This window comes from Ceratotherium simum, chromosome 13 (assembly GCF_057802395.1).
Source record: "Ceratotherium simum simum isolate JZ-2026a chromosome 13, ASM5780239v1, whole genome shotgun sequence".
Lineage (NCBI taxonomy): Eukaryota > Metazoa > Chordata > Mammalia > Perissodactyla > Rhinocerotidae > Ceratotherium > Ceratotherium simum.
In genome coordinates this window covers 26,422,766-26,494,854 of record NC_141912.1, presented here as the reverse complement: position 1 = coordinate 26,494,854, position 72,089 = coordinate 26,422,766, and the positions used below count along the sequence as shown (strand labels likewise).

At 39.0% G+C, this 72,089-nt stretch overlaps 1 protein-coding gene and 1 long non-coding RNA gene across 20 annotated transcripts; one reads left to right on the top strand and one right to left on the bottom strand.

Moving 5' to 3' along the window:
- Window positions 1–20,870: 20,870 nt before the first annotated feature.
- Window positions 20,871–33,784, bottom strand: ZNF391 (zinc finger protein 391). 19 transcript variants are annotated; one of them, XR_015554017.1, is made up of 6 exons: window positions 33,661–33,784; window positions 33,006–33,061; window positions 32,078–32,806; window positions 27,399–27,510; window positions 21,750–26,640; window positions 20,871–21,438 (listed from the first exon to the last, which is right to left on the bottom strand). XR_015554017.1 is itself a non-coding variant. In XM_087438164.1 (6 exons), the coding sequence occupies exon 6, from the start codon at window positions 26,560–26,562 to the stop codon at window positions 25,489–25,491; it is 1,074 nt and encodes a 357-aa protein (XP_087294290.1). In that variant the 5' UTR covers window positions 26,563–26,640; window positions 27,399–27,510; window positions 32,078–32,191; window positions 32,326–32,806; window positions 33,006–33,061; window positions 33,661–33,784; the 3' UTR covers window positions 20,871–25,488. The 19 variants fall into 19 exon arrangements, 16 of the variants coding, with proteins under 16 accessions (XP_087294290.1, XP_087294288.1, XP_087294292.1 ...); XR_015554018.1 differs by having other exon boundaries at window positions 20,871–22,030; window positions 22,568–26,640; XM_087438164.1 differs by having other exon boundaries at window positions 20,871–26,640; window positions 32,078–32,191; window positions 32,326–32,806.
- A 6,792-nt stretch (window positions 33,785–40,576) lies between these two features.
- LOC147915504 (uncharacterized) lies at window positions 40,577–64,274 on the top strand. Its single transcript, XR_015554026.1, has 4 exons — window positions 40,577–40,614; window positions 52,784–53,294; window positions 54,151–54,223; window positions 55,471–64,274. It is a non-coding gene; the product is annotated as an uncharacterized LOC147915504 (long non-coding RNA).
- Window positions 64,275–72,089: the final 7,815 nt, after the last annotated feature.

Here is a 72,089-nt window from a genome sequence, read left to right as displayed (position 1 = left end):
GTGCATAACCACAACAATCAGTGAGCAGGGGTATTCTATGCAAGTGATCTAAGAAAGCAAGCAAGGAGCAAACTGCAATGCCTTTTATGACTTAGCCTCTGAGGTCACACATTGTCATTTCCACTTTTTTCTATTCATTAGAAGAGAGTGGAATAAGTCCAGCCCACACTCAAGGGGAGGGGAGTTAGGTTCCACCTTTTGAAGGGAGTATCAAGAATCTGTAAACATCATTCAAACCACTACAGTACCTATCTGTTGCAGTTGTCCCGAGGATCAGATAAGACAAACCTGTGAAGTGCTTAGCACAGCACCTGACTCACATAAGCACTGCCTATGAAAGCTAATTTAGCTAATATTACTCTCCCATTGTACAGGCCAGGCTGTCCCAGCAAGTTCTTTGCTGTGTGAGGAAAACTCCTAGAATTTGAGAGGAGACACTCTCTGACTGCTTTTGTGGTGGGAAAGAGCGTATAGCCCACTCTTTCACCAACTTTTAGTCCTAAAGTTCATACTATTTTGGACTCAAATAAAAGTTGGGTATTTGCCTCTTCATTTATCATAACTTTGATTTATATTTTCTCATGTTATTCTTACAGGAGGTCTTTGGGGGATGTGGGGCAAGTAATTCTCTCCAATTTTTCAAGTAAGAAAAACTGAGGCTCAGGTCTTGTTACATAATATCACATAACTAGTTAGTGGTACCACAGAAATCAGAATCTTGTGGTCCCTGAGTCTGTGGGCTTTTCCCAGACCATGCAACTTTGTGAAACTGATGTCTTAGTTCTAGAAAACTATTAAGTAAGTTAGTATTTGGTTTCCTCAAAAGCTTCTTAAGTAAGGTGGGTTTTAGGGAAGAGTGTCTGCCATTAACAATGCAGTTTGGGTCAGATGGGGGTAGACGCAGAGACTCAGCACATGTGTCTTATGTCCCAGACTTGGCCATTATCCATTGGGACTTGATGCTGTGTCTTTGGTCCAACACTAAGTCCTAGAAGGAGGTGGACCTTGATCTTCGTACAGAAGAAAGGGAGATTCCAATAAACACGTGGATGGTGATTTTTTGCATGGGAATCCTAGGAGCTTCTGAGTAGGACCAGTTATTATTTCTCAGGACTTTATCCTTCCCCAAAGGGGAGCACAGAAGAGGTGTAAATGACTACTTTGCCTCACATGGGTTAGAAGTGAAGAGAAGGCTGGAAAAGTAGGCTTTCATGCTAGGGCTTGAGTTGTATCGCTCACTGAATTGAGGAGTGCAATGATCAGATATGTTTTGGGGGAAGATAACTCTGACAGCAATGTGAAAAGTGGGAAAAGGAAGATTAGAGGCAGAGGCCAGTTTAGGAAGCCTTTGCAAAGTTGTAGCTGAGAGCTCACATGTGAACAAAGCCAGTGACAGCAGCAAAGGAGAACAGACATTTCAGAGGTGGAATCAGTGGGGGCTGGTGATCAGCTAAATGTGGGGTAAGGAAAAGAGAAGAGTGGTAGATGACACTCTACAACTGTAGATGACACCATATTTTGAACCAAGATGATGGGATAGATGGTGAGGGCATTACCCTATTGGCATTTGGGTAGGACAGTTCCTGCTGTGCCAGACTGCCTCAGGCATTTTAGGATGTTTATCATCACTGACTCCTACCCACTAAATTCAAGTAACACTCTCCAGTTTTTGTGACCATAAAAATGCCCTCTTGAGGGTTGGGAATACCACCCAACATAGTAGCCAGTAGAAAAAGTTGAGTTGAAGATGATGAGTTTTTTGGACACATCTGTTTGTGGTGCCAACAGAATATTGATATGGGTCTGAAGACACCTAGGAAGTAGTTGGAAATGTGGGTCTTGAGGTCATGAGGAAGGCTGTGTGTGAAGATGCAGACCTGGTACACAGAAGCATGGTTTAAACTGCAGCAGAAAGAAAGGACAAAGAGCCAGAGGAATGATGCGCAAGATAACTTTGGAGAATGTCCATATTCAAGAAACAGGGAGTCAAAGAAAGGGAGGTAAGGCAAGTCAGAGAACTAGCAGAGTTAAAGCTCTGAGAAGCTAGAGGAGGAAATTCCAAGGAAAGATTGGTGTGTGGTATAGCATGCTATTGAGTTAGGATTTGTACCAGGAAGAGTAAATTTAGCAATTAGGGGTTAGTAGAGTCTTCAAAAATTTAAGTTTTTGAATAGATAAAAAAAAGTGACATGGTTCAAAAATCACAAAAGTATAAAAAATATGTAGAATATATACAATAAAAATATATGTAATAAAAAATTTGTCACTCATACCTCTGTCCTCCATCTGTCTAGGACTCCCTCTCAAGTAGCCACTTTAATAAACTTGTGTACCCTTCCAGAGTTTTAATACAGGTATAAGTAAGTATAATTATATTCTTGTTTCAATTCCTTTTAAACACAGGATATAGTGCATAGAGTGTTATGCACCTGGTTTTTTTCACTCAGAAATATATTCTGGGGATCTTTCCATATAGACAGCATCTTCATTCTTTTTTATAGCTTTGTATCATTCACTGTTCTCTAGAGAAACAGAACCTATAGATATAGAGAAAGAAAGACCAAGAGAGATTTCTTTTAAAGAATTGGCTCATGTGATTGTGGGGGCTAAGTCCAAAATCCGTAAGGCAGGCCAGGAGGGTGGAAACTCAGATAAGAGTTGATGTTGCAGTCTTGAGTCCAAAATCCCTAGAGTAGGCCAGTAGGCTGGAAACTCAGGCAAGATTTCTATGTTATAGTCTTGAGGCAGAATTCCTTCTTCTCTAGGAAACTTCAGCTTTTGCTCTTAAGGTGTTCAACTGATTTAATGAAGCCTCCCACATTATGGAGGGTAAATCAACTTGACTTAAATAATCACATCTACAAAATACCTTCACACAAACAACTAGACTAATGTTTGACCAAACAACTTGGCACCATAGCCTAGCCAAGTTGACATATAAAATTAACCATCACAAACTGCATAGTATTTTGTTGTATGGATGGCCACAATTTATTTAACCAATTCCATGATGGACGACAGTTAGGTTATTATCAACTTTTTGCTATTAAAAACTATTCAATGAATCACCATATATATATGTCATTTTAAATAAATGCAGATATATGCAATTGTCAGATATTGCCAAATTCCCCTTCAGAGGTTGCTTCCTCCACCAGCAACATATGAGACTGACTCTTTCTCCACAATCTTAACAAGAACTATGTTGTCAAATCTGGAAATTTTTGCCAATCTGGTTAAAATGATATTACAGTGTAGTTTTAATTTTCTTTTCTTTATGAAAAGATATAGTTGAGTTTCAAGGGGATAGGTCAAATTTAAGGTGGAGAATAGAAGAAATAAGTAGTAGTCTAAAGGGATGGAAATCTGGCCATATTAGCAGAGAATTGTCTTAGCGGCTAAAGTAGATGTGGGTTTAATGAAGATGTTTCAAAATAGGAGAGATGTACTAGATTTGTTTAAAGTGATAATGAAAATGAGTCACAAGAAAAGAAGAGATTGAAAATTGAAGAGTGTGAAAGCCAAGTCGTAAAGGAGGCAGAAAGAAATGGTCTCTCTGACAAGGTTGGGATGGATAAGAGCTAAGTGGTGGGTGTGGAAAGTGTGAAGGACAGAAGGTTGTGGGTGGGGAGCAGCTGGCGCAGCTTTTTAAAGGCTGAGGAGGAGGAGAACTTTTGGAACAAGTATTAAAACGGAGGGATTAGATTCACCAGTGGGAGAGAAAAAGCACAGGCAGCAGATGCTACATTACCCACAGGCGTAGGGATTCCTGCCTGCAAAGACCCTAGGGTTCTAGATAAAAGGGAGAACGTTTGCTGGATGATTCATCCATGTAACAGTGATTGACTCAACAAATATTTACTGAGCATTTACTCTGTCAGGCACATTGATGTCACTCAGAATGAAATGAGACCTGAACAAGAGCAGAAGGCTATAAGCTAGATGCCAAAGTCAAGTGTATATGAGAGACCAGGAGGAGAGTGAGCTGTGGGAGAGGATGAAGTTGTAAAAGGGGTGTTCTGGGAAGAGTTGAGATTTACTTTAGTTTCAGATGTACTGTGGAAATGCTAGTAAGAAATTAGGTTTCAGGAAAAGGAATCACTGGGCATTATGGAGATGACATTGAAGGTGAAAATTCATCATTTGGGCAAGGATCAAAGGATGAATTGAACGTGAGGTGGGAGGGAATTAGCTGACCTCTTTGTTCCAAGAGGAATGCTAATATAAAATTAAAAAATGTTATTACATAAAATTTCAAATAGACACAAAAAGCAAATAGACACAAAATGTGTAGTGAACTCCAGTGTATCCTTCACCCAGCTTCAACAATGACTGATATTTTGCCAATTTTGTTTAGCAATCCCCCTCCAGCCCCACTTTTATTTATTCCTGGAGTATTTTTAAGTAAGACCCAGACATCTTATCATTTGACTTGTCAGTATGTATCTTCTAACCAATAAGGACTTTCTCTTCCTTTTAAACATAACCATAATGCCATTATCACAACTAATAAAATTAACAATAATTTTATAAAGTTGTTTTGACAATAACAGACTGAAGCATTTGCTAGGGGTTCTAAATAAAAACACTGATGTTTAGGAAGCCTGAAAATAAATGCTAATACAGGGACAGGATTAGTTAGTTCTTTGATGGTATCCTTAAAAATTATATTGTAAAACATTAATACGGGGAAAGTTCAAGATGAATGTCTATAGTAAACATTTTGTTACATACAAATTATAACTTTTTTGTTATGTATAAACACATATACACATAATCTCTCTCTCTCCATATCTAGCATATATAAACATATAGGTATCAGAAGAAAAAAAAAGGCTGAAAGAACATTTACTAATATGTTTAATTATCTGAGTGATAGAATAAGTGTTTATTTTTTGCTTTTCTGCCCTTTGCGCTTTTCAGGGTGTGTGTGTGTGTGTGTGTGTGTGTTGGGGTTAGGGGAGGGCGGCAGGGAGAGTGTTAGGGGAAGGATCCTGGCCTCTTTGATGGGGCTGAATTAATATTCAGTGAAGAAAGTGACTCACCTTCAATCTCACAAACCACAAATGAGAAATGCAACTGAATATATACTAGGTGCGGAAAATACATGTTAAATGAATAAAATCTAACGAAAAAGAGTGAAAGCTTCACTCTGATGAAAAAAGAGTAGCAACGATTCACGCTAGTCTACCCTCCCCAAACGAGGCCCAGCGATATCTCTACAGAACTTCCCCGCACCCCAACAGCAGGAAGCCGATGACGTCACACAGGGTTCTCGCGGCGGGTGGGACTTCTCCCTAAGACTTCTGGGAAATGGAGTCTGAGAGTTGTGACGACCGCGAGTCTCGGAGGTTTCTGGGAACTGTAGTTCTCAGAGGCTCAGGCCAGGCAAGGAGGGGCGCGCGGTTGCTTGGAGTTTGCTCCGCAGTGTACTCCCGAGGCCACCTCTGCTTTGGGTGGAAGGATCCGAGGCTCCGCGCGCTCTTGCCTGCTATTAAAGGGGGTGAGAGACCCAGTCGGTGTGTCGATTATAAGCTCCATAACCGCAGCGACTGAACTTGGAGGGCGGGGAGAAGGCTGTGCATACCCGGGTGCTGTACGCGAAGTCAAGTCCTAGTGTGCGAGAGTTCTTGTGTGTAAGACTGTATCTGAAACGAGGTTTGGAGCCGTTGTTTGACGACAAGAACAAGTACATCCCAGTGCGTGGGTCTGGGCAACACTGCAGGGATGGGGTAGGACGGAGAGGCTTGGTACTCTGGGAAATACGAGTCTTGACTCGGAAAAACAAACCCAACCTAGAACTTTTCAGCCTGAGATTTTGGGAAGAAGCAGGAAAGTCACGTGAAGGAATATAAAGCTTAAGGTGCTGAGGTTGAAGCCATCTCTGATTGCTTTACCAGGGAAATTTAAGGTAAAACAGTGTCGGGGGAAGAGGGAGAATGTCTCTCTGCCCTTTTCCTTAAGGTTCTTATGGCTGGCCAAATAATCAACAAGACAGGTTAGCAGGAGAAAATAATACCAAGTTTAATAACATGTATACATGGGAGAAACTCAGAAATGAGCAACTCGTCCTTCTGTCTAAGCTGCTTGCTTAAGTATTGCAGCTAAAGGCGAGGAGCGTGTTGGGGGTGGGTAGTGGCCTGGGACTTCAGAGGGCAGGAGGACAATTCTTTTCAGGGTCATCTATAGATAATGTGGTCAGGGAGAGACAGAGTTTTTTGATAAAAGGGGCTTGGTGCCCCTCCCATTGTAACATCTATTTTACATTATCATTACAGCCATCATGATAGAAGATCTGTTCTAGGAAGGAGCCACCATGTCAAATTCTTTAGGCAGTTAGTGGGGGAGGTGAAATGTCCTTCAGAGAAAACAATCAAGGTAAAGTGATATATTTCAGGGTGGCCAAATTTTGATCTCCCACAACAGCAAAATCCTCTGTGAATACCAAAGAGGTGGTGAGTGGTGGGGTCTTTTGTTTGTTTCAAAGCCTCAGAGAAAGATATGAGTAACAGAAAGATGAGATTCAGGGGGAGAAGAAAATCTCCAAAAGGTGGAAAAGCGAAAAACAGACGTCTCAGAAGAGAACTCTTAAAAGGAAAGCTGGGAAAAAGAACATCTCTCTTGCTTCAGGGTGGGGTGCTAGCGGAATGCGTGGGATCTCTATGTTACCCTCACAGCAGGTCATCCAGACCACTTCTCTCCGTTACACTTTGCTGTGTGTGCCAGGATGGTCTCTGAAATTCCTAAGAAAACGCTTGCGTTGCCTCCTCGCATGGATCAGGGGAGGGGACAATGCAATTACTAACCCCCTTTAGGGATCCCGCTTCCTAAAGGTGTGTTCCCTTGTAGGGAGGCACGGTAAGATAGAGGAATGTGGTCCCCAGACCCAGACTGCCTGGCTTCAAGCCCTAGCTCTGCAATTTACTTGCTGTGAGACCTTGATTACGTTACTCATCTCTTCCTCAGTGTCCTCATGTTTCAAATAGGGATAATATTATGGATGTCTTTTCTAGGGTTTTTTAAAGATTCAATGAATGAATTCATGTAAAGCTTTAGAACAGTGGCTTATAGGTAAGCACTCAATGTTAGTCATCACTTTATTTGTGTTATAAGTTTATAACTTTATAAGTTAAATAAGTTTTTTGTTATTAAATATGAAGTTATTAAATACGAAGATCTGAGCATTTAGCTCTTAAAGCACTTTCATGTGTTTTAAATTTTTTATCAGAGGAATCTTGTGGGATAAATGAAAATAAAGGAGAAACTGAGACTCATGCTAAATGACTGACTTGTGTTCAGGGAGTAAGTGACATTGTTGGGGCCAGAATCCTTATCTAATGGATAATTCTTTTGACCACCACCACATGATGTCCCTGGCAAAATTCTTCTAGCCTCTATCTATGAAGCTTTGTCAAACCTCCTGCAGAATGATTCTGTACACACCTTAGAGCCAGGTAAGTGGTTGGGAATTCAGGCAGTCCTCAATTTATAAACAGAAACTGTTTCACCTTTGCATGTGCTGGAGAGAAATTTGAGTCCTAAGTTGATCTTTGCATGTTTCAAAACATCTAAGGAGAAAGTTAAATTTATTATGATTTATTCTCATTTATACATGCATGGGATTATGGACAGATATCTCCATGGAAAGGTAAAGTGTTAGAAAATTACCTGGTATCATCTCCCTTCATACCAGATGGAGCCTCATTCCAAATCCTTGCTGACTTCAGAGTGGCAGCTACAGAAGCCAACTGCATTGAGAAGAAAGTGTTGGGTTCTCATGTACGTAACTCAGAACACATTTTTCCCACCTTGTTATGATGGTTTGTAAGTCAAAGACATCAGGGATATTATTCATTGCATAAGCTTTTAGGATTTGACCTACCATCCTATCTGCCAAGCAGTATTTCCTTGGAAAATAGCTTCTAAGTTGCTGACTTTTGGAATTTAACTTGTAGGTAAAAGGGAGATTCCTGTAGTTTTTTCATTTTGGTGTGGCAGTGACCAAGACCCAGAGATATTCAATCGTTTATTTATTTGATAGGTATTTCTTGAACAATACTGTGTGCCAAGTACTGTTTTGTAACTTGGGGTACAAAGGTGGATAAAAAAGACAAATTACCTGTCCTAATGTTTGATTTGATTAGGAAGTTTGGTTTGGAAGTTTGGTTAGGAAGATAGACTTTAATGAAATAATCATATAAGCTAGAAATTGTGAAGGAGCTGTGAGTGCAAAATGACAGTCTGGAAAGTTGTAGAAAGCTACCCTAATGAAGTGACATTTGAGCTGAGAGCTAATGGGTGACGAAGACTTAATAGGTTGTATTAATCATATTTACTTTCTGTATTCTTGATGCTCTGGCATCTGGGGCCTTGCTGACTGGGGAGACACTCCCTGCCCAGCATTAACTAATTCCTAGAGGTAGCAAACAATTTGCCCCCAGCAGCATATCTTTCATATGCAAACTAACCAATACAGAGCCCACAACATCCCTCCCCACCTCCTCTCTTTGGCTTTTACTGTCTAGGCCACTATTCCCCTTTCCTGATAATCCCAGGGCCAGGTACCAGACAACTCAGGACAGCCCCTACACCTCCGAGCTCGCTGAAAAAATTCAAACTAGCCAATCCTAAACCTGTTTACCACTCCTCACCTGTTCTTTTCCACAGAAACCACAATAAAGGCTTTTGCCCATATAGAATTAACAGGATAAAGCTAAAGGGAATCATATCAGTATCCAGAAAGGTGATTTTGTTCTTGAGTGGAAGCTGTCCATTCCTGGAGTCAGTCGCTTCTGGGAGGTTTCTGAGAGTTCTTAAATTAAGATAGTCCATTGGCCATCAGTCAAGTTGAGGGTGGTGGCAGCAGTCTGGGTTAATTTGGCCAGATGCCTTGAAGATAAGAGCTGAGAGAAATTAATGGTCCCTCCCTCCACCCTGACCTCCCAGGGTCTAAGGTGTTCACTTTCCACCAGCCAGGGTTGTTGCTCTCATTCTACAGCTGCAGGCCTGCAGTGGTCACTTCATCCTTTTCCCAATGCTCCCCAAATCATATGCCCGGACTCACTCCTAAGTGGCTTGGCAATTTCTTCCTTATATTCCTTGTACCATCTTAGGACATTTCCCACTCTCTGATGTGGTGGGCCATGCCAGGACTACCTTAGGAGCTGTCAGAGCATATTCATTATCATTATCACCAATATCCATGCCAAATCCAACAAGCATAGCTGGGCAGCAAAAGAAGCACCAGGCCAGAATTGCCCTGTCCTGGCTCTTTGTTGCTACTCGTAATTCTAGTGGCCTGGTTTCCCAGGGGTAGGTGCTGTAGGAAAAAAAATTGGGTGAGAAAGATGAATTATGTGATGTCGGGGGAAAAGGGAGAATCTCCCTCTGCCCTTTTCCTTAAGGTTCTTATGGCTGGCCAAATAATCAACAAGACAGGTTAGCAGGAGAAAATAATACCAAGTTTAATAACATGTATACATGGGAGAAACTCAGAAATGAGCAACTCATCCCTCTGTCTAAGCTGCTTGCTTAAGTATTGCAGCTAAAGGCGAGGAGCGTGTTGGGGGTGGGTAGTGGCCTGGGACTTCAGAGGGCAGGAGGACAATTCTTTTCAGGGTCATCTATAGATAATGCGGTCAGGGAGAGACAAAGTTTTTGATAAAAGAGGCTTGGTGCCTTTCCTATTATAACCTCTATCCTACATTATCTTTACAGCCATCATGATAGAAGATCTGTTCCAGGAAGGAGCCACCATGTCAAATTCTTTAGGCAGTTAGTGGGGGAGGTCAAATGTCCCTCAGAGAAAACAATCAAAGTAAAGAGATATATTTCAGGGTGGCCAAATCTTGATCTCCCACAGTGATTTGGGTCTCACGCAGACAGACTGGGCTTTTTCCCTCACCTTCAACTTATAGTTAAATATTCTTTAAAATAGGAAGTACCCTTTTGGGAATTCCCACATTTAGGACCAAACTGCATGCCTTAAGTGTGTGTGTGTGCTGCACTAGGAGTTGAGTCTCAGTTGTTCAGTTATCTTTTTCAGTTTTTCCTTTGAGTCCATTCCATCTTTTAATATCATCTGCTGCATGGGAATGGTATGGGACATGAAAGATCCAGAGAATATCCCAGGTAGCTGCCCATTTCTGGGTACTTACTGCTATAAAGGTGGCTGATTGGATGTATTCAGAGAATCCAAATATCTAACGTAGTCCATTAAAGAGTCCTTGAACAGTATGACCCACATCTGCTCTGTGGGCAAGGATGGCAGTTCCATACCCTTGAAAAGTTGTCTACTGCAGTCAGTGCTCAGTGATACCCTCAAGATGAGGCTAGGGAGTCTATATAGTCTATTTGCCATGACTGGCCAAGTCTGGTACCCCTGACAATGTGTCCCTGAGTTCCCTTTGCTATTTGGCTGTGTAGCTGGCAGTCTGGATACGTTTGGCAGACTTCCTTGGCCTCATATGCTGGAATCACCAAGATTTGTTTTTGGCCTAGTCATAGATTGTAGATAGATTACTATACCCTGTATGATGGTGTATCCAGGTGGGTATGGTCCTTATATGGGCAGCACAGGTCTGCTTAACTTCTGATTCCATTGGTGTTCATCCTTGAAGGTTTTTTCCCCATGGGCAGCTAGATAGGTCATGAGTAGGGGTGTAGGTCTTGTGCAATCTGCTGCTATGTTTGTCCCCACAGAGGCCAACAGTTGTTCATCCAATCACCCTATTGCCAGGCACTAGACCACACTGCCAGACCGTTGGCTACTGTTCACGAGTCAGTGAAAATCTAACAAGGTGCATTTTCAGGGGTGTTTTTCAGGGCACGCACCACAGCCCACAACTCCACCCACTGACCAGAGTTCCTTGTTCCGTGTATGATTTTAAGCGGACTTCTTTCGAGTTGCATAGCAGAAGCATCCTAGTATACCCCATCAGCCTTTGACTTAGCAAATCCCTCCGTGAACCAGGTGCAGCCATTCTCAGGATCCTTGGTGTACCAAAGACCCCAAGAAGCCTGAGGTGCTGGCACAGACCCCACATCTGAGATAGCCATATTTCGAAGGTGAATAGCTAGTTTTTCAATGTAGATATGAGACTCTATTAATGCCTAGTTTACTTCTTTCCTGGTTATACCACTTCAGTTGAATAATGGGTACTTGTTGGGCAATGCCCACTATGTTGTTGGCATAACAACATCCCATGAAGGGAATGTCAGGGCTTAAGAACACCTGCTGTTGATTTACTAGTCTTTCAATGTCCACCAGCACCCAATAACAAGCCATAATTGTCTCTCAAATCAGATAGACTAGGTGTCGTTGTCAGGCAAGCACTGTCTCCAAAAGCCCAGAGGGCACTGTTGTATAGTGATGCATCTTTTTGCCACAAGCTCTAGTCTGCATAATTCTCAGTCACTGACATTTATAGTTCAAAAGGGTCATTAGGGCTGACTGGCCCAAGTGGAAGGGTAGTCTGTATAGCTTGCTGGATAATTTCTAGGGCCTCTTGTTGGTCAGGGCTCCACTCAAAGGTGGCTGCCTTTTGGGTTATCTTATATAATGGGCTGAGTAGGATCCTCAGGTGAGGTACAAACTGCCTCCAATACCTAAACAAGCCCATCAGATGCTGTGCCTTCTTTTTGTCTCCTGGAGATTTTAAGTCCAACTGTTTTTCTTTAACAGGCTCAAGATTTTTTTCTGGCATCGGCCTGCATGCTTCCCAAGAAATTTACTTCAGTGGCTGGCCCCTGTATTTTGTCAGAGTTATCTACCACTCCTAGTGACTCAGATATGGAGTTGTCTTATCTAAAGCAGCCTGGATGCTGTCCTTAGGCCTTTCAATCAGATTAATGTCATTGATATAATGGTACCAAAGACATGTGGTGAGATTCCAGCCTTTTTTAGGTCTTAGTCTATCCACTGGTGACAAACTGTGGGAGAGTTTAGGTAGTCTTGCATTAGCATGGTAAAAATATATTGTAATCCAAGCCATGTGAAGGCAAAGTGCTTTCTGATCCTCTGGATGCAATGAGATGCTAAAGAAGGCATTAGCAACATCCACCATTGTGTTCCAGGCACCTTCAGTCTGGGCAATGGACGCTGTGATTGTTGTGATCTCTGGAACTGCAGGTGCAAGGGGGACTAATGCTGCACTGAGCTTTTGGTAGCCCCCAGTGAGGTGCCAATTACCACTGGCTTTTTTCACTGGCCACACAGGACTATTAAGAGACAATATAGCTTTTTAAAGCCCTTCTGCTTCCATTAGCTCCTCAATCAGTATAGTGGCCTTTTCAGCCTCCCATATCTTACACTGTTTCACAGTGATGACATGACTAGGCTGGGGAAGCTGATGGACGCCCAGTTGTGCACTTGTCCCACTATATTGTTCTAATCGTGGCATTTATGCATTGGGAATCCCTTACAATCAAGAGTATTACACATACTTAATACATCTATTCCCACAATATATTCAGCAGTATCAGTTACAAACCCTTTAGTGCATATTGCCCCAAAAGAGCCCATCCACAAAGTTACATCAGTTCATCATCTAATCTGAGAGTTATTTCCAAATTCAGTTAAAGTAATTTTTTGATCAGGCTTATAGGCTTTCCCAGCACAACAGTGACTTGTGCCCAGTATCTAAAAAAGCTGAAAAGGTTTGGCAACCTTGGTTGCCATCCAGTCCCTATAATACCTTGACCAGAGCATAAGGCCTCCAGTTCTCCTTAGGGATGGAGGAACCTCAGCCTCTGCCCTAGTTCTGTTTGTTCTTTAAGGAGGTAAGGTCTGGGTAGAGAGGTAGTGTTCAAGATGTCAGATCAACATTAGTCCAAACTATAGGGGGTCTAGATCCCTTTGGTCTTCCCTTCTGTTTGTCCGTAGTAACACCAAAGCTGGCTAGGGTCTCTGAAGGGAGTTGCAGTCAGGGACTCAGGTCCTTCTGGGCAGTCATGCTCTTCACATATTTGCATTTCTAGCCCAGGCACCTCATTCCTAGTTCTCTTTATATGAGACCTTGGGCAGAGGTGTTCTTCAGGTACCTCTTCTAAGGCTTCTGTATGGGAGGAAGAGGGAGAAATATTGAAGATACTTTTCCTAACTCGGACTCAGTACTTTTCCTAGCCCTCCCTGCAAACCCAGCATCCAAAAAACTGCCAGAGCCTTTTGTTTGGGGCTCCCTCAAAAGTGAGATGACCCTCACATCTGTGATGAACCACTTGACCTTAACCAGCAAGCAATTTCATGGAGGGGAAATAAAACAGGGGGCAGTTGAAACTTTCTCCAGTGTTAACCTCTTGCTTATATTATTGCAGTAAGTGATTAAAGGTTTCACATTGTTATTTTCATTTTGGCTCATTGTTGCTTTAATTAGCTACTTTGATACTGGACAGCTCAAATCTCTCTCTCCCGGCTCAGCTGAACTCCTGACAGTCACAACTCATTGCTGGAGGAATTAAGCACATTCTGTGTGACTCCACTTGGGAGAGAACTCTTAGAAGCTTGCATATGGTTGACTCTGACCCCACGTGCCTTTACTGTTTGCTGACTTTGCTTTGTATCTTTCACTATAATAAAACAGCCATGACTATATGCTGAGTGCTGTGATTCCTCCTAGTGAATCACCAAATCTGGCAGTGGTCAACGGGACTTCTGACACAACAACAAAGCAGGGAAAGAAAAGGTAAGTACAAGGTACATAGGTACAGCTTATAAGCACCTCAAACAGAGAAGGTAGAAAATACTCCACGGTTATAGTTGAGGACTTTAAGACCTAACTCTTAACAATAGAACAATGTACAGGAAACAAGCAAGTATAGAGAACTCAACAACAACATCAACCACCAGGATCTAACTGACATATAGAGAAGGTTTCACCCAAAAATAAAATACACATCCTTTTCAAGTGCCCACAGAACATAAACCAAGATAGAGGCTATCCTGGGCCAAAACACAAACCTCAAAAAATTCAAAAGAACTGAAATCATACAGATTATGTTCTCTGACCACAATGGAATCAAACTAGAAATTGATTAACAGAAAGGTAACAGGAAAACCTCCAAACACATGAAAACTAATGACACATGTCTAAACTAAACAAATATGCACATGAGATGAAGAGGAAGTCTCAACGGAAATTAGAAATTACATTGAATTCAACAAACGTGAAAATACACCATATCAAAATTTGTGGGGCACAGCTAAAGCAGTGTTGAAAGAGAAATTTAGGAAAGATGAAAAGTCTCAAATCAATTTTCTAAGTACCCACCTTAAGAAACTATGTAAAATAAACTCAAAGCAAGCAAAAGGAAGGAAATAACACAGAACAGAAATAGAAAACATAAAAAATAGAAAGTCAATGAAACAAAAAACTAGTTCCTTGAAAAGATCAATAGAATTGACAAACCTCTAGCAAGAAAAAGAAAAAAGAGAGACGACACAAATAACCAATATCACGAATGAAAAAGGGAATATCACTACCAACCTTGCATACATCCTTGCATAAATTTGATAACTTAGATGAAATGAACCAATTCCTATAAAAGCACAAACTACCATAACTCAATCAATATTAAACAGTTTGAATAGCCCTATAATTACTAAAACACTGGATTCATAATTTAAAAACTCCCTACAAAGAAATCTCCCGGCCCAGATGGTTTCACTTTCTGCCAAATGTTTAAAGAAGAATTAACACCAATTCTATACAAACTCTTCTAGAAAACAGGAGAGAACACTTCCCAACTCACTTTATAAGGCCAGTATTACCCTGATACCCAAACCAGACAAAGATAGTACCCCCCAAATTAAATAAATAAAAGAAAGAAAACTACAAACATCCTTAATTAATATAGATGCAAAAATCCTCCATAAAATATTAGCAGATAGAATTCAGCAATATATAAAAACAATTATTCAAAATAAGGCAGTAACTGAGAAGGGTGGAGAAAAAAACAGGAGGAGGACAGGGGTAAAATGGGTGGAATGAAAGTTCTCATAGAGGAGGCCAGAGTGAGAAACACACAAAAGAGGTTAGAGTAACTGAGGAGTAATTTGTCAGGTGATGCAGAACGCAGGACCAAATGGAATATTCACACAGCAGGTTCCATATTTGCTCATAAACTGGCTATTAGAGGCATCTGTTCTCTAATCAGGTTTTAGAGGAGAAAGCAGCTCTGCTGCAGATGGTCCTGGGATTCAGCCTCCACATTATTCCCTTCTTGAACTGCATCTTTTATTTCTCTTGGTTTTAAGAAATGGGGAGTTGGGGGTGGGTATTTCCTTGGCTTATACAGCAGGATGGTGTTATTCACTTCAAAGGCCTCCAAATCTCTCTCCTTGTAATAGCTTCCCGAAGTCAGTGTTTCTGGGGTTAGGAAAACGGAAATAATCTATTCAAAAGTTGCCCTCAGCAATTCCCAAAGAGCACGTGAAGAAGAGAAATAGATGCTTGAGGTAGCGATTATAATATTTAAGAGGCCTTGGTGCATAAGACCCTGGCCTAGGAAAGTTAAATACACACAAGTTGGCCTTTGAGTAGCTAATATTTTTTCTGGGGAGTGAAGAGGACTCAGATACATTTTGATTCTTAAGTGTTTCACAAAATGATAAATATGACTGACATTGTTTTGTTCCTACATCAGTTTTTTTCCCATGGTTATGTATTATCTATCATTTACTTTGAAAAATTCTCAGCCATTATTTCTCCAAATATTTCTTCTGCTCCTTTCTTTCTTCTCCTTTCAGTATTCCCATTAGGCATGTTACACTTTTGTAATTATCTTATAGTTCTTGGATATTCTGTTCTGATTTTCTCATTCTTTTTTATCTTTGCTTTTCAGTTTGGGATGTTTCTATTGACATGTCTTCAAGTTGAGTCTTTGCTCTGCTGTGTCCAGTCTACCGATAAACCTATCAAAGCTATTCTTCATTTCTGTTACAGTGCTTTTGAATTCTAGCATTTCCTTTTGATTTGTTCTTAGTTTCCACCTCTCTGCTTACATTATCCATCTATTTTTGTATGTTGTCTACTTTTTCCATTAAAGCCCTTAGCATATTCATCATAGTTATTTTAAATTCCTGATCTGATAATTCCCAAATCTCTGCCATATCTGAGTCAGCTTCTCATCAAATGCTTGCTTTTTCTCTTCCGAGTGTGTTTTGTGCCTTTTAGTATGCCTTGTAATTATTTGTTGAAATCCAGACATGATGTATTATCCACGGTAAAAGGAACTGAGGTAAATAGGCTTTTAGTGTTAGGTTTTATGTTTGTCTGGCTGAGAGTTAGACTGTGTTTACTGTTTTCTGTAGCTGTAGGTGTCAGAGGCTAAAATTTCTTCATGTCCTTGTTTTTGTCTCCTCTGTTGTCCTTGGGATTCCCTCGACTGCTATATAGTCTGAGTCTTACAGCTCTTTCATGTGTGATCCTCCATTATTATACAGGAACCATATCGATGTGGTGGTAAAGGTATCAGAGTTGGGGTGGGGGAAGTGTTCTATAATCCTATGATTATGCCTCAGTCTTTTAGTGTGCCTGTGACCCTGGGCTAGGACCTTCACAAGTACTTCTCAGTACCCCTCCTCCCTTCTAGGTGAGACAGGAAGGCTGGAGGGGGCTAGAGTTGGGTATTTCCCTTCCCCTACGTAGTTAGGCTCTAGTAAAATAGTTTCCCTTGAGGCATTTGTTAAGGAGAATGGAACAGCTCTGGGCATATTTCAAAATGGTTACTTCTAGCAGGGAGAGGGTTTTTCTCAGATCTTCACAGTGAGATCCTGGTAGGACTCCTAAAGGTAAACTTCATAAAAATGTGGGGGCTCCACTAAGGTTGGACCCCCAGGAGATTTCAAGTCACACCACACTCAACAATTAGTTAATTACCCTTTAACTAATCCTATCAGTAGCTGGTGCCAGCCTTGGTTTCTGCTCTAGGTAAGTTGTGATTGTTTATATCCACTTGTCTGTCTCTCTAGTTTTCAAGGTGGTGTTTGCCCTATAACTTCAATTCTCTGAAAGATTGAAGAAGAGTTGTTGATTTTCAGTTTGTTCAGCTTTTTTCTTATTGTGAAGATGGGAGTGATGACTTCCAGGCTCTTTACATGTTGGACTGGAAACCAGGAGTCTGTGTTATCTTTTATGAAGTTTTGATGCTTTGTGAAAGCAGATTTTTCTCTCATAATTCTCTGATACTGTGAAAGAGATAAGCTTATTGAACATCCTTCCACACTGCATATATTAATTCGGTTTCTCTCTAATATTTCTTCTTTGATGTTAAGAGATTAAACAAGATCAAAAGATTTCCCACACTGATTAGATAAATAATGTTTTTCTCCTGTATACATTAATTGCTATTGAGAGATGAGTTATGCTTCAAGGACTCCTCCCATTTACAATATTTGTACAGCCTTTCCCAACATCAATGATTTGATGTTTCATAAGGTGTGCAGAGCAATTGACGGCCTTCCCATATTCAATAAATTTGTTTGGTTTTTCTCCAGTATGAAGTATATTATATGCAAAATAAGCTGTGCATTTTGGTTTTAAGAGTTCCCACACTCACTGATGTTGAATAAGATGTGAACTCTGACTAAAGGTTTTCCTACATTTACTGAATTTATAGTTTCTTCCCAGTATGAGTTCTGTTAAAAGACTCTGATAAAAGTTCTGATAAAGGACTGATAAAAGAGGGAAGGAAGAAGAGAGGGAGGGAGAGAGGGACACAGGAGGGGGAATATGGTGAAGGAGAGAGAGAGAGAGAAAGACATCTGTTGAAAAATTGTCCCACATTCATTGAATGTATATGAATTCTATCTTGTACAATAAGGGAAGTACTTCAAGGAAATGCCTTTTTACATACAGGGCATTTTTAAGGCCTCCTTCCTATAGGTGTTATCTGACACTGACTTTGGACAGCATGCTGAGTAAAGGATTTCCCATATTCATTACATGTATAAGACCTCTCTTCTTATGGCATTTCTGATGACAAATATGGACTTTTGTCTGAATTTTTTTTGCAGGGAAAGATTTGCCCTGAGCTACATCTGTTGCCAATCTTCCTCTTTCTTTCCTCCCCAAGGTTGTTGTATATCCTAATTGTAAATCCTTCTAGTTCTTCTTTGTGAGCTGCTGCCAAAGCATGGCAAGTGACAGATAGGTGGTGTGGTTCTGTGACCGGGAAACAACCCAGGCCACCGAAGCAGTGAGAGCACTGAACTTTAACCACTAGGTCATTAGGGCTGGCTCTGAACTTTATTTATTTATTTATTTGCTGAGGAAGATTCACCCCGAGTTAACATCTGTGCCAATCTTTCTCTATTTTGTATATGGGACGCTGCCACAGCGTGGCTGCTGATGAGTGCTGTAGGTCTGCACCCAGGAACTGAACCTGGGCTGCCAAAGTGGAGCATGCTGAACTTAACCACTAGGCCACAGGGCCAGCCCCTGAATTTTTTTTTTCATGTCAAATAAGATTGGAATGGTGATGCGAGTCTTTCCCACAGTCATTATAATGGTATGGTTTCTCTCCAGTAAAAATAATCTGATGCTTTATTAGCTTTGAATTCCATCTGAAGCTTTTCTCACATATATTACATTTATGGGCTCTTCTTCCTGTAAGAACTCTCTGTTGCTCAGTGAATACTGTCTTAGCTTCTGCTAAATCTATTACATTCATACCCATGCTCCACAGTGGGGTTTTCTGAGTAAGTGACTAATATTTTTCTCAAAGCCCCTTTCCTCAGAAAGGCATTTCTTGCAATGTGTTCCTGCATAATATCTTCTGAGCTTTGCTATTCTCTTCTCACCTACACAAGATTCTTCATACAAAGGGTGTTGAGAAAGGTTCTCAATGTGTCTGTCTCTGATGGGCTCTGGTACTGCTTATTCAGTAATGCTCTGCTCTGAGATTGCCAACTTGGTCTAAGTTCTCATCTCTGAATCTGAAACAAACAAAAACGCAAAAACCAGTTTCTCTCTATGTTCATTCTTTAAGTGCTTACTTTTCCAGATAATGAGAACACATCAATAAATAAAATAAATAAAAATCCTTCCTCTCATGAAGCTTACATTCTAGTAGGAGGGACAGACAATAAAATTTTTAAAAAGTAAAGTACAGAGTATATGTTTTGGGTAAAAGTAAAGCAGGACATAGGGATAGAAAATACCAGTGGGGTATGTGTTGCAATTTTAAATAGGGTGACAAGAAACAGCCTCATTGAGAAGATGGCATATTGCATGAGAAAGAGAGCCATGTGGATATCTGGGCAGAAGCCATCCAAGCAGAAGGAAGAACAAATGTGCAAGTCCTATGGCAAGAGTGGTCTTACATGTTTAAGAACAACTAGGAGGCCAATGTGGCTACAAGGAAAGGGAATGAGAAGAAGAGCAATAGGAGGGTAGATTCAAGAGGTCATGAAGATCCAGACTATGTAGGGTCTTGTAGACCACTCTAAGGACTTTGGCTTTTACGATGAGTGAGATAAGAAACCACTAAAGAGTTCTGAGCAGGAGTGACATGATTTAACAAAATTTCAAAAGGATTCCTCTTGGTGCTGTGTTGAGAAAAGACTGTGTGTCTGGATGTGCTAGGGATGGGGCTGGGGGACAAGGATGAAAACAAGGAGACCAGTTAGAAGGCAATGATCTAGCAGAGATATGAAGGCATCTTGGGTTAGGGTAGAAATGGTGGGAAACAGTTTGATTCTAGAACAATTTTGAAGTAAAGCCAATAGGATTTGCTGATGGATTGGATATGGGATGTGTTTTTAATTTCAGTTTACACATATTCATTGTTAGAAGAGTCATTTTAGACTATGAAGTTGTAAGGAAATGGTTAACCATGGGAAGAAGACTTATCAGAGAAGACGAAAAGTGAGGAAAAATATTAGAAAATGGTTCTCAAGGACTCAAATCTGCAGGTCCCCAAGAGGAAGCCAATATTCTGAAGGATCAAACAGGCTCAGTTAATACAGTTCTACTCCAGGAAGTTGAGATGGAATAAGAGGTGAGAAGAAATGTCCTGTCTCAACTCCTAAATTTAGCACAGATCCACATCCAGACCTGGGGCTACCTTAGTTTCTCCCCATTGTCCAAAACAGAAGATGTAGCTCAGGTTGTGTTTCATCTATAAAATGAAGGGTATCCAAGCAATTACTGTTAATTTTGTTAGGTATGATAGTAGCATTGAGGTTATGTAAGAAATTGTCCATGGTTTTTAGAAATGCATAATGAAATATGTAGGGATGAAATTACATGATGTCTCAGTTTTACTGAAAATATCTCAGCAAAAGAATAAAACAAAGGAAGAAAAAAGGGGCAAATAAAGCAAATGTGGCAAAATTTTAATAACTGTTGAATCTGGGCAATAGCCATATGGGAGTTCATGGTACTATTCTTTCTAATTTTGTGTATGTTTTAAATTTGTCATGATTTTTATAAGTAAATGTTATGTTTTATCAATTTAATTATTTCCTAGAGAACAAGTTTAAAGTAGATTTGCCTGGTTTTATGATCTTTGAGATAAAAATTAAAACTTCAAAAAAATCATAAAAGGTATGGACTTGGTGTCTTGATTCTCCTCCAACCCCTTTTCTTAAATTTTATCATCCTATGATAGTCTTTCCTATCTCCTTCATTTCCTTTCACAGCCAAATTATAAAAGATATCATGTATTGGGAGAGAAAAGGTGAAAGGTGATATGAAAAGATAGAAATGGCTTTGATGGGATGTGAAAGTTAAATTTGTCACCAGCTGCTGCCTCCATCTCTCAAAATTGCATAAAGAGCCATCAAGTAGGAGGGCAAAGGGCTATTCCTCAGCAACTCCGAACTCTGTGTTGACAATATTTCAGACATCCAGGTTTCATAGACACCAATAGTCCTTTTTTATCTTTAATTGTTAAAAATATTAAAACACAACACCTTCTGATTAGTTTGCAAACAACTTAATTCATACCAGGAAAGACAGAAAATTACTAGCAGAATTTCATCACAAACATTTGCATAAAAATGGGATTGAAAAATGAGTATGCTGAGTTAGTAAGCATAGCCAAAAACGCAGCTTTTTCATTAAAACTAAGTATTAAAATAAACTGAATTTAGAGTCCAAATCGTTGTACCGAAAAGTATTAAAACAATATTAAAAGTAATGAGAGGCATAGTCAAGTTTTTGTATGACTAACAAATACTTTTTTCATTACAGAAGAAGTCAGCAAATATGAAGCAATAGCCCTTTTGTAAAAGAAAACTGCACAACTCACCTGCTGTACCCACACTCTATATGTAACTCAACATTTCTTCCTTCTCGTGATAAGGTTGAGCACTATTCCGGATCTTGCTTTACCAGCAGCCCTACTTGCATTCACGCATTAAACCACGTTCGCATCCTTGCTCAAGAGGTAAATCGAGAACCAGAATCCACACGTGCTCACTTCGTTCTACACTGTCTTAAATAAAAAGTTGGTCAATTACTGTTTTAAAAAGGAAAAAAAGAAACAAAAGCGGGTCCAGTGGAGGGGCAAGTCACGCTCCCCGGCCCGGCCCAGCCCCGGACTGACTGCGGCCCCGGGCGACGCTCGCGCTCGGCTGGACTGCGGGCGGCCGCTGCGCGAGAGACTCCAGCCCACCACGCTTCCCAGATGCCGGGCCGGCCCCCGACGCGGCGCCCTCCTGGCTCTTTGGCGGATCTTCCTTCAGAGCGCCCCCACCCCGCCCAAGAAGCCACTCGAGGAATGGCCCAGGGGCCCCAGCGACCTACCACGAGGCAAGGCAGCTGGCCTCCGCGGGAGCCTTTCTCCCTCTCCACCTGCTGGGCTCGCAGAAAAGTAAGGGCCCAGGCTGAGCGCCTGGATGTGGGCTCCGTGTAAGGCAGGAGATTATTTCGAAGTGGTTCTTCAGTGTGAGCTGTCACGATGACTTCGGCTGCATCTGAAGGCTCTCAGTTTCTCCTTAAAATAAGGCTGACCCCTCCGGAACACTCTTCCATTCTGACCCGACTTCCCCACCGGAAATCCCAAGTTTCTGGATCCACACTGACTCCTTTTTAAAGATGCAGGTTAATCTTATCAGACAGTCAACTTCTTTATGTTTTGTGTTCACGACTAACTGCTGATTGTATATAAGAAATCCCTCCCTCCATGCCCTAATAGCTTACATGACATTTAACAACAGCAATTAAGGAACGTAGCCACTGGTCTCTCTTCTTCCTTGCCCCTATCTCGTCACCAATTTCACTGGATCTTTCCTTTACCGTTTCTTCATCCGTTCGCTGCTCTCCGTTTCCCAATACCACTATTCTGAGACTCCAGCTTCCCACCTAGTTTCTGCCTACTGTCTCTCTCTTTTCCAAATCATCCTGTCTCCTCTACCAGATTAATCTTCCCCCCTGAAACGAAACCCAATTACCATGATCAAAAACCTCCTGTAATTCCCTTATTGCCTAAAAGATGATCTAGTACTCAAGTCTGCCATCATCTAGTTATCCAATTCCAAATCAACTTTCTCATTTTTTACTTCATTAAACTCCCTGCCATAGACAGGGAGTTGTTCATCTACTGGAACAGGGCATTTTCCTACCTTTATGTCTTTACTTGCAGAGTTCTTTCTTTCCCAGATCTTGCCAGGGTACAGCTTAAGGGGTCCAGTACTGGTCAGCAGAACTGGGATCACATCCTGGTCCTTGGGTAAATTATTTAACATCTGTATACTTCACTTTTTCATTCCACAATGTGGTGAATTAAATGAGTCAAATGTATGAAAAGAGCTTTTCTTCTGGCACCCATTAATTACTTGATTATCTAATATACTCTGCTCCCTGCTCCTGCTAACCCCACTCCACCCCAAGAACAATCTCCATCCCTGCCTTTCTGAGCCTTCTCCTATGAACTAAATATTTATTCACTAGAGAACCTACTATATACTAGGTGTTGTGGAGGATATATTATTTTATTTATTTTGCTATCAAATGCATTGTATAATTACATGAAGGCTAATGGAGAATTCATCTTAAATCTATTAGGAAAGCTTTGCTTTCCTTGAAAAATAGACATTTGTTTTCCTTCCAAATATAATATAAGCAAATGATCACCTCACTGTGGTTGCCAGAATGCTCAGTTTGCATCTCTAACTGAATAACCCTATGGCATACCATAACTTGTCCTCATCTTGATCTTCTAGGTGCTCTCTCTTTTTTCTAATGCTGATTTGTATGTGTTTTTGGTTTTCTATTTTACTATATCTTGTAAGCTATCTTGAGTCATTTTTGACACATGATAGAGTTATAATAAAATAGATGGCTATTGCCAATTATGGCAGTTCGAAGAAATATCTTCTAACTTATTTGCTTGTGATCCTAGTTTTTCATTTATGGTAATGGAGTTACAGACCCTGCAGGGGATGAAATGAAAGGCTACAGGAAGATGTGAAGCAGTAGAATCATAACAATTAGCATTTATTGAGTACTTACTATATATCAGCCACTGTTTTCATGAATAAACTCACTCACTCCTTACAACAGTCTCATGAACTGGAAAGCCAAGAGGCCAGCATCTCAGGAGCTCTAAAGGAGAGTCAGTCCCAAGAGTTAATGTACATAATTCAAGGTGGGACAAAACGGAACAAAACAAAACCATTCAAAAGGCTAATTTTATTAAATTAAACCTTCCTGGTTTAGACTAAAACTAGAGTCCAGGCCTGCATTGTAGTTTGTATTAGATGGAGCTTCTCAAGATTTAAAACAATTTCTAACTTCAAAAAAGCTTATGGAAAAAAGCACCTGAAAGAACCAGAGAACAGAATAAGAAAGTGTGTAATGCAGGAGAATAATGCAAACCATCCCTGCAAAGGACTTCTAAGAAGGCGGGGGACTGCAAGTATCAGAGGAGGCAGGACTTGAGCAGCGCCTTTTATAGAGTGTGGATAGGATTTCTGGAGATGCAAGGAAGAAAGTAGGACATGGAAAAGGGTGCCATGGAACAGTTTGAAAAGAAGCCAAGTGTGAGAAGAGAGTGTAACAGAGACAAAGGATAGGCCTGCCCATGTGTATTGGTAAGTAATGGAAAATAAGTAAATAGATCCAACTGTGTGAGGCCTTGACGTTTCAGTTTGAACTTTTTCCTGGGGACAATGGGAAACTGTGGACTCTTTTTGAACAAAGTGGTAGTTTAGTCAGGCAGCTAGATAAAGACAGGGAGACAAGGGCAGTAATGATGTGCTCACTCTAGTAAATCTAGTAATCTAGGCCCAAACTACCAAGGACTTGGCAACAGCAGTAAAATAGAAAGAATCAACTGTTAAGCCATTTCATATAGGCTAGCAGACTGATTACCTGGGATAAAGAGGTGTCAGTAAGCGGTAACTATGGGACATTTAGTGACTACTCAGCACTTTGTGATGTTTAATAGGGATCTAAAACAAGATTTCTGTCTTCAGGAAGCTTACAATCTAATTGAATAACCTCAAGTTTTATAACCCAATAAAATGAGATTATTCTGGTTCAACTCTTGCCCAAAGTCACCGAGTTGATCACTGTTAATCAGAGGAGTGCTGGGAGGTAGGAAAAGTGTGGATCAGCACAGAATCCTGGATCCCAGAAGCTCAAATTTTAAGGCATAAGAGTGGCCAAAAATGCCAATTCTGCAAATGTCAAGAAGGAAGAGGACTGAGAAATAGGCACTGAGTTTGTCCTTGAGAGATCAGCTTTCCAAGACTGGTAAGAGTCAGAGCCAGAGGGTATAAATTTTCTGAAGATTGTAAAGAAAAGAAAAGTTTAAAAAATAGGGCAGCATTTTTTTTTTCTTCAAGATAATGGAGGAACTAAATGTCCATAAGAGTTGTAGGACATTTTTGCTAAGGATGAGATAAAATAACACTAGGATTAGTTAGGCACATTACTGGAACTATGAGGGTCATACTTTGAGGAAAATATGCTACAGCAAAGAAAGGTGAGGGAGAAAGGAAGAGAAAAATCTGTCTTTATAAGTCCAGAGACTGCATTTGCCTCAACACTATTGTCCCCAAACTAGTGGGAAGTTTTTTGTCCTGTTCTGAAGCTAGCTCCTTCTCTTCTGCTACTGGAGCCAGCAAGCATTGAAAATACACACACACACACACACACACACACACACACAGGATTTCCTCTTTAAGTGAAGGGGCTGATGTAGTTAGGAAACAGAGGGTTCACTGGTTGTTCAGGGACCCAACTCCCATGGAACAGATAAGATGAAGCAATGCAAAGTGTCAGGTAGCTGTATACTCTTAAGGTTGGAGCACTCCAGAATATTAGATTGAATATATTAAGTTTTTAAAGTCAATCCCTTGTTGTATTGATCACTCATTTGAGTATTTAGTTTACAAAAAGGAAGGCAAGCTAGCTTAAAACTGGCTTCTAGCTAGCTAGTAAGGAAGGAAAATTTAAACAAGTATATATATATATATATTTTCAGCTGTAGGAGGTTATACTGCGTGCTCTTGTGCTAACATTAATGAAAGCTCAAATATTACTCTTTACTGTGAAGTTGCTGATGTCTGATGAGAGTTGAGCTCTGACTGAAGGCTTTCCCACAGTCATTACATTTGTAAGGCTTCTCTCCGGTATGAGTTCTCTGGTGGATAATAAGGGAAGAGCTCCGACTGAAGCCCTTTCCACACTCTCTACACTCATGGGGCTTTTCTCCAGTGTGGATTCTCTGATGTTCAATAAGGGATGAGCTTCGACTGAACACTTTCCCACAGTCACTGCACTCATAGGGGTTCTCTCCAGTGTGTGTTCTCTGATGTTCAATAAGAGATGAGATCCAACTGAAAGCTTTTCCACATTCACTGCATTCATAGGGATTCTCTCCAGTGTGTATTCGTTGATGTTGAATTATGGTTGAACGGTCACTGAAGGCTTTCCCACATTCATTACATTTGTAAGGTTTTTCTTGAGTATGAGTTCGCTGATGTTGACTAAGGTTAGTGCTTCGGCTAAAGGCTTTTCCACATTCACTACATTCATATGGTTTTTCTCCAGTATGGATCCTCTGATGTAGACTAAGGTGAGTACTCCGGCTAAAAGCTTTTCCACATTCACTGCATTCATAAGGTTTCTCTCCAGTGTGAGTTCTTTGATGTTCAATAAGGTGTGAACTTCGGCTAAAAGTTTTCCCACATTCATTGCATTCAAAAGGCTTTTCTCCACCGTGAATTCTACTGTGGACAATAAGGTCTGATTGGTAACTAAAGGCTTTCCCACATTCATTGCGTTTATAAGGTTTCTTTAGTGGGAAGAGTTTTGGGTGTTTAATTAAGTCTGAATTATCTTTGGAGTTTTTCCTAGATATGGGGGATCTAGTTCCCTTTGGAATTTTCTGCTGTGTATTAAGTTTTGAGCTCAGACTAAATTCACTGGATTCAGGGCCTCTCTCCCTGGTGAAAATTTCCTTGAGGGTCATTGACACTTTTCTGATTGCTCTTTTCTCAAAAGATTTCTTCTGTACACGACATTTTGTCCGCCTTGATAACTGGTCCTCACTTTTACAGGCTTCTTCATTTGCAGGACCTTGGGCAGTATTTCCTCTGAGACTTTCCATGGCTGACCCTGAAAACTCTAGTTGTTCAGAAATTGCATGATTGGTGTTGATGCTTTGGTTCCTTTCAACTCTCCCTATCTGAAAGACATTTAAAGTGCAAATGTCACCTGTGTTTAATGTAGAGAGCAAGGAAAATAAATCAGCAGAAAAAAAGACAGCTAATTTGCAATTCATGCATACTAGCAACTTTATATGTGGAGAAAATAAAAAGAGACAGAGGAAGAGAAGTGAAGAAGGCCAGAAGAGATAACAGGCATTTTTACAGCGGGCATGGTGAGCACAGAGACATCAAGAAATATGGGAAGGGTGACTGGGTAATACGCTTAGCCAAAAAAATGGAAATAAGAAGATACACTAGCTGACGAGCAAAGAGTAGGGGATTAGAAAGTAAAATGAGCTATTAGTTACTGTAGCTGATTAGTCATGGTAAATGAGAGAAAGGAAAGAGACAAGAGTGGACCCTCAAGTGTAGAAAAGATACCCCGGAAAAAGCAAAAAGTAAGGATGACTCTATCAAGCATGGATGTAACCATTTTCTTGGCATTGAGAGAGAACAAAATTTCAGAAATGCTGACTACCACACTGCTACCCTCATTGGTTCCCCTACCCTTCTTCCAACTAGGTATTCTTCTAAACAAGTCTACAGTCATAGACTATCAGAGGTTTAACAGAGCTCATCTTAACAGAGCTTGACTTTGAATTCATCTGGGCCAACTTGCTTATTTGACAAATAGAAAACATGAGTAACTTAAGTCACCCAGTGAATTGCAAGAGCTTAGACTAGAACTTATGCCTCCTAAATATCAAATTCGTGGTCTTTTCATGATAGCACTCACCGAGACAGGTATTTTTGGTTACTCCCCTCTTCAGCTCCCTGAAGATCCAGTATCTATAGTTGTTCTCCCTCCAACTGCGTGATCATGTCCAATTTGCCTCCTGGGATTCCTGCTGATTAGAAATGATTTAATACCAGGCTATTAGTGCTGGAGACACTGAGCTATTCATAGCTCAATCTTAATGCTTTGAAACTATAGAAAAGAAGGTATGAACTTTTATAGAAGCTGTGGCTGGAGGGACTGGAGAAAATGGGTATCTGAAAGGGACTAAAATTGGGTTCCAAAAGAAATGTTACACACATAAACATCAGAATCACTTAAGGAACTTGTTACTCCAGACACCTGGGCTTTGCCTCAGACTTAATAAGTATGATGGGGCCCAAGTATTTGTATTTAATAAGTTCATATAACTTGACAAGTTGAATTGTCCAAAAAGAACTGTAGAAACACGCTCTAGGTTGCCTGAAAAAATGTACTAGCTGGAACCAGCCTCACCACCCAACACTCTTCTTACAGCAGGGAGGTCTAAAACATAAACTCAGCTTCCCTTTGGACAGATGGCTTCGTCCTTCTGCCAGTGGGGCCAACACTTCCCAGGGATTTCAAAGTTTCCAAGTATTAGGCAGCTAGCTTTCTCAGATGACTCCTGTTAAAAAGCTGACACCCCACATTCAGACTGTCGGGCACCAAGTAGTCTGTTTATCTCCCCACCAACAAGGTTGTTCTTATACTTGCCCTAGAAGGAAGAGTAGCAAGGCCCTCCCCTGGAACACTGACCTACACTGAGTGTCCAGCAGAGCATCATGGCTCCAGCAACCTTTCTGTTGGGAAAATGGGAGGATATGGGAATTTGTGTCTTTTCTTCTTGCCCATCTGTGGACTCTTTTTTTTTTATAATTTTATTTATTTATTTTTTTCCTCCCAAAGCCCCAGTAGATAGTTGTATGTCATAGTTGCACATCCTTCTAGTTGCTGTATGTGGGACGCGGCCTCAGCATGGCGGGAGAAGCAGTACGTCGGTGCGCGCCCGGGATCCGAACCCAAGCTGCCAGCAGCAGAGTGCGCGCACTTAACCGCTAAGCCACGGGGCTGGCCCCCATCTGTGGACTCTAAGTTTCCTCATTAAAGCTTTTTTCTTTAACCCATTCTTTTGTGAATTCATCCACAGCCCTTGGGCATGACAATAGGCAACAAACTGTATAACAGTTCCCCTTATGTTTCTGCTCACAGCACAATTTGATATCCACTGGGTTAGGAGTTGATCTAGGTCTTTTCTTTCTCATCGACTGGGAACCTTTCAGATATGGAGGTGAACCTTGGAGGATATCCACCAAGAAGCCCTGCTTGGAGAACCTCAGGAGCAATAGGATGATACTGTCCATTTTCACCTTTGCCAAAAACATGCCTTTCAACTGGAAACAGGGAACACAAAAGCCCTACTACTGGGTTGAATGAGAGTCAGAATTTCTAATTTATTAAGATCTTTGCAATAAAATCCAGTTGCATGCTTTATGGTGTCAACATTCCTTAATAGGAATTTGCCTTATGGTAGGTTGGCTGCCCTACATTCTTGCAGCCCAGATCCTTAAGCTACTCCATCATTATTTTGTTGGCAGTTCACTATTATTTCTTTCTTTTATTGCAGTAATCCTCATGGCAGCAGTACTACCCCCTAGGGAGAGTGTGGGGATTTGTAAGGGTTTTTTTTGGTTGTCATGTTGATTGGATGGTGCTATTGGAATTTAGTGGGGGCCAGTAATAATGGGCATTCCTGCAAAACAAAGAATGTCCCTTATCCTGCCTGACTTTCAAAAATGTTGTTAATAGTTACCCGAGGCTAGAATCTAACACCACTTTACATATAGATACAAAGTATTTTGCACAGCTTTGATATATATTGGAAAATCAAAGAAATATACTTCTTTTTCTTTGAATGTTATTAGGAATTATTCATCATTTCAGGAAAATCAAACCACTCGTGGTATTAGATTCACAAATATGACATTCATGTATTAGTCTGCATTTATAGCTGTTGTATTCACAGTGATTTTATGAATAAGTGCAGGCATCTATTTCATCCAGTCTTTACATGGTGAAATGTATATTATTCTATTATAAATTACTTTTCTTCCCCTTTATATTAGAGTTAAGGTAATATATTGGTATTTTGGAAATTATACCGATGGGTAGTTAATACTATCTATAAATTTTATTTCAGGATAGTGTAAAGGGGGATGGTAGGTCTGAAAGGTAGAGAAATACTTCTCTAGTGAAATGGAACTAAAGTATTGACAGTTACACAATAGATGAAGACTGTGTCTCTCAGCAGGTCAATTACAAAGCCTCTAAAGCAAGTCTTTGTCCCCAACAGAAGTCTTTGAAAATCTGAGAGCACCCACGCTACCATAAAGGTGATGTGCGAACTACTGGGAATTTTGTATATAGTGGAATATTGTTACATTATTACATATTATATTCCATCCTGGAGAAGAGATATTGTTGAGAAAATGTTCAGGTTTTTGGAGTAAGGAGAAACTAGGAAGATCTGAAATTTGAAAATCTTTGTAAATTGTGTCACTAGAAGCATTAAAACATAGGCTACCTAAAAATAAGCTGAATATCCTGAATAGAGAAACAACTAGGACAGAGTTCAAAGGAGATGGCCAATATGAAGTTTAGGGTTCACTGTCATGCTTATTAATATCCTGATGATTGGTAAACTGTGCCAATCTGATATAAGATTATTTATAATTCAACTAATGTATATATACTATATGGTATAAGCAGCCCAAATGTAGTTGTTTTTGCATTCAAATAAGCTCTTTACATGTATAACTGTATAATGCATTATGTGTTTGTTATGTGACACATACGATACATACATAGAAAGCCCATTGGGGAAAGTTTCTACATTAAAAAAAAAAAAAAAGGAACCTAACTGTGAAAGGAATCTAACTTGGAGATTCTTTAGGTCATTTGGGTCTGCCTATTCTAGGCATTTTATGAACATTGACTCATTTATGTCTCACAACAATGAGAGGGCTATGATCATTATTCCCACAATACAAATGAAGAACTTTAGGTATAGAGAGGTTAAGTAGTTTGGCCCAACACCAAGTGATAAATCCTGGACTCAAACTCACTACACTACACAGTTAGGGATTTGAAACAGGGAAAGAACACCTGAGTCACACTTTCCATTCCTGTGGCCCCCTAAATGGCTAAGAAACTAAACTCCACTGATCCCAGGATGCCAGCATGACGTCAACTCCAGAGTGCCATGGAGGTTTAGAGAGTGACTACCTCTGGCAGGTGACTACCCTGAGAGCCTGCAGGAAATCCCAACCATGCTAAAAGCTGTATCTGTGTAATCTAAGGTTGAAATTTTCCAGCCCCCACTGAAGTGCCACCACAGTGCAGGTGGCATTCTTGGCATGAATCAGTGAAACATCAGATAGAGGCCCTGTGGTAAAAGCATTTACCAGGTAATCTGGATTTGGGTCATAGCTCTGTTGGTAGCTATATAAAACCAGGGGAAAATAACCAATCTGGTTTTACGTCTCCTCATCTGTAAAATGAAGATGTTGGACTTGAACGTTTAGTCCAAAGATCTGACCCCTGGAGTTTAATTTTAGGTCCCAAACTCTGAGGCACATACCTGTCTGCCTAGACTAAGGGAATAAGACTAAAGTAAACCTACTCTTTTTCAAATCACCAGAGACACGTAACAGGTTAAGGTCCATGTTTCAGATGAAACCATTCAAAAAACAGGCCAATAAGGCTGGGTTCTTCAATAACCTAACGATGAAATAGAGTAAACAAGTGTTGAGGAAGACATTAAGGGCAGTTAGCAGGCAAACAGGGAATAGTCCCATCCTGGACAAAATTTGGCAGACTCACCTAAGAAGGGAAGTTCTATGAAAAGAGAAATAAATGTGTCTCTGCTTGGCAAGATGACACAAACTTTCAGAAAAGAAGGAAGAATCCTTAACTCACATGGGATTAGACTTTACTGCGAGACAGACAGTTGCCTTTCCCTCTTCTACTTCCTCTTGGCTTTGTTTTGGTCAAAGGCAAAGCTGAGAACAGGTCTTATCTTAAGGCATCCAGAATCACTGGTCTAGTAATGTCTACATCTGGCCAGTTGAATGCAACCCTATAGTGTAAGGGGTAAAACAAATGCCTAAAAGTAATCCCACCTCCTCCCAGATACAAAGAAAAGGACAATAGATATTTATGTCTGTACTTAAGTCCCTAGTTTTTTAATGATAAAAGGTAAAAGGGATGGATCTGTAAGCCAAGTAAGGACTTGAACAGTAAGCCAAGTCCAAACTCAGTCTTAACTCTCCAGGTGATCTGAGGCATAAAATCCAGCCTCTTTGTCACTTTCCTCACACAGGTATGAGTTCAAACGGAGTATGGCAGTAGTATGACCCTTACTCCCTCCTGAGGGTCAGAACAGAGGGCCACTGACATGGCTCCACTACCCTAGGGCTGTGCAATCCCGGGCAAGGCATTTGCCTTTCTTAAAATCTGGTCCCACGGTGTAAAATGGCATTATTAGTACTTGGCTTTTCTCACAGAGCTTCTGTTAATGCTACAAGTTAAAAGATGGCAAAGCATTTACAATAAAGAACATCAAATACAACATAAAGAGATTATATTATTGCTGTGCTTACCTCGAATATATTAATTTTAAAATTGTGATGGCGTACATTTAAGGAAAGATGCTCTCAGAGGATCTGTGAGGCTCCCTTCAGCAGCTTCTGCTCTAGCTGCATTCTTTTTCCTGGCTTTGGAGGATGCACATGAATTGGGGAAAGGAGGGCTGGTGGATGTGATGAAAGTCTTGGTGGAGGAGCCTCCAGATATATTTCAGAAAGGCTAGGAGGTCACTGTCTCCACAAGGTTAGGGTCATATGCTTACCCAGGTTCCATCCAAGGGGTTCCTCCACCATGGTGTGGAAAGTTGTCTCTCCTTTTCTCTTTTCCTCCTTTCTTCCTCATACTTTAGTCATTTGGATTGCCTTCCTGCTCTGTGGATACTGTATCCACAAGCACAGTGGTCACAAAGTGCTGCAGCACCAACAAACCCAATCTGCTCTTTATGTGACTAACTTTCCAGCCCTATCAGCGCGGGCCACCTCCTATTCCCCTAACCATCTGAAATGCTTTTGACCATGCCTCTTCCTCTTGTAATCAGTTTCTGATCCAGCAAGAATTCTCCCCTAATTCTACTCCCTTCAATATTAAGAAATTATCTCATTCAGAAGGAAGAGGGTTCTGAAGGTTCTGGAATAGCTCTTCTCCAGGTGCTTTGCTTTCTGGTATTGGGCTGACCGCGTCCTGGAGCCTTTGCCAATGCACAAAGGAATCAGCAGGAGGGCCCAGGCAGCCTCAGTCCAACCCTGGAACAGATAATCAAGTTCTCAGACCTACTAAAAGATGGTCTTCTGGCATCAGTGTTCACGGAAATTGGCTCAAAATAACAAATTCACAGAATTTGATATACAGAATTTGTCAATACCTCTACCAACAAATAATTAACACCTACTATATTCAAGTACCAACCCTCATCATCAGAACCATAAAATAAAGGCTACTTACAAGCTCTGTAACTTCAAGGAAAGGTATTTCATCCCAGTGTGCCTCAACTCCCTTATCTGTAACACAGGGATAATAACACTACATCTCATGGGTTTAATGAGAGGATAAAATGAGTTAACACGGGCAAAAACTCTTGGAACAGTACCTGGCACACAGTAAGCACCCGAGAAACACCCCGGGTACAGAAGCCCTCCCTCGCCGAGTTAGGGGGGAGCGGAACGCCACTCGGATCTTTTCCTTCTCGCAGGGGCGCATCCAGAGCGGAGACCACCACCCGCGGTCAGTGCAGCGGCGGGAGGAGGCTGAGCCCAGCAGCGAGGGGGGCGCCGGGCGACTAGCAGAGACCCGCGCCACCTCCCCGCCGCGGAGGCGCCTCCGGGCCGGATCTGCGGCCACACCACCCACGGCCCTCTCCCCTGTCTCCCCCAAAAGAACCGAGTGTTTCCGCACGACCACTTCCCAGAGCCTCCAGGCTCAACCGTCCAGGCCCCGGCCCCGGGTCCCTGCTGCCCCACTCACCAGCCGCCTCCGGCCCAGCTCCGGCAAACACCCTGGGCCGGACCCGCGCTGGGATGGAACCTGAGTGCGCGGGGCTTGGGAAAGCCGGAAGAATTACTGGGAAACCCTCGCGTCGACCCGCTGCTCCAGGGCTCACCAAGTTTTCCGGGGTCACAGACACTCTTCCACTCAGACCCACGATCATGTCCTGCTCGGTATGCGGGGCCAGTCATTTCCAGATCCAAGTCGGACCTAACTCTCCTGGCGCAGACGACCCGTTAGAAAAGAAAGACGTTAAGGCGAGCGAGCAACGTATTAGCGGGCGCGGCTCTGCGCCTGCGCCAGAGAGCCCGGGGCCGCCAGGCTGCGCTCAGACTCACTTTCCTGGAGGTCTTTGCAAAACCTGGTGTTTGTGAGGTTGAGAAGTCGGTGCTAGCGGCAGGAGAAAGCGGGTCTTCCAGACCTCCTGAAGACCTTAATACATCTACAAAGTATAGCTCAGACTAGTGGTTTATAAATAGTTTTAGATAGCGTACCTGGAGAGCTCTTTAAGATACAGATTCCCAGGCTTCGCGCTCTGAGATGGACTCAATGGTCTGAGGAGAATATCAGGAATGCTGCGTTTTCAACCGACATCCCAGATAATTCTGATGCAGGTGGTCCCTTGACCATCTCCGGAGGGACAGGCTTCTTTGCACAGCCTAGCTACTTAAATGCAATGAAATGCAGGACACTTCTCAAATTCCACCAGGGGACGTAAAGATGAATAAAATCAGGACCCAACCTTAATCTAGTAGATTGAAAAAAAACCCCACATTTCCACAGATAATTTTAATACAAGATAGTGTAGTTGCACCATTTGTTCTGGAGTTCAGAGGAGAGAGAACGTATGGGCCAAGGGACATTGGAGTGGTTTGGCTCAGGGAAGATTTAGTGGACAGTATAGCAGAGGGTAACCTTAAAAAGAATTGGTGACCTAGAACAGTGGATAGCATGTGCATTTGGCATATGACACCTGTGTGCAAGTACCATAGAATAATTCAGATTTACTGAAGCAAGAAGTAAGTATAGAGGAGCAAGATCCAAATCATAAAGCTAGAAGGGACCTGGAGACCATGTAATTTTATCATTTCCATTGTATTTCTAATTAAAGTTTCAAATTGTAGTAAAATATACAGAACACAAAAGTTACCATTTTAAAGTGCACAATAAAGTTTTTAGTATATTCAGAATATTGTGCAAACACCACCACCATCTAATTTCAGAACATTTTCATCACCCCAAAAGAAATCATAAGCACATTGAGCAGTCACTCCTTATTACTTTCTCCCCCTAGCCCCCAGTAACCTCCATTTTACTTTGTCTCTATGAATTTGCCTATTCTACACACTGCGTGTAAGTGGAACTGTATGACAATTGTCCCTTAGTGTCTGGCTGGTTTCAATTAGCATAATGTTTGCAAGGTTCATCCACATTATAGTATGTATCAGGTTTCTCTTGTTCAAGGTTCATCCACGTGATAGCATGATCCATTTATCTGCTGTTGGGCATTTGGGTTGTTTCCATCATTTGGCTATTGTGAATAGCACTGCTATGAACATTGGTTACAAGTGTCTGAGTCCCTGTTTTCAAGTCTTTGGGGTATATACCTAAAGAGAAGAATTGCAGGATCACGTAGTAATTCTATGTTCAACTATTTGAGAAAACTCCAAACTGTTTACCACAATGGCTGCATCATTTTACATTCCAACCAGCAATGCATGACAGTTCCAATTTCTCCACATCTTTGCTAACACTTATTTTCTGTTTTTTTGTTTTGTTTTGTATTATAGCCATCCTAACGGGTCTGAAGTGGTATCTTGTGGTTTTGATTTGCATCTCCCTAATCACTGGTGATGCTGAGCATATTGTCATGTGCTTATTTGAACATCTTCTTTGGAGAAATGCCGATTCATATCCTTTGCCCATTTTTGAATTGAGTTGTTTGTTTTTTGTTGTCGTAAGGGTTTTTTTATATTCTGGATATTAATCTCTTTTCAGATATATGATTTGCAAATATTTTCTTCCATTTTGTGGGTTGTCTTTTCACTCTTGATAGTGTCCTTTGATTCACAAAAGCTTTTAATTATTTAAATTGAGATATAATTGACACATAACATTATCTTAGTTCCAGGTGTATAACGTAATGATTCAATATTTGTATATATTGTCAAATGATTATCACAGTAAATCTAATTAACATCCATCACACATTGTTACTTTTTTCTTGTGATAAGAACTTTTGAGATCTAGTCTCTTAGCAACTTTCAAATATATAATACAATATTAACTATAGCCACCATGCTGTACGAAAAGTTTCTAGTCTTGATGAAGTTCACTTTATGTATTTTCATTTTAATGCCTGTGTTTTGGTGTCATATTTAAGAAATTATTGTCTAATCCAAGGTCATGAAGATTTTTACTTATATTTTACCCTAGGAGTTCTATAGTTTTACTCTTAAATTTAGATCTTTGGTACATTTTGAGTTAATTTTTGTATTTGGTGTAAAGTAAGGGTACATCTTTATTATTTTGCATGTGAATATCCAGTTTTCCCAGTACGATTTCTTGACAAGACTGTCCTTTCCCAGTTAAATAGTCTTAGCACTAGTTGAGAAATCGATTAACGCATATGTGAAGGGTTTTTTCTGGGCTCTCTTTTCCATTCCATTGGTCTATATGTCTATCCCTTACCAGTATTACACTGTTTAGATTAGTACTGTAGCTTTGTGGTAAGTTTTGAAATTAGGAAGTGTGAATCTTCCAACTTATTTTTCTTTTTCAAGATCGTTTTGTTTTTTGGGGGTCTCTTGAGATTCCATATGAATTTTAGGATAGGTTTTTCTATTTTTGTAGAAAACATTGTTGGAATTTTGATAGAGAATACATTGAATCTACTTTGAGTAGTATTGTCATCTTAACAATATGGTCTTCCAATCCATGAACATGATATGTCTTTCCATTTATTTAGGTCTTCTTTAACTTCTTTCAGCAATGTTTTGTAGTTTTCAGTGTACAAGTCTTTTGCCTCCTTGCTTAAATTTATTCCTAATTATTTTATTCATTTTGATACTATTGCAAATCCAATTCTTTAATTTTTTTCAGATTGTTCATAGCAAGTGTATATAAATACAACTGAGTTTTGTGTGTTGATTTTATATCCCATAAATTTGCTGACTTCGCTTATTATCTGTAACCGTATTTTTGTAGATTCTTTACTGTTTTCTACATTTAAGAGCGTGTCATCTGTGAACATAGATAGTTTTATTTCTTCTTTTCCGATTTGGATGCCTTTTATTTATTTTTCTTGCTTAATTGCTCTGGCTAGAACTACCGGTACTATGTTGAAAAGAAATGGCAAAAGTGGGCATCCTTTGTTCCTGATCTTAGGGGGAAATTTTTCAGTGTTTTATCACTGAGGATGATATTAGCTGTGTTTTTTTTTTTTTTTTTTTTTTTTTTTTTTTACATATGGCCCTTATCCTGTTGAGGAAGTTCCCTTCTATTCCTAGTTTATTGAGTGTTACCATGAGAGGGAATTTAATTTTGTCAAATGCTTTTTCTGCATCAAGTGAGATGATCATGTGTTTTAATTCCCTTTAGTAATGTGGAAATTCATGTGTAATCTGTTACATTGATTGATTTTATATGTTAAACCATATTTGCATGCCATTTGGTGAAGATATACAATCTTTTTTATATGCTACTGAATTGGGTTTGCTAGCATTTTGTTAAGGATTTTTGCATCTTTATTTTGTAAGGGATATTGGTCTAGTTTTCCTTTTTTTGTAGTGCCTTTGTCTAGCTTTGGTATCAGGGTAATGCTGGCTTCATATGATTAATTGTGATTGGTTCCCTTCTCTTCAATGTTTTGGAAGAGTTTGAGGAGAATTTGTGTTGATTCTTTAAATGTTTGGTAGAATTTATCAGTAAAGCTGTCCAGTCCTTAACTTTGTTTTGTTGGGAGACTTTGATTACTGATTCAATCTCCTTATAAATTATAGACCTATTCAGAGTGTTTATTTCTTCTTTAGTAAGTTTTGGTAGATTTTGTGTTTGTAAGAATTTGTCTTCTTCATTGTATTCTCTTATAATTCTTTTTGTTTCTGTAAAATCAGTAATAATGTCCCCATTTCATTTCTGATTTTAGTAATTTGAATTTTCTCTCTCTCTCTCTTTTTTTTTTCCTTAGTCAGTCTAAATAATGAGTTGTCAGTTTTGTTGATCTTTTTAAAGGATCAACTATTGGCTTTGTTGATCTATTCCTATTTGTCTCTGCTCTAATCTTTATTGTTTGCATCCTTCTAGTAGCCTTGGGTTCAGTTTGCTCTTTTTTTCCTAGTTCTGTAAGAGTACAATTAGGCTCTTGATTTGAGATTATTCTTTTTTAAAGTTTGCATTTTCAGCTATAAATTTTCCTCTTAGCGCTGCTTTTGCTGCACCCCATACATTTTGGTGTGTTGTGCTTTTGTTTTCTTTCTTCTCAAGTTATTTTCTAACTTTCTTTGTGATTTTTGCTTTGATCCATTAGTTCTTTAAGCCTGTTTTATTTAATTTCCACATACTTGTGAATTTTCCAGTTTTCCTTCTGTTATTGATTTCTAGCTTCATTCATTTTGATCAGAAAACATAATGTGTATGATATCAATCTTTTAAAATTTATTGACACTTTTATTGTGGCTTAACATATGCTCTATCCTGGAGAATGTTGCATGTGCACTTGAGAAGAATGTATATTCTGCCATTGTTGGGTGGAGTATTCTATATATATTTTGTTAGGCCTAACTGGTTTATATTGTTGCTCAAATCTTCTGTTTCCTTACTGATCTTTGGTCTAGTTGTTCTATCCATTATTGAAAGTGGGGCATTGAAGTCTCCAACTATTGTAGAATTTTCTATTTCTCTTTTCAATTCTGTCAAATTTTGCTTCATATAATTTCAGGCTTTGTGGTTATGTGCATATGTTTATAATTGCTGTATCTTGTTATATTGAACCTTTTATCAACATATAATTTTCCTCCTTATCTCTTGTAACCTTTTTTGATTTAAAGTCCTTTTTTTTCCTGACAATAATATAGCCATTCCAGCTGTATTTTGGTTACTATTTGTATGGAATATCTTTTTCCCTCCTTTTACTTTCAACCTCTTTGTGTCCTTATTGCTAAAATGAGTCTCTTGTAAATGTCATATAGGGAGATCTTGTTTGCTTATCCAACCTGACAATCTTTATCTTAGATAGGAGAGTTAATCTAGTTACATTAAATGTGATTACTGATAAAGAATGTTTTACTCTGCCATATATCTATTGTTTTCTGTATGTCTCATATGTTTTTTATTCCTTATTTCCTCCATTACTGCCTTTTTCAGTCTTATTTGATTTTTCTGTAGGGTACCATTTTGATTCCCTTCTTTCCTTTTCTGTATATTTTTTAATTATTTTCTTAGTGATCACCTTGAGGTGATCCTAAACAATGTGTTCCCATACATCCCTGTCTCTCCTCTTTTATATTCTTATTGTTACAGATTACATCTTTATTCATTGTATGTCCACTAACATAGAATTAAAATTATTTAGAATTATTCTATAATTAGAATTATATAATTATTCTGTAGAATAATTATAAATTAGAATTATTAAGTTCCCATTGGCTGCCTGCCATAGTGCTGGGTGATGGGGGATGGTAGCCGATACATGTAACAGTGACATTTACCAAAATTTACCAACTTCTTCATCAGTCTCCCATCTGGACTCTGCAAGTGTTTTACTGGACTCCAGAATTCCAAGAGTTACTTCACACAGTCCTGCCAGCTCAAAATTTGTTTCCATGGAGGGACAGATTCCTGGACATTCCTACTCATCCATGTTCCATGACATCACTGTCATTTCCTTTTACAAATGATCGGATGTAGAGTGAAATGACACAGCCAGAGACAGGACTAGAATTAAATCTTGTATCCTTTTAGGGGAAAGAGGTCTTCTGGATACAAGGAGGTTAAGCAATACAAGGAGAAACTGGTTGGAAGAAAAAGGACAAGAAAAAATTGGTTTTGTTTTTTTATCTTCAAGACAGAAGAAATGCTGTACATACTTATCTTCCATCTTTCTATGTGACCTCTTGGACTTGTTGTGTTTACAATTTTTGTACTGCAAAGAAATTTGACAACCATTTGTAAACAATTTCTGTGAATTTTGAAATAAGACTTTTATGAATCTCTGCCAAACTTACCTTTAAGATGTTTCCTATTTGTATATTTGTTGCTTCATGTGAAAGAAACTTTTGAAATTGTATTTAATAAAGTGTTCTTCAACGAATTACGAAGGATGACAGATTGGCAAATCTGGCTATACTGTCTATTGAAGGTGACTATGCAACCAGGATAAATTTCATCAGTCATTGATAAATTTGCAGAAGACTCGAAAACAGAAACCGTGACATTATTATTAATTACTGCAACAAACTAATACGTAGGTAAAAGTTTTTTCGTCTTTTCCCAAAAATACATTAATGTAATTAAAAATATCAATCCATTATTTAAAAACTTTTTGGCCTATATTAAATTTTTTTTTTACTGGCATAATTATATACGAAGTTCAATAAAGAATATTTCACTGGCCATTATTATTCATTCCATTTCAAGATTACAGTGTATTACTGAAAATAGTTTTTCTCGTACTAAGGATGAAAGTGTTAAAAATTATCCGCTCTGGATGTTAAATATGCCTTAGGGAGGGTACCCAGCTTAGCTTCCTAAACAACATAAATGGAACCTGAGACTCTTCGTCTAACGCAGGCGTTATTCTCTGCTGAGAAGCCGAAGGCGTGGAGGATCAACCAAGACCCCATCGCGAGCGGGAAGATCGGCACACTTAGCGCCCCCAGCGCGACCCTTGGTTCCCAGGTCCAGATCAAAAGCCACTGCCTTGAGCAGTGGGACCAATCTGGTGAATTTCGTAGGTAGCTGTTGTCATGGAGACGGCCTGCCAGTGATTCGCGCTCTCTTCCCGGCGCGTCTGTTGCGTCATTTCCCGTCACCAGCTCTGGGCTCTGTCGCCCCAGCGTTAGTTGGAGGGGTGAGTGTCTAGTGGAGTCTGAATAGCGTCTCCCGGAGTGCTGGTTGACAGTACACTTTTCCCTAAGGAAAAGCGAGATTTCTATGGAGAATGCCCCATTGGCGGTTGCAAGGTTGTGGCACCACAACGCTCCGGACCCTGTCGTGGGAGCGTCTGGATGGGTCGCGGCGCATCCTGGCAACCGCCCGACCTCTGTGTGACCTCTCGAGTCCTTTCGCCAATGTCGGGGTTGATTCGGGGCTAGCGTGCGGGTGAAAGTCTTTAACATTTGTCTGCCTTTTCCGTTCTCTTCTCCCTCGTACGTTTCCCCACTGTGAGATCTGTGTCACGCCCTCTTCAGGGGATCGGTTGGGACACACTCGGTGTGACTGTTTTCTGCCTGTTTTGGAGACTCATACGTTTTCTTTAATGACAACGTCATGCACCTGCTTTACATCCTTAAAATGGACTTTGTAAAAATCGTTCGGCCATTCTTTTGGCATCCTGAAGTAAGTAGGACTTGGGGATGAAGGTTGCAGTATCCTTTCTCGAACTGCCAGTGAAGGCCCTAGCTACAGAGATTCATTTTCTGCGTTTGACAATTCTCATTGTTTCTTTGAATCTTCAGGTCTCAGAGCCGTAGAAATAAAATGCTTCTTCAGACTGAAAGCATAAGAAAACATTTTTTCTTTCAAATAGGATAGAAAGTATAGTGCAACACATGTAGAAAGGGCAAGTGTTTGTTTTGTGAAGCTTTTGCGTATTCAAGTGTGTGTACTGGGTTGTAAAATGTATTTCTTACTGTGTAGTCAAAAGTTGAAAGACGCTGGTGTTGCTTCCTGTGAAATGTATGCCATTCAGGAGGAGACACATGAGACCCAGAGAACTCCCTTTGTCAGACTTTAGGAGATGACTTTTGTCTATGAAGCAGAGATTTGATTCTTGAAATTGTCAGATGGACAAAGTCCACTGATGCTAAGGAATGCTCTGAATAGCCTTCCAGAACCATTAGCATTTGGATGGGGGCACAATATCTGGGGATCAGGGAAAACGTAGTGACTAGTGTTTTTCAAACTTTGGGACCATTGTGAGTCATGAAATCAGTTTAGTGGCTTGTAAACAGTGTTAAAAAAATAGAATAGCAAATATGTATACCAGAGTAGCTAATACACATAGTAAGAATAACAGATAGCAAACATACATAATAAGAAGAATTATTGTTTTGTGACATTGCGGTCCAATTAGACACACACTATACACACACAGAGGCAAGTTTGCAGTAGGTTGCAAAGTAAAATGTATTTCCAAATGGAAAAAAGTACTTCACTAGTAGATGATTAAACTGAATTGATTGAGAGGAAAAGATGAGAATAAATAAATGAGGGAAAGGGGTTGGTGTTCTCAGAATGAGTAAAATACAGCCTTTTCAGGGGTTGTGGTAGAGGTGAGGGACTCTCAAATTGAGATTTAAGAAAAGAAAAGTAACCTTATTCTTAGGAATTTAAGATAGATATTGTTGCCTTGTATCAGTAAGAATGTATCACACCTTATTTCTTTTTCAACTGTTATGTGTCAGTCAGCCACCAAAACAAGAGAGTGAAAACAACTTAGGAGAAGAATGTTAGAGATAATCATATATATAATTTTTAGGATTATTTTTCTTTCTTTGAAACCGGCAAACAGTTAGCCATTGATGATTAAGTAGCTAGGAACTAAAGTTTTTCTTTTTTTCCTTTTTGCAATTACTAATTGTAGCTTTTTATTTTATTTTATTATTTTGTGAGGAAGATCAGCCCTGAGCTAACATCCGTGCCAATCCTCCTCTTTTTACTGAGGAAGACCAGCTCTGAGCTAACATCTATTGCCAATCCTCCTCCTTTTTTTCCCCAAAGCACCAGCAGACGGTTGTATGTCGTAGTTACACATCCTTCTAGTTGCTGTATGTGGGATGCGGACTCAGCATGGCTGGAGAAGCGGTGCGTCAGTGTGCGCCTGGGATCTGAACCCGGGCGCCAGTAGCGGAGCTCTTGCACTTAACCGCTAAGCCACGGGGCTGGCCCGCTAATTGTAGCTTTTTGTTGTTCCCCCACCTATTGTTAACTGTGCTGTTTAGGCAATATGCTCTTTGACTCCCACTAGGTTCCCATAGATAACATCTCCCTGGCACCTGGGTTACCATGGTAATGGATGTTTGAGCTGTTTTTCAGGAATTAGAGCCCCTTGTCCACTTCAGGCCGGTTGAGACCACCAACCTATCAACTGGGCCCATGCGGATGGCAGATCAGCAACCTTTTGACATCAAGAGGCTAAAAACTCCACCCTTGGGTCATACCAACACCGCCATTTTGTGAACACGCGTCCTGTGAAGAGGCATGAAGTCTGACTACCCTTGTGCAGATCATCAGTTACCTCACCTCTCCTCATCTCCAATCATCTATCTCCACATTTCAGGCCAGCTTGCCCCCTACCGCATAAGTATCCCTGAGTCCCTATTTTTGGGGAAGTGGATTTGAGACTCATTCTCCCCTTTCCTTACTTGGCTGCCTGGTGATTAAACCCTCTATCTCTGCAATCTCCTTGTCTTGGTGATTGGCTTTCTGGGCAGCGAGCAAAACCAACCTGGTTGGGTAACACCTTTTCCTTTTCTTCCTTCCTCCTCCCTCTTTCTTTTCTCTCTCTCTCTCTCTCGCTCGCTCTTTTTTGAGTATATCTTCTTAGGAGGAAATTATCTTCCTTGTTAATCTTATATTTAAAACAAATTACTATGGAAAGATCCAACCACATGAAAGTACAGAGCTTTGTTCAATTAACCCAGTGATACCAATTGCTCAGCTTCAATAACCAACAACTTTCTGCTGTTGATCGTATATTTTTTGTCCTCAGAGGTGTTTTGAGAGATAGATGAGGCATACAGAAGGAAATGAAAACGTCATCATCCCTCATTTCAGAGATATGGCCTAAAGTCATAGGAGCAGAGAGGAAAATATAATCTAGGTCTTCAGAATTTTCCTATTTTCTTTCTGTGGATCATGTATCCTATATTCATGTTCATATCATACTTTATTTAAGGAATGGGCAATTTGTTTTTTTCACACTGTGTTCTTGTAGGTTTAGATTTGGAGGAGTGATCATGGGGAAGGAGAATATTCAGGGACATGTTAAATAAATAAGTGAGGCATAGAAAAAAAGACTAAGACTTTGATTCATTTTAAATTATATATATATTCACTATATATCATTGATATCACATACAGAATCTAGAGGCGTTAAAAATAATCTGCTTCTGTTTCTTTTCTGAGTTGAATCAACTCTTGTTTCATTTCTTCCTATTTTGGGTCTATTTCTTATTTTGTGTCCATTTCTGGTCTTAGGTTTTGTACTTCTAATTCAAGGAATTCTTTCATATCACCACTTGTTTGAGGATATTTAATGTAGTTTGGAGTTTTCCTCATCTTCACGATTGGCTTTTTGGGAGTCTTCTAATTAGTAGACAGCTTTTACTCACATTTTCTGACTTTTTGCAGTAGTTTTGTGTGGATGTCATCTGCTTTTTTTTTCTATTTCTATTTTTGTAGACAGAGGAAGGGTCAATGTGTCTTGTTTTCTCTTCATTTCTGCAGAATCCTTCATCTTTCCCTCTTATTTCTTTCTTTCTCTTCACTGACTTGTCTTTAAGGGGTGCTGCCTCTTCCCTACATATGTGATTCTCTTTCAGTGTCTTCTTGAAGGCTATCACTCTTCATTTTCCACCCATTCCCCATAGCCTGGGCTGTTAACTAACAAGTCCCAATCTGTGTTCAGTGTTTTGGCATTTATGGTTTCACTTTTCCTTTCTGGGAATGGTTTTGTCTGTGCTAACTCTAAGTCCTCTGTTCCCCTCTGTTCTTTCGTGAAGTCTTTTCAGCCTTGCTCCCCCTGCTTTCTGTACCCACTGCCTTTAGCGGTGGTGGGTGGACTTCAGGAGCTCTGTTGGAATTTGTTTCTTTTTTTCTCCTCTACTTATTTGAAAGTTGCAGTATAATGCTGAAGGCATGGGTCCTGAATGTTGTCTTTGTTCTCTTTGTTGACTTGACAGCTGTTTTGGGAGAATAAGGCAGAGATTTGGAATCTGGTTACTGCCCTTGTTCTCCAAACTCAGAGGTTACAGAGAACATTTTTGATAAAATTAAATATCCAGTCATGACAAGAATACTTAGTAAAGTAGGATTAGAAGAGAATATACTTAACTAGATGATAGGTATTTATAAAAAACCCTTAGTAAATGTCACACCTTAACCTCAAAATGGTGAAAAATTTCCTTTGAGTTCAAGAACAAGATAAGAATGTTTCTTCTAGTATCATTTCTATTCAACATTGTACTGGCGGTCTTAGCTAGTACAGAAAGGCAAGACAAAAATGTAAAAATTGGAAAAGAAGGAATAAAAATGATTATTCACATATGATTGTATACATAGAAAATCCAAAAGAATCAACAAACAACTTATTGGAATTAATAAGCAAGTTTAGCAAGATTTCTGGACACTTCATCAATGTAAAAAATTATTTACCTTTGTTTGGACAAGCAGCAAGCAATTAAAAAATGAAATAAGAAAGATACCATTTATAACAGAAATATAACAAATACCTGGAATAAATCTAATAAAAAATGTTTAAGATCTCTATTCAGAGAACCATAGAACATTATTGTGAGTCATTACAGAAGATTTAAATAAATATTCATGAATTGAGTTTTGAGTATTATAAAAATATCATTTCTTCCCCAAATGATCTAAAGATTCAGTTTGAATCTTGATATTGTTTTGTGGAAACTGCCGAACTGATTATAAAATTCATATAGACATGCAAAAACCAACAATAGCCAAGATACTTTGAAAGATGAAAAAAAGAGGGAGAGCTTGCTCCACCATCCATCAAGATTTTTTATAAAACTGTAATTAAGACAGTATCGTATCAGCACGAAGATAGACAAATAGTATAGAATACAGAGCCCCAAAACAAACTCATGTGCATATGGATGCTTGGTTTCTGACCAAAGTGATACTGCAGAGCAGAGGAGAAAGGACATTCTCCATGGGTTGGGACCATTAGGTAGCTGTATGAAGAAAAAAAGAGAAACTTGATCTCCATTTCACATTGTACATGAAAATCAATTTCAAGTGGATTAGCACACTAAATGTGAGGGATAAAACAATGAAGCTTCTGGTACATAATATAGGAGAATATCTCTGTGACCTTGCTGTAAAGAAAAACTTCTTAATACCAAAGAAATCACTAATAGTTAAATTGGACTGCATTAAAATTAAGAACTTGGAAAGACACCATTAAGACAGTGAAATGCAAGATAATTTTGTAACACATAAGACCAAGAAAGTACCTATGCCCAGGATATATAAAGGACTCCAACAAATCAGTAAGATAACCCAATAGAAAAACGGGCCAGCGACTTGAATAGGTGCTTTATTAGAAAAGATATGCAAATAGTCAATAAACTTATGAAAGGATCCTCAAATCCCATTTGTAATTAAAGAAATACAAAGTAAAACCACAATGACATACCAGTACACATCCACCGTAATGCCTAAAAATAATAAAAAGACTAACTACCATTGGCAATGATGTGCAGCACCTAGAACTCTAATGAGATTTTAAACTGATACAACTTTGGAAATAAGTTTGATATTAGCTAAGTTGAAGAGAGAGATATATATGTTATGACCCTATAATTCCATTCCTAAAAAAATTCTCAACAGTGCTGCATACACAAGTGCACTAAGCCATGTGAAGGAATGTTCATAGCTGAATAATTTATAATAGCCAAAAACTAAAAATAAGTTGAACATCCAAAAAAAGTAGAATGGATAAATAAATTATGGTATAAAATACTACATCTACCTTTTTATTTTATGACCTTGACATTTTTGAAGAGTCAAGGTAGAACGTTCACAATCAAGATTTGGCTAGTTATTCCTTATGATTAGATTCTGACTAAGCATTTTTGGCAGGAGTGCCACATAGGTGATTTGTACCTCCCATTGCATCACATCAGAAGGCATATGATGTCAATTTGTTCCACTATTGGTTAAGTTTGATTACTTAGATTAAGGTAATGTCTATGTAATATGTTTAGGTACATTTCTCTCCTTTTATCACTATTATATACTCAAAGGTTCTTTTAAATAATTCAACATGTTGTACACCATTACTGTCATCATTCTTTTCAATTCTCAAATTATCTAAAATTTTGCTAATGGAATCCCTTCAAGTTGGCGTCTGTGTCTTTTTGCTGTATCTCCACCAGTCTTCAAGACCTTTCTTGTTTTCTGGCATAACTGGGCTTTCTGCTTGCTTTATATATTCCCTGCCTGAGACTTGGACCAGCTATTTCTTCAAGGAGCTCTTTTTTTCAGTTGGTTTGTTTGAAATGGAGCCAGTTGAGGCCCACATATTGTGCTTAAGTATCTCTTTTTTTAAAAAACATAAACTTTTTATTTTAAAATAGTTTTAGATTTTCAAAAACGTTGCAAAGATAGTACAGAGAGGTTCTGTATACCCCTGACCTAGTTTCCCCTATTGTTAACATCTTACATTACTATGGTGAGTTTGTCAAAACTAAGAAACCAACATTGGTACATTACTATTAACTAAACTCCACACTTTACTAGGATTTCACTATTTTTGCCTCATTTTTTTTTTTCCTGTTCCAGCGTCCCAGCCAGGATACCATATTACATTTAGATGTCATGTCTCCTTAGCTTCCTCTGATCTATGACATTTCCTCAGAGTTTCCATGTTTTTGATGACCTTGGCATCAAAATACTGGTCATATATTTTGTAAAATATCCCTCAGGATTTTTATGTTTTTCTCATGATTAGACTGGAGTTATAGGTTTGGGGTATGAAGACCACAGAGGTGAAGTCCCTTTTTCATCACATCATCTCAAGGATACATGCTATTGACATGACTTATCACTGATGATATTTTTGATCACCTGGTTGAGGTACTGTTTACCAGGGGTCCCCTCTGTAAAGTTACCCCACCCTCTATACTCTGTTCTTTGAAGCAAGTCACTAAGCATAGGCCACACTCAAGGAATGGAAGGGAGAGAAGTTTACCTTCCCCTCCTGGAGAGGAGAGTGGTTACACAAATTATTTGAAATTCTCTGTAAGGGAGATTTGTCTTTTTTCCTCTTTTTATTTATTCAATCACTTATTTATACCAATACTGATTCACAGATGTTTATTTTATACTTTGTGTTATAATACAATAGTACATTATTTTATTGCTCAAATTATGTCAGCTTTGGCCATTGGGAGCTCTTTTAGGTTGGCTCCTATGTCCATTTGACATCTCCCCTCCCCGTTTCCTCATTATTTTTTAAAGCATTTCCTTACTTTCTGTCACTACAAGATGCTCCAATCCATCTTGTATTTTCTCTGTCCCAGTCCCAGAGTCAAACATTTCTCCAAGGAGCCCAGATTCCTTTATTGGTGCATGGTATCAGAAACCAAGATCTAGGTGCTGGGTGTGCTCATTGTTACTGGAGTGTTAGTACTTCTAGGCCCTCTCAGCTGACAATGTTAGACTATATATTTATATACACTAACCCATGTATACATATATATCTATAGTTATTTCTATATCCATCCATATCTATATTAAGCTAAACATGAATTCATGTTGACATCTCTGACTCTAATCCAGTACCACAGGTATCATTTTAGCCTGCTCCCCAGCTTATCTGTAACTTCCCTCTCCAACAGTGAGAAACCTGGCATTCACAGTCTACCATCCATTTACTTATTGTGTCAACGCCAGTATACATGTGTGTCTGTTTCAGAATTTCTAGCCACATATTCCCATGAGAAACAAGTTTACCAACTAGAGTACAGTGCTTATGTACAGTTTTTGTCTTTAGTCTTATAGTCTTCTGTCATTTCCACAGTTACTTAAATCATGTCCCTTAGTCTCCATCCTCCTTAGTGAGGTTATGTCATACATTTGTAATACAGTTAGACTCTTTTTTCACAGCTTGCATTCTATAGGATTTTATATCCCCCAACCTCCTGATTTGAGTTTTTTAGAATTCTAATTTATTAAAGTTCATTTTTTGTGTTGTAAAGTTGTTGGTTTTGAAAAATGCATAATGTTGTATCCAAACTACAGTATGATACACTTTAGCTCTGTCACCCTAAAAAATCTTCTATGCCTCCCCTAGTCAAGTGCCTGTCCCTCTCCAAACTACTGGCAACCACTGATGTGTTTTCCGTCCCTATAGATTGTCTTTCTAGAATGTCATATGAATGGAATCATGTAATATGTAGCCTTTTCAATTTGCTTCCTTCACTTAGCAAAATGCATTTAAGATTCATCTGTATTGTTGTGTAAATTAATAGCTCATTACTTTTTATTATTGGATAGTATTCTATTGTAGGATGTACCACAGTTTGTTTATCAATTTACCTGTTGAAGGACATCTTGATTGCTTTGAATTTTTGAAGATTAGGCAGAAAGCACCTATAAACATTTGCATGCAATCTTTTGTGTGGATTAAGCTTCTCTTGTTTTATTGAGATAAAATTCACATAACATAATAATCACTATTTTAACCATTTTAAAGTGTATAATTCAGTAGTTTTTAGTATATTCACAATGTTTGCAACCGTCACCACTGTCTAATTCCAGAACATTTTTATCATCCCAAAATAAACCTTGTACCCATTGAGTAGTCACTCCCAATTTCTTCCTTCCCCCAGCCTTGGCATGCACTAACCTATTTTGTCTCTATGGATTTGCATATTCTGGACATTTCATATAAATAGAATCAAACAATATGCAGCCTTTTGTGTTTGGCTTCTTTCACTTAGCATAATGTTTCAAGGTTCACACATGTTGTAGCACATATCAGTACTTATTCCTTTTTATGGCTGAATAATATTCCATTGTATGTATATATCACATGTTTCTCCATTAATCTGTTGATGGACATTTGGGTTGTTTCGACTGTTGAGCTGTTATGCATAATGTTGCTATGAAAATTCATGTACAAGATTTTATGTGAATATGTTTTCAATTTTCTCTGGTTTATACCTAGGAGTAGAATGGCTGGATAATATGGTAACACTATATTTAAATTTACAAGGAACTGCCAAAATTTTCCACAGCAGCTGCACCATTTTACATTCTGAACAGTAGTATATGAAGATTCCAATTTGTCCACATCCTTGCTAACATTTGTTGTTTTTCATTGTTTTGATTATAGTTATCCGACTGGGTGTGAAATGGTATCTTGTGGTTTTGATTTACATTTCCCTAATGACTAATGGTGTTGAGCATTATTTTATGTTCTTATTGACCATTTGTATATCTTCTTTGGAGAAATGACTATTCAGATCCTTTGTCTATTTTTTAAATTGAGTAGTCTTTTTGTTGCTGTTTGTGTAAGAGTTCTGGATGCTAGACCCCTGTCAGATATACTACTTGCAAATATTTTCACCCATAATGTGGGTTGTCTTTTAACTCTTTTAATAGTGTTCTTTGATCCACAAAAGTTTTAAATTTTGATGAAGTCCAATTTATCCATTTTTTCTTTTGTTACTTGTGCTTTTGATGCCATATTTAAGACACTGTTGCCTAATCCAAGGTCCCAAAGATTTATTCATATGCTTCATTTTAAGAATTTTATAGTTTTTACTCTTATATTTAGGTCTTTGATCCATTGGGAGTTAATTTTTGTATATGATATGTGTAGGGGTCCAAATTCATTCTTTTGCGTGTGGATATCCTCTTGTCCAAGCACCATTTGTTGAAAAGATAATGCTTTCCCCATTGAATGGTCTTGGAGCTCTTGTCAAAAATCAATTGACCATAGATACATGGGTTTGTATCTGGACCCTGAATTCTGTTCTCTTGATCTACATGTCTATCCTTATGCCTATACCATATCATTTTGGTTAGTGTAGCTGTGTAGTAAGCTGTGCTAAAATCAGGAAATGTGAGTCTTCTTATTTTGTTCTTTTTCAAGATTTTTTTTTTTTTTTGGTGAGGAAGATTAGCCCTGAGCTAACATCTGTTGCCAATCCTCGTCTTTTTGCTGAGGAAGATTGGCCCTGGGCTAACATCCGTGCCCATCTTCCTCTACTTTATATGTAGGATGCCTGCCACAGCATGGCTTGATAAGTGGGATCCGAACCCGTGAACCCCAAGCCACTGAAGCAGAGCAAGGGAACTTAACCACTATGCCATCAGGCTGGCCCTCAAGATTATTTTTACTATTTGATGTCCCTTGAAATTCCATATGAATTTTAGGATCAGCTTGTCGATTTCTGCAAAGAAGGCAGCTAAGATTTTGAATCATTGAATCTGTAGATCATTTTAGGAATATTGTCATTTTAATATATTAAGTCTTCCACTCCATAAACACTGGGTATCTTTCCATTTATTTTGGTCATCTTTAATTTCTTTCAACAATGTTTTGTAGCTTTCAGTGTATGACTTTTGCACTTCTTTGGTTAAATTTATTCCTAAGTATTTTTTCTTTTTCATGGAAAATGGAAGTGTTTTCCTAATGTGATTTTTGGATTATTCGTTGTTAGTATAAAGAAATACAACTGATTTTTGCATATTGATCCTGTATCCTGCAACTTTGCTGAACTCGTTTATTAGCTCTAGTAGTTTGTGTGTGTGTATTCTTTAGGGTTTTCAAGATATAAGATCACGCCATCTGTGAATAGAGATAGTTTACTTGTTCCTTTTGAATCTGTGTGACTTTTATTTATTTATTTTTCTTTCTGAATTGCCCTGGCTAGAGCTTCCAGTACACTGTTGAATAGAAATGGCAAGAATGGACATTCTTGTCTTGTTCTTGATCTTAGGGGGAAAGCTTTCAGTCTTTCACTGTTAAGTATGATGTTAGTTGTGCATTTTTTCATAGATACCATTAAGTAGGTTGAGGAAGTTCCTTTCTTTTCCTAGTTTATTGAGTGGTTTTTATATATTTTTTAATCATGAAAGGGTTTTGGATTTTGTCAAAGCTTTTTCAGCGTCTACTGAGATGATCAAGTGTTTTTTTTCCCCTTTCATTCTATGAATAAGGTGTATTACACTGATATTTTTATGTTGAATCATCCTGCATTCCTGGGATAAATCCATTTAGCCAAGGTGTATAAGACTTTTAAGCTGCTGGATTCAGTTTACTCGTATTTTGTTGAGGATTTTGGCATCTGTATTCATAAGGCATATTAGGTAGTCTTCATTTTTTTCAGTGATGTCTTTTGTCTGGCTTTGATATTAGGGTAATATTGGCTTCATAAAATAAATCAGGAAATGTTCCCTCCTCTTATATTTTCTTTGAGTCATTCTTCCGTGGAGCCACCAGACAGGTCAAAACAAACAACCACACTTCTTTGTGGATGAGGTACATTCTGCTCCCTCTGGTACTAGTACCTAGATTGCAAATGGGGGCTTTTAACTTCAAGGCCACTGCCAAACTGGGGAATGTGGAATGGGACCAGTTAAAATGCTAGAAAGTTAAAATGCCATAAAGCTCGCTGTTCTTATTAAGATTCAGGTAGTTTTCCTTGATTAAGCATTCCACTGGTTGCTGCAAGCTTTTGGTTAATTTCTAGAATTTTGAAAAAGTTGATTCTGACAGTTTTTGCTCAAACTGCTTTTGTTGCTTTTGGGAAGCGACGGACTTTTAGAGTTCCTTACTCTGCCATTTTTTCTGACATTTTGAAGTCTTAATTTATAACAGTCTCCTTCCTCTCCCCACCCCATATCATTTTCTTCTTGTTGTTGAAGAAACAGGGTCATTTGTCATGTAGAATTTCCTATAGTCTGGATTTGGATAATTACATGCTGGTGGTATCATTTAAAAATTCTTCTGTCCTCTGTAATTTCTATAAACTGGCAGTTATAACTAAAGACTGTATTAGATTCAGATTCAGTTTTCTGACAAGAATCTGTATGCCTGTGGCTTTGTTCTTATTCCGTCACCTCAGGTGGCATATGATTGCTTGGTGTTTCACTGTTACGATCAGTGGGTTCAGATGTCATCAATCGGATTTATGCATTATAAAGATCCCCATCAACCTTCCCCCTAATAGTTTAACATCTTTCAAGTTTGGAATTCTGGTGTCCTCTACAGAGTACTGTACAATAAACGTTCACAAGTGTGTTTCTGCCCACAGGTTCTCTGGATAGAGGCTTCAGTTTGAGACTTTGGAGCCTAAAAGTACAGCTCAAATGCCAGGGATGGAGGTGAGCCTCCAAGGAAATTGCATCTCTGAAGAGAATTTGCAGTCTGAAGAGAAGCTTCAGCTTTCAGCTCCTTTCAGCCAGCTTCTGAACAGCTGTGTGGAGGAAAAGCCGGTTGTGCTGGATCAGTCAACAGACAAATAGGACAAATCTGACCCAGAGGTCCGTAGAGCATTGGCACCGGCAAGATCAGAGAGATGGTGGAATTACTTGTGCTGAAGGAATTCCAGACCCTCCTGAACAAGGAGTTTAAAATTTGTCTCAAAACTCTGAAAATAATGAAGAGGCTGTGTCTCTGGAGGATTTAACCCAAATGAGGAGGAGATAAGAATGACTTACAGAAAGAATATACTAATGAAATAGGCTCAGAAGAAGGCAGTCTGCAAAGTAAAATTAGGAACGTCATTTTTCCTTGCCCTTCTTTAGGCACAGGGTCAATCCTAGGTAATTTTATTTTCTATTATTGCACAAACTTTGTAACAATAATGGAAAGGGGAAAAAATCAGCCAGAACCTCATTTCCATAACACATGAAGTGTATTTTCCATGTTTCCTCCCTGTCCTTGCCTAGGTAAATGCGTACTTTTTACTCAATTATAATTGTAGAATAGAAACAATAATTGTTTCAGATTTTTAATTCTATCACAAGCATTTTATATGTTGGCTGTGTAGTTTTCATAATTACTTTAATAGTGGTGTGATATTCCCTCAAGATACCATTTCAATACTTTGTAAATTTTATTTCTTCTTATGGGTTGTTTAGATTGTTTGGAATTTCTGATATTTTAGTGCTGCAGGGATTATCTCTTATCATGTGGTATTTTTCTGTGTGTTTTTTTTTTAATTATTCCTTTATAAATAATTGCTAAGAATACTATTGCTGCAATGAAATGCTGAACACTTCTGTGATATGAGGGGCCAAATTGCTTTCTAAAGAGGTCATAACAATTTACACTGCTTGAGCACATTATTGAAGTGAAGTTTCTCCTTAGTATTCCCGTCTTCCTTCCTATACCTTATTTCCACCTCCTAGCGTTTCCCTGTCCAAGCAGCCTTTATCCTCATTTGGGTTCTGCCCATAACAGCATCCAGATAACTGTTCCCTGCAACCCACTCTGATAACAGAGACAGGAATTCCTTTCTCTGAATCTTGGGAACTGGAAGTTACATCTGTCCTTTTGCTTCCTTTGATAGCTTTCTCTGGGGAGCGGGTAGGGGTCACATCTGTTGTTCTGAGGGGCTTGTTGACCATTAGTTTGTCTTTAGCTCTCCATGTTCTTCTGACATCTCTGTCTTCCTAGGATTCTCCTTTCCCTCAAAATGGTGCCCAAAGGACAGAGGCTGGCCACCATGCTTCTGAGTGCAAGGCACCAAGTAAGTATGAGTTTGTTCCCATAAGAAATGCCATTCACGTGTTCAGAGCATTAATACATTTTACTCTCTCACCTTGGAATTTATGTTCTCATATGATAATTCTGAAATCAAATCTTAAGTTATTTGACTTATTGTGGTAAATGGTAGGTTCTGTAGAAAAAGCTCTCTCTCAACAGTACCATTCTTTAGTAATCAGCTCAAGACATACGTTTATTTTTCCATCCATTAAACATTTTGTATTAGTTTCCTATTGCTGCATAACAAATTACCACAAATTTGGCAGCTAAAAACAACACTTGTTTATTATCTCACATTTTTGTAGGTCAGATGTCAGAGCAGGGCTCATCTAAGTTCTCTGTTTAGGGTTTCATATAAGCTGAAATCAAGGTGTCAGCTGAAGCCATGATCTCATCTGAGGCTTGAGATCCTCTTCTAAACTCATACAGTCTGTTGGCGGAATTCAGTTTGTTGAGTGTAGGACTGAGGTCCCATTTTCTTTTTGGTTGTCGTCTGGGCATTGTTCTCAGCAACTAGAGGCTGTCCTCAGGTCTTAACCCCACGACCCTTTCACAACGTGGCAGTTTGCTTCTTCAAAGTCAGCAGGAGAATCTGTCCAGTCTGCTACCATATAGTCTTATATACTTAATCTAATCAAGGGAGCAACTATTCAGTCATAGTCACAGGAGCTGCTCACATGCAAAGGGAAAAGATTATACAGAGTGAGTACAGTGGGAGTGGGAAATTTGGAGGCACCTAGAATTCTGCCTACCATACATTTATGGAATACTTACTAATTAATTCAAGTAGCACTTATTAAGTATTCACTATATGTTTTCTTGGAGATACTAGAGAAGTAGGAAATAGAATTTCCACCTTCAAGGAGCTTGGCATCTGAGTGGGGAAGTCAAACATGCAAATAATACCATTGTAGCAGTCTTAGGTAGTAAATGATTAGTATTTTTGAAAGGAGTGGTGCAGAAAGGAAGTGCACTAGGGATTTTAAGACAGAAGGTATAAGTACAGACAGTAAGGATCAGGAGAAGTTTCAAGGGAGAGGTGGAATTTATGTTGAGACATGAAGGATGCATAGAATTTGAAAAATCTGGGAAGTGTGAGAAATACTATGATGGATACTGTTATTATCCCCCAATATCCATATTCTTCTCAGTAACAGAACCCCTAAATTTTAGCTAGCCACACAGCCAGAAAGAATAAAGGCAATGCTTTCCTGCTTCTTTTGCCCCTAGGTGTTCCATGTGACTAACTTCTAGTCGATATATGCGGAAGTGTCAAGTGGCAGCTTCTGGGAAACTTTCCGAAGAAATGGCTGATATGTGCCCTTCTTTACCCCTTCTGCCCTCCTGCAACCATCTTGGATTATGAAGTCAAGTTCATACATGATGGACCAACAAGATAGAAGATCCTGGGTCCCTGACACTTTGGAATGCCGTGGCAGCCCTCACCACCTACCTAGACTTTTTGTGTGGTTCCTGGTTGAGTCACTGCTATTTTGAGGTTTTGGTTAGTTGTAACTGAACTGATTCTTAATTAATGCAAGTGTATTTCCAAAAAACTGAATAGTACAATCAGATGCTAAGAAATGAGAGTAGTCACTATCCCACATGAGGAACAAGGAGAAGCTCAGCTGGTAGAAATAAAGGAGTTGTGCTAGGAAATAAGACTAAATTACGTGATAGTCTAGTTTGGGACAAAGGAAGCACTAATGGCCCAGCTAAGTAATTTCTAATTTATCTTGCATATAAAGGAAAGCCAGTGGAGTATTTTTTAAAAGAAATAGGCCATGGTGAATGTAATGTTTGAAAATGAAATTGTAACTGAATGGATATATGAGGTAAAAGAAAGTGAAGAATTGAAAATGATGTGCTGGCATCCTTGAGAAATGGAGCCCTGAGGAAGAAGGTACATATTTAGGATTGAGTTAGTTCTGAAGGTATTGCTTTTGAGATGATAAGAACATGCAGTGAGCGTGGTTTATGGGTAACTGAAGATTCAGAACTAGAGCTTGAGGTGTCAGTTCTTTATTTTGGGGATCAGTGCTAAAGCTGAAACAAAAAGAATATAGAGAGAATTATCACACCCAAGGCCTGAGCTTTGAGAAGTACTCCTATAAAAAGTATAAAAGGTAGAAGGTATCATGAAAGAATCAGAGCAATAGAAGAGCTAGAATAAAAGGAAGGGAAATGCGTGAACAAGGAGTGGGTTTCATGGTATGAAGGATGTCATCAAATCCAGCAGAAAAGTTGAAAAGAATGAGGACAAAGATAGTGGGTTTAGGTATAGAAAAGGAAGTAATTGTGATCTCAAAGACTGAGTCTCAAATATAGCCTGGCAAATCTAAAGATTTCCAGTTCTACAAAGAAGGAACTTTTCAGTCTCCAAAAAAAGAAATCCTAGCAGGCTGCAATGTGTAGTTAGAGATTAAAGTATAGTTGAAAAGTATAGTAGCTTTTGTAGTTTGTCCCAAGTTTGTCTCAAGCTTGTCCCAAGGTTATTTATGTAGTCAGTGAGACCATTTACTCTCAGTGAGGGTAGAGTATGGAGGAAATTGAAGAAAAATCTGAATAATACCCACCAGAGGAGAGAATAACCTAGGGAGTCCATGTAATATGAATAATGGCATTGTCTAACAGAAGTGAGGGATGTATTGAAGATGGTCTGAGAGACCTTTTATTTATTTATTTTTATCAAGTCAGTATATCAGTTGAGAATGCTTTTGTCTACAAAGAACAGAACAGGTGGCTTCCAGATGGCCCCAATGAACCCATTTTCCTGGCCCACCCAGGTGCTGGTCAGCTCCAGCAGCCCCAAGTGGCTTCCATAGCACCAAGCTCCAGGTGGGCTCTCTTGAACCCAGACACTGATCCACCTTGGCACCTGCTGTCTCCCATGGCCCCAGTAGGCTCCTGTGGACCCAGGCTCTCGATGGGATCCCACAAACCCAGACTGTCGGCCCACCCTAGCACTGGCCGTTTCCCATGGCACCAGACTTCCAGCACATCACAAGTGCCAGCTGGCTCCCATGACCCTAGGCAGCTCCTGTGGCCCCAGGCACGCAATTAGTCCCCACGAATCCAGGTGCCAGGTGAGCACATGTGAACCCAGGTTCCCAGCCAGGCCCAGCAACAGGCCAATTACCACATTACCCGGCCAGCTTTCATGACCCCAGGCTCTTGACCTACCCCATATCAGGCCAGCCTCCATGGCCCTAGCCTTGAGATTGGATCTCACAGACCCAGGCTTATAGCCCACTCCAGCACCAGACTGGCCCCTGCAGCCCCAACCTCCAGGCTGGCTCCCAAGGCCCAAGGTTACAGGCTGACTCCTGTGGTCCTAGGCTCCAGGATCACTCAGCACCAGGCCGGCTCCCACAAATTAGGTTCCCAGCCCATCCTAGTACCATACCAGGCCCCACAGACCCAGACCCATCCAGTGGTCCCTGTCCCCTGGGAACCTAGGATCAAGGTCTGCTCATGCAGAACCAGGTCCCAAGCCTATCACTGAAGACTCAAGCACCAGGATCACCCTAGTGAACCCAGGTTCCAGATCCAGGCACTGGGCTGATCCCTGTGTATCCAAACACCAGGCCTGCCCACCTGCTCACCCAGGTACCAGACCTGCTTCCACAAGGACTCCAGTAGCAAGCTCACCCACAGAAAACACCAGACAGCCCACCCATAATCTCTGGATGGACTGATTGGTGAAGAGCTTTGCCTACCGAAGCCAGTCTTTCAAAACTAGAAGAGATGCCTACTTCCCCAAATGCGGAGGTACCAATGCAAGGACACAAGGATGACAAATAATCAAGGAAACATGACTCCACCAAAGGACACTAATAAAACTCCAATGACTAACCCTAAAGAAATGGAGAGCTAAGAACAGTCTGACAAAGAATTCAGAATAATCCTCTTAAAGAAATTCAGTGAACTACAAGAAAACACAGATAGACAACTAAATGAAATTGGGAAAATAATGCATGAATAAAACTAGTTCAACAAAAAATTGGAAACCCATTAAAAAAAATCAAGCAGAAATCCTAGAGTTGAAGAATACACTGAACTGAAGAATTCAATAGAGAGATTCAACAACAGACTTGACCAAGCAGAAGAAAAAATTAGTGAATTAGAAGACAGGTCATCTGAAATCATCCAATCAAAGGAGCAAAATAAAAAAGAATGAAGGAAGTCTACAGGAATTATGAGGTGCCATTAGAAGAAACAATCTACGCATTATTGGAGTCCCAGAAGGAGAAGAGAGGGAGAAAGCAGTAGAAAGCTTATTTAAAGAATAATGGCTGAGAACTTCCCAAATCTGGGGAGAGATTTGGACACATAAATTTATGAAGCTAGTTGGTCATCCCAAAATTTCAACTCAAAATGATCTTCTCCTAGGCACATTATAATAAAAATGTCTAAAATCAAAGACAGAGAGAGAATTTTAAAAGCAACATGAGAAAAAGAAATTCATACAAAGGAACCCCTATAAGGCTAATAGTAGATTTCTCAGCAGAAACCTTGCAGGCCAGGAGAGAGAGGGATGACATATTCAAAGTGCTGAAAGAAAAAACTGCCAACCTAGAATGTATTACCCAGAAAAGTTGTCTTTCATTAATGAAGGAGAAATAAAGGCTTTCCCAAACAAATGAAAGCTGAGGCAGTTTATCACCACTAGATCTGCCTTACAAGAAATGGTGAAAGGAGTTCTTCAAGCTGAAATAAAAGAATGTTAATTAGTAGCATGAAAACATAAAACATATTGGTAAAGGTAAGTATGTAGGCAATTCAGAATACTCTAATACTGTAATATGGTGGTTTGTTGACCACTTAACTCTAGCATAAAGGTTTAACAGACAAAAGTATTTAAAATAACTATAGCTACAATAATTTGTTATTGGATACACAATATAAAAAGATGTGACTTATCAAAAACACAAAATGAGGAGAGCAGTAAAGAGTAGAGTTTTTGTATGCAAAAACTTTGAAGTTAAGTTGTTATCAACTTAAAATATCCTGTTATATCTATAAGATGTTTTTTGTAAACCTCATGGTAACCACAACGCAAAAACTTACAGTAGACACACAAAAAATAAAGAGAAGGGAATCAAAGCATATCACTATGGAAAGTCATCAATTCATAATGAAAGACAGCAAAAGAGGGAGAAAAGATAAGGGAGAAACAGACAAAAAACAATTAATAAGATGACAGTAAGTCTTTACCTGTCAGTGATTACTTTAAATGTAAATGGATTAAATTCTCCAATCAAAAGACTTGATGGATTAAAGTGGCTGAATGGATTGGAAAACAAGATCCAACTATGTGCTACCTACAAGAGACTCACTTCAGCTCTAAGGACACACATAGCTTCAAAGTGAAGCGATGGAAAAAGATATTCCATGAAAATATAAACCAAAAGAGAGCAGGGGTAGCTATATTTATATCAGACAAAATAGAGTTTAAGTCAAAAACTGTAATAAGAGACAAAGAAGGCCATTATATAATGATAAAGAGGTCAGTTCATCAAGAGGATATAACAATTGTAAATATATATGCACCCAACATTAGAGCACCTAAATATGTTAAGCAAATACTAACAGATCTGAAGGGAAAGAGAGATAATAATAAAATAATAATAGAGAACTTTAATACTCCACTTTAAACAATGAATAGATCATCCAGAAAGAAAACCAATAAGGAAACACTGGACTTGAACTATACCTTAGAACAAATGGACCTAATAGGCATATACAGAACATTCCACTGAACAACAATAAAATACACATACTCCTTAGGCACACAAAGAACATTCTCCAGGATAGATCATATGTTAGGTCACAAGACAAGCTTTAGCAAATGTAAAAAGACTGAAATTATACTAAGTGTCTTTTCCAACCACATGAAACTAAATCCTACTTTTCATCCAACTGGTATGAAATTAGAAGTCAATAACAGGAGTAAAACTGAAAAATTCACAAATGTGTGGAAATTAACACACTCTCAAACAACCAATGGGTTAAAGAAGAAATCAAAAGGGGAAAAAAATATTTTGAAACAAAGGAAAATGGAAACATCACATAACAAAACTTATAGGATGCAGCAAAAGCAGTTCTAAGAGGAATGTTTACATCAGTAAACACCTACATTGAGAAAAAAGAAAGATCACAAATAAACAACCTAACTTTATACCTCAAGAAACTAGACAAAGAAAAACAAACTAAACCTAAAGTTAGCAAAAAGAAAGAATAACAAAGATCAGAGCAGAAATAAATGAAATAGAGATCAGAAAATTAATAGAAAAGATCAATGAAACTGAGAGCTGGTTTTTTTGTAAATATAAACTAACATTGACAAAACGTTAGCTAGACTAAGAAAAAAGAAGAGACAAGACTTAAATAAATTAAATCAGAAGTGAAAGATGAGACATTAAACTGATCACACAGAAATACAAAGGATCATGAAAATACTGTGAACAATTATACACCAACAAATTGGATAATCTAGAAGAAATGAATAAATTCCTAGAAACATCCAATCTACTAAAACTGAATCTTGAGGAAATAGAAAATTTGAACAGATCGATGATACGTAAGAAGATTGAAATAATAATTAAAGAAAAAAAAAAAACCCTCGACAACAAAAAGCTCAAGATCAGATGATTTCACTGGCAAATTCTACCAAACATCTCAAGAAGAATTAACACCAATCTTTCTCAAACTCTTCCAAAAAACTGAAAAGGAGTGAACACTCTCAAACTCATTTTACGAGGCCAGCATTACCCTGATACCAAAGCCAGATAAGGACACTACAAGAAAACAAAACTACAGGCCAATATCACTGGTGACTAATGATACAAAAATTCTTAACAAAATATTAGCAAACTGAATTCAACAGCACATTAAAAGGATCATACACCTTAATCAAGTGAGATTTATCCCTGGGATGCAACAATGGTTCAACATATGCAAATCAATAAATGTGATACACCACATTGGTAGACTGAAAGATAAAAATAATATGTAATAGACTGCACATGAATTTCCCCGGTAGTAGAAGGAATTAAACAAACCACATGATCATCTCAATAGATGCAGAAAAAGCATTTGACAAAATTCAACACCATTTCATGATAAAAACTCTCAACAAATTTGGTATAGAAGGAACATACCTCAACATGATAAAGGTTATATATGACAAACCCACTATTAACAATATACTCAACAGTGAAAGACTGAAAGCTTTCCAGCTAAGATTAGGAGCAAGACAAGGGTACACACTCTCAACACTCCTATTCAACATAGTACTGGAAGTCCTAGCCAGAGCAATTGGGCAAGAAAAATAAATAAAAGGCATCCAAATCAGAAAGGAAGAAGTAAAATCGTCTCTGTTTGCAGATGATATAATCTTATATAGGCATACCTTGCAAATTTGGTTCCAGACCACCACAACAAAGTGAATATCACAATAAAGCATGTCACACAAATTTTTTGGTTTCCCAGTGCATATAAAACTTATGTTTACACTATACTGTAGTCTATTGAGCATGCAGTAGCATTATGTCTAATAAAACAATATACATACCTTAATTTAAAAATACTTTATTGCTAAAAAATGCTAACCATCATCTGAGACCTCAGCGAGTCATAATCTTTTTGCTGGTGGAAGGTCTTGCCTCAATGTTGATGGCTGCCGACTATTCAGGGTGGTGGTTTCTGAAGCCTGGGGTGGCTGTGACAATTTCTTAAAATAGGAAAACAATGAAGTTTGCCACATCGATTGACTCTTCCTTTCATGAATGATTTCTCTGTAGCATGTGATGCTATTTGATAGCATTTTATCCACAGTAGAACTTCTTTAAAAATTGGAGTCAATCCTCCCAACCCCTAGAGAGGTGCTGCTGCTTTATCAACTAAGTTTACGTAATTTTCTAAATACATCATTGTCATTTCAACAATCTTCACAGCATCTTCACTAGGAGTAGATTCCATCTCAAGAAACCATTTTCTTTGCTCACCAATAAGAAGCAACTCCTCATCCATTAAAGTTTTATCTGAGATTGCAGTAATTCAGTCACATCTTCAGACTCCACATCTAATTCTAGTTCTTTTGCTATTCCCAGCATATCTGCGGTTACTTCCTCCACTAAAGTCTTGAACCCCTCAACGTCATCCATGAAAGTTGGAATCAACTTCTTCCAAACTCCTGTTAATGTTGATATTTTGACTTTTTCCCATTAATTACGAATGTTCTTGATGGTATCTAGAGTGGTGAATCCTTTCCAGAAGATTTTCAATTTACTTTGCCCAGATTCATCAGAGGAATCACTATCTATGGCAGCTATAGCCTTATAAAATGTATTTCTTAAATAATAAGACTTTAAAGTCAAAATTACTCCCTGATCCATGGGCTGCAGAATGGATGTTGTGTTAGAAAGCATAAAAACAACAGTAATCTCTGTACATCTCTGTCAGAGCTCTTGGGTGACCAGATGCATTGTCAGTGATCAGTAATATTTTGAAAGGAATCTTTTTGTTCTGAGCAGTAGGTCTCAACAGTAGGCTTAAAATATTCAGTAAACCATGTTTTAAACAGATGTGCTGTCATCCAGCCTTTGTTCCATTTATAGAGCACAGGCAGGGTAGATTTAGCATAATTCTTAAGGGCCCTAGGATTTTCAGAATGGTAAATGAGCATTGGCTTCAACTTACAGTCACTAACTGCATTAGCCCCTAAACAAGAGAGTCAGCCTGTCGTTGGAAGATTTGAAGCCAGACATTGACTTCCCCTCTCTAGCTATCAAAGTCCTAGATAGCATCTTCTTCCCATGTAAGGCTGTTTCATCTACATTGAAAATTTGTTGTTTAGCATAGCTACTTCCATTAATTATCTTAGCTATATCTTTTGAATAGTTTGCTGCAGCTTCTACATCAGTACTTGCTGCTTCACCTTGCACTTGTGTATTATGGAGATGGCTTCTTTCCTTAAACCTCATGAACCAACCTCGACTAGCTTCAAACTTTTCTGCTGTAGCTTCCTGACATCTCTTAGTCTTCACAGAATTGAAGAGAGTTAGGGCCCGGCTCTGGATTAGGCTTTGGCTTAAGGGAATGTTGCAGCTGGTTAGATCTTCTATCTAGATCAGTAAAACTTTCTCCATATCAGCAATAAGGCTGTTTTGTTTCTTATCATTCATGTGTTCACTGGAGTAGCACTTTTAACTTCCTTCAGGAACCTTTTTTTGCATTCATAACTTGGCTAACGGTTTGGTGCAAGAGGCCTAGCTTTCAGCCTGTTTCAACTTTCGATATGTCTTCCTCACTAAGCTTAATCATTTTTAGCTTTTGATTTAAAATGAGGGATGTGTGATTCTCCCTTTCACTTGAACACTTAGAGGCCATTGTAGGGTTATTAATTGGCCTAATTTCAATATTGTTGTATCTCAGGGAATAGGGAGGCCCAAGGAGAGGGAGAGAGAAGGGGAACAGCCAGTCGGTGGAGCAGTCAAAACATACAAGATTTATTGATTAAGTTTGCCATCTTATATGGGTGCAGTTCGTGGTGCCCCAAAACAATTACAATAGTTACATCAAAGATCACTGATCACAGATAACCATGACAAATATAATGATAATGAAAAAGTTTGAAATATTATGAGAATTACCAAAATGTGACACAGAGACATCAAGTGAGCAAATGCTGTTGGAAAAATGGTGCCAATAGACTTTCTCAATGCAGGGTTGCCACAAACCTTCAATTTGTAAAAAACGCAGTATCTGCAAAGTGAACAAAGGAAAGCAAAGTAAAATGAAGCATTGTATTTAGAAGACTATTCTAGTGGGCATAAGATGGTATGTCATGATTTAATTTGCATTTCTCTGATGACAAATAATGTTGAACACCTTTTAGTGTGTGTGTGTTTCCATTTGTATATTTTGTTTTGTGACATATTTTTTCATGTATTTGGCCTACTTCATAAATTGAATCGTTTGTCTTTTAATTATCAAATTGTAAGAGTTCTTTATATATTCTACATACAAGTCCTTCGTCAATATATGTATTGCAAATATTTTTTCCTAGTCTGTGGCTTGTGTTTCATTTTCTTAACAATGTCTTTGATGTGTAGAAGTTTTTTATTTTGATGAACTCTATCAGTTTTTTTCTTTTATGATTAGTGCTTTTTGTTTCTTCTCTAACAAATTTTGTCTGTCCCAAGGTTGCAAAGATATTTTCTTATGTTTTCCTCTGGGAAATTTGTAGTTTTATATTTTATACTTAGGTTTATAATGCATGTCAAATTAATTTTTGCAAGTGGTGTAAGATAACGGTCATTCTTCATTTTTTTCTATACATTTTCCAGCACCATTTGTTGAAAGGTCTTTTCTTTCTTCATTGACTTGTCTTGGTGCCTGTATTAAAGTCAGTTGTCTGTGTATGTGGGTCTGTTTCTAGACTCTACTCTGTTCCATTGATCTAAATGTCTATCCTTAGGCCAATCCAACTACTGTCTTCATTAATATAGTTTTCAAATAAATTTTGAAATCAGAAAGTATGAATCTTGACTGTTCTAGGTCCTTTGTATTTACAATTACCTAAAAATGATCAACAAGTTTGGCTTTAAGAGAAGTAAGACAATATTGAATTGAATATTGTCTACACTTTTTTATATTTAATGTGTTCAAATAAGGGCTAAGTATATTCATATATAGATAGATGCACCATGAATGTACATTTATAAATGTAGACCAAGGACAAGTGTCTCATCCTCTTGTATTAGCAGCTCAAATACCATGAGTAGCATTGTATCAGTGAACAACTCTTGGTAAATATCTGAACAAAATAAAGTCCTCTTTTATCTAAATACATCTGGCAGTTTTATTCTTGGAAAATTCAGACTTAGTTAAAAACATGCAAAAAGTACTATATGTTTATAAAAAATGTATTTATGTTTATGTTCAGATAATTAAAAACTAATTTTTCATGTAAATGAATGTACAATTTTTGACTTGTGGGACTGTCCAGTAGTACACTGCAGAACGTCTGGCATATCTGGTCCCTGCCCATTAAATTCCTTTGTATCTTTCAATCAGAATGACAACTGAAAAAATCCCCAAAGCACTTCCAGATTGCCTTCTAGGGGATTATGCCACCCCTGTTGAGAACAACAGATCTAACCCTATCAACTTTTCAACAATTGAGTCCTTTTTCTAATATCCTACCAAGTAACCACCCAGGGTATGCTTGAACACATCAAGGGAGGGAGAACTTGCTGCTTTTCCAGGGAGCCTTACCCAGTGTGAGACTGTTTTGACTCTAACAAACTTTCCCCTTATAAACAGACCAAGTTTATTTCTAGTTATCCAGCCTTTGATGTGTATAAACAAATGTATAAGCTCCTTGAGGACAGACAGTATTTGATACTTCTTTTTCCTAGCTTAAATCTTAGCACAGAGCAGGTACCCAAATTATACTTGGCTCGGCTTCAGACACTCAGAGCTTTAAACTCCACTGGAACCACCTGAATTCATTCCATTCGTGTCTTTAGCTGCCCTCAAGGATTCTCTCCAAGGATCCAGTCGATGGGGTGAGAGAGCCCTTTCTCAGTAGCAAGAGAAGTAATAAATGAATCTTCCTGGTCTGCATGACCTCTTCACCATGGTCCCCATCCCTTCCCATGACCATAATGCTGACTATCTCTCCACTGTCTTCAAAAGAAGTCCTGTGAACCTCCTTCCAAGCCTCCCTCTATTCTTATGTCATGAAATAATCAATAGTTTCAGATCTTATTATGTCTACTACTAACTACCAGTTCACGTGCCTTTCCTAATGAGTAGGTCTGCCAGTTTCCAAGCCTGATGTGATCATTTAGCTACAGCAAAGGGAAGAACCAAGGCTGTTGAAGAGAGCATTTCCTACAGATACCTGTTTAGGTGAGTGAGGCCACGGAAGTCAAAGGAAGAAGCAACCCAATCGTTGGGTGGGGGGCGGCATCTTTGAGATAAGTTAGAGTTGGTCCTCATAGCTTAGCAAATCACTCTCCTTACATGTTATTTCACAAGTGTTTCTAGTCTCAGAGGGAGTAATGTTCTTCCTTAAAGCTAATCACTCTCCCTGAGTTCTAGATCCCACCTCTGGATGTGTTTTCTTGGGAACTACCTAGCTCCTTCTCAAGCATCCTCAGTATTTCATTTTCTATATGCTCCTTCCTTTGTGCCTTCAAACGTTTATTTCTTTCCCTTATCTTAAAATTGCCACTTTCTGCTACTATTCAGCTTTCTTCTCCTGTCTTCCCTTAATGAATTCCAGGTTTGTGTGATATGCACCTGCCACCTCCACTTGTTCACTTTTTGTTTTCCTCCTTTGTAATTTGCCTTTTATTCATTCTACTGAAAGTTATCTTCAGGAAGCTCTTGGCTCATTTTGTTATTTCTTCCCTCTGCCATTTTATTTATTTATTCCTTTTATTCTCATTCCCCATGCCTATTTCCCTCACCCTGTGTGGGCAACATTGTTTTTGAAATTCATCCATGCTGTGTGTGTCAGCAGTTGGTTTTCATTGCTATGTAATAATGTGTATTTTCTTTTACTGTTATAAAATGTGTATGGTTATTTTTAATTTACCTAAATGATTTTGTTTTACAAAGCTCATTTTGTTTCTTATTTTCTTCACAATGCTGTGTTTATGCAGGTTGCTCTGAGCATATCTAATCTATTGCTTCTAATTGCTGTATGGTGTGCACCCATCACATTTTCCCAGTGATGGACACTCAGATTGCCCCCAACTCCCCATGACAAAAGTCATGCTGCAACAAAATCATTAGACTTCTTCTAGTGATCTATGTGAGAATTTCTTTGGCATGTATATCCATTACCTGCTCACTTTATTCTAGTCATGTTCATGGCCTCCTTTTCTTCTCTGTTATTTTTGACTCAGTGAGCCAATTCTATTTAGTCCTCTCCACTTCCCTCTAGTTTCTTCCATCATTCTTCTTTCTCCTCTAATAGTGTGTCTAAATTACTCTTTTCTCATACTTCTGTTTCTCTTTGCCAGTAGGTTTCAACCAAGAGTGGTACTACTCCAGTAGGGGGCATTTAGAGGGCATTTGGAAATGTGTGGGGATGTTTTTGGGGTGGAAGCTCTACTAGTATTTAGTTCCTAGGGATGTTAAACATTCTATAATGCATGGGACATTCCATACAATGAAGAATTGCCCCTCCCACAGTGCCCATAGTGCCCCCATGGGAAACTCTGCATGCTGATGACTTAGTTCCACCTCTCCAGCTCTAACTTCTCACTTTCTCTCCATCTTCTTTTATCACTTGCCCGCATGTATGACCATCCATTCCCAGAAGCTCAACTTGTCTAAGTCTAACTAATCATTGTTTCAAAGTCTCTCTTCTTCTCAATATCCTGTTTCTTCAGTGAATTTATTTTTTTTAATTTTAATTTTTAAAAACAACTATGGAAAACCTCAAACACTTACAAAAACCAACAGAATTGTGTAATAAAGCCCCATGTACCTATTGCCTAGCTTCAACAATATTCAACACATGGCCAATATTATCTCATTTCCCTATTTTTTTGAGTCTCTCAGGTTGAACACAATGGAATCATCTTTGACGATTCATTATCTTTTACTATCATATTCCTTTACTAGAATTGCTGTCATGTCCTATAGAGTCTTTAAAAGGTCTGTTAGGTTAATCTCTGTCTTTTAAGACAAGTGGCAGTATTCATTAACTTATTTATTTAAAAAATATTTTTTGAGTGCCTGCTGTGCGCCAGGCACTCTTTTAAGTGCTTGTGATGCAGCAGCAAATAAAACAGACAAAAATCCCAGCCTTCATGGAGGGAGATTTTACAGTTGAGGGAATAATTAACAAATAAGATAGTGATAACTGTTATAAAAAAATAAAATCAGAGAACAGGGATAGGGAGGGCCAGGGTGAAGGAGAGCTGCAATTTTAAATATGATGGTCATGGAAGGCCTTCCTGAGAAGGTGATATTTAAACAAAGAGTTAACAGAAATAAGGAAGTGAGGCATGGAAATATTAGAGGAAAGAGCAAACCAGGCAGAGAGAAAAATGTGCCTAGTGTGTCCAAGGAACACTAAAGAGACCAGTATGCCTGCAGTGCAGTAAGCAAAGGAGAAAGAATTAGAAATTGATGTCAGAGGGTAATATGGAACCAGATTGTTAGGGTCTTGTAGGCCCTTGTAAGGATTTTGCTTCTACTCTGAGTGAGGTAGGAGACATGGCAGGGTCCTGAACAAAGGAGTGACATGACCTGACTTGACTTTTAACCAGATCTCTTTGCTAGTGGTATTGAGATCGTAGGGAGAAGATTGGGAGAATGTGGATGGTTTTAATGAGGAGAGATTGCCACTCATGAGGTTAGCTGGGAGAGTCACATAATTTAAGCACAAAGACCTGGATTTTAAGCTCATATTCCTTCCCACAATTATTGTACATATGCTGGTTTCAAGTGGGCTAGGGATTAGTGGGAAGAGAGCGTTCCTGCCATCCCCCAAAAAAGAAACCCTGGAAATTTCTAAACTAATCATAACTGTCTTCAAACTGGAAGGTTAGGTGGTCCTACAGAGCAGGGACAGATGCAGCATATCTCACCCTGGCTCACTGCATTCCCCAGAATCCCCAAACAAAGGCCAGATACCTGAAGGTGACACCGTTTTGCACATGGTGGGGTTTTCAGGTCAAAAGTCTTAGTTTCATGATGTACCACATAGTTTTATACTTGGGGCATTTGTCACTATTCAGGAAACTTGATGCTTTCATTTAGAGAAATGTTTACTCATATTGGACTTTCCTGGTTCTGGTATTGAACATGCCAGCAGGAAGTGATATTCTCTCTTGAGTGTAAAAAGTAGAGTAAGTGCCCAAACATCTCTGAGCAATTGCTGTGCCTCAGGCTTTTCAGTACTTTCCCCCCCATCCTCCCTATTCTTCGTTACCCATGCACCAAGCATTTCCCTGAAAATCCCATGACCATTTTCCTTTTGTCTGGCCTATCTGTCTAACTTCTGAAGATGCTTCCCACTGGATCACCTTCCTCCCTCTTCTCACATTTTGAATTATGTATATAGATTGATATGGCCCCCTTTCCTGCCATTCTTGTCCTATGTCTACTTTTTTACTTCCCCATCCCTGTGTGCTGTTAAATGCAAAGATATATTTCAGAGTGTAAGAGTCATGTATATCTGTGGACATATTTTAATGATATCATTTCATCTTCATGAGTTTCCCGTCACTCAGCACAAGAGACATACATTTAAAAAAATTTCTTTCAGGCTGGGAAAATAGTCTGGAGACCAAGGAGTCTATTGAAAACCAGGATCTTTCTGAAGAAGACTTAGCCTTGGAGGCAATAATGGAAAGACCCACCAAAGGTAGTCCTTGGAACTTAAATTTAGGAGAAGATGGGGAATGTGAGAATATGTTGGAGAGCCGAGAGGGAGACCAGCAAAGAGTATGGGGTCAAATGTCAGTTGCTAGCAAGAAAATACTCAGCAAAGAAAAGGGCCAGGCAAAGAGAAATTTTGCAAGAACATTTCTTATTACACAATAAAAAAACTACTATGGGAGAGAGACCATAAAATGTGATATGACTGAAGATATTTTCAAACAGAACACAGAACAAATGAAACGTCATAAAATATGCAGTGTAGAGAAACCATACAAATGTAAGGAATGTGGGAAAACTTTCAGTTACTATTCTTTTCTTAATAATCATTCAAAGATTTATCTTTTATCATTTTATTTTAGAAAGAAATCTTCTGAATATAATAGTTGGAAAGTCTTCAGTAAGACTTTAACCTTTCCCAACATCAGAAAATCTACAGTGGAGAGAAATCCTTTAAATGTAATGACTGTGTGAAAACTTTCAGCAGGACTTATTCTTTTATTAAATATCAGAGAACTCATACTGGTGAGAAACCATATGAGGGTAATGAGTGTGGAAAGTCCTTCAGCCAGAGCTCATCACTTACTATACACAAAAGAATACACTGGTAAGAAACCCTATCAGTGTAAAGAATGTGAGAAAGCAGTCAGCTCTTATTCAGCATCAATGAATATACACTGAAGATAAACCCTATGAATGTAAAGAGTGTGAGAAAGTTTTTGGCTAAAGATCATCCCTGACTCATCATCAGAGAACTCATAATGGAGAAAAATCCTATAAATGTGTAGATTGTGGGAAGGCCTGCAGAGACCACTCTGCTCTCAGAAGTCATTACAGAACTCACACTGGAGAGAAACCCTACAGGTGTAATAAATGTGGGAGAGCCTCAGCCAGAGTTCACACGTTACCACACATCAAGTAATCCACACTGGAGAGAAACCTTATGAATGCAGTGAATGGGCGAAGGCCTTTAGCCAGAGTACAAATCTTGCCAAATATCAGAAAACTCACACCGGAGAGAGACCCTATGAATGTAGCCAGTGTGGGAAGCCTTCAGCCAGAGTTCACACTTTACCACACATCAGATAATCCATTCTAGAGAGAAGCCTTATGAATGTCGTGAATGTGAGAAAATCTTTAGCCAGAGTGCAAATCTCACCAAACATCAGAAGAATGCTCACTGGAGAAAGACTCTGTGAATGCAGTCAGTATGAAAAAGCCTTCAGCCAGAATGCAATTCTTTTAAGCCCCTGCCAACTCACACTACGTAGAAATTCTGTGAATGTGATAGGAACTAATGACTTCTGGTAAATATCAGTCATCACCAGAGATCAATGATTTCACTGGTAACACAAGGAAAGTTTAAGTAAGACTTGGCATTTCATGACAGGTCAGCAAACTAATGTTGTGAGCAAGAGACTACTAAATAAGTTCTGTGGGATATTTGAGGAGAGGTATTGTGTAGTTCTGACCTTCCTTAATAGATTTTTATTAGGGTTTTGTACAGAGACCCCACAGTAAATGCTTGTATCATTCGTTAATACATTTTTTGGTCAGATTTTTTGACCTCTCATCCTCAGAAACTTTCTTAGGCTTTTAAAAATAGGAATGCCTCAGCTGGAAATAGAATCACCTAATTAAAATGGAAAAAGTGCTTTTAATTGGGAAGAGCATCCCAAATTCTATATCTACAAGTTCTATTCAGAGAAGCCAGGAATCCAGGTATTTATCACACGGGTCTTCTCAACCATGACAGAGACAATACCAGAGGACTTGTAGGAGCAAGAGGACACCTTTTAAATAACTGATACCTTTAACAGAGCAATTGCATCACTATGCTTCTCTTTACCTCCTTGTCCTCAACATCACAAGGTTTTATCTAAGGAGGAAAGACACATGGGAAGAGAGTGATTTTCAAGATTTGTTTCACAGGAATAAATTTTTACAGAATGTAGGAATGTACTCTTTGAAGACTATCTTCTCTCCTTTGAATACACCAGAGAACAAGTAGAAGATTAGGAAAGACACACAGATACTATATCTCTGAGCCTGTGTCTTATACTTGGCACTTAGTTTATGAAGCACCACAAATGAGTCCTGATTATAAATATTAAGTGAAACCATGTCATTGTAAGGGATTGGTCCTTAGCTAGAAAGGTAAGTCTATCAGAGTTCCCTTGAGATACCCACACATAGGAGGATAAAACCAGGTATGACCTAACAAGATGGAACTGGGAAACTTGATTTACTTTTTGCTTTCCCTTTACAGAAATGCTCTGCTCCCTCCTTAAAATTCATTTCTATTTAGCTTTAGTTGGCTGTTAATCAGTGTAAGTTCAAATACAACTTAAAATATACTCTAAATTGTATGGCACTGCAGCAATTGCAATACAGCCAAACGTTGACAACAGAAATAGCGGCAATATATGAAAATC

Coding starts and splice junctions, on each gene's coding strand:
- ZNF391 (XM_087438162.1), bottom strand. CDS start 26,562: ATGGAAAGTCTCAGAGGAAATACTGCCCAAGGTCCTGCAAATGAAGAA.